This window comes from Hyperoodon ampullatus, assembly GCF_949752795.1.
Source record: "Hyperoodon ampullatus genome assembly, chromosome: 2".
Lineage (NCBI taxonomy): Eukaryota > Metazoa > Chordata > Mammalia > Artiodactyla > Ziphiidae > Hyperoodon > Hyperoodon ampullatus.
This window is the reverse complement of record NC_136915.1, coordinates 86,559,263-86,631,351: the sequence shown is the minus strand read 5'-3', so window position 1 is coordinate 86,631,351 and position 72,089 is coordinate 86,559,263. Positions and strand designations below refer to the sequence as shown.

General features: G+C 35.3%; 1 protein-coding gene across 4 annotated transcripts; it reads right to left on the bottom strand.

Moving 5' to 3' along the window:
* Positions 1-14,762: 14,762 nt before the first annotated feature.
* PTBP2 (polypyrimidine tract binding protein 2) lies at positions 14,763-62,609 on the bottom strand (the record flags this gene model as incomplete). Of its 4 annotated transcripts, none has more annotated exons than XM_079697456.1 (11): positions 62,463-62,609; positions 61,365-61,508; positions 47,566-47,730; positions 47,364-47,474; positions 39,044-39,239; positions 24,681-24,835; positions 23,182-23,215; positions 22,671-22,763; positions 15,249-15,465; positions 15,066-15,143; positions 14,763-14,895 (listed from the first exon to the last, which is right to left on the bottom strand). In XM_079697456.1, exons 1-11 carry the CDS (start codon positions 62,592-62,594, stop codon positions 14,763-14,765), a joined length of 1,458 nt encoding a protein of 485 aa, XP_079553582.1. In that variant the 5' UTR covers positions 62,595-62,609. The 4 variants fall into 4 exon arrangements, with proteins under 4 accessions (XP_079553582.1, XP_079553583.1, XP_079553584.1 ...); XM_079697457.1 differs by having other exon boundaries at positions 14,763-14,892; XM_079697458.1 differs by having other exon boundaries at positions 24,681-24,820.
* Positions 62,610-72,089: the final 9,480 nt, after the last annotated feature.

The following is a 72,089-nucleotide window of genomic DNA, read 5'->3' as shown; positions in this document are numbered from 1 at the left end:
AAGGGAAAAGACTCAAGTCAACAGAATTAGAAATGAAAATGGAGAAGTAACAACTGACACTGCAGAAATACAAAGGATCATGAAAGATTACTACAAGCAACTATATGCCAATAAAATGGACAACCTGGAAGAAATGGACAAATTCTTAGAAAAGCACAACCTTCTGAGACTGAACCAGGAAGAAACAGAAAATATAAACAGACCAGTCATAAGCACTGAAATTGAAACTGTGATTAAAAATCTTCCAACAAACAAAAGTCCAGGACCAGATGGCTTCACAGGAGAATTCTATCAAACATTTAGAGAAGAGCTAACACCTAACCTTCTCAAACTCTTCCAAAATATAGCAGAGGGAGGAACACTCCCAAACTCATTCTACAAGGCCACCATCACCCTGATACCAAAACCAGACAAAGATGTCACAAAAAAAGGAAAATACAGGCCAACATTATTGATGAACATAGATGCAAAAATCCTCAACAAAATACTAGGAAACAGAATCCAACAGCACATTAAAAGGATCATACACCATGATCAAGTGGGGTTTATCCCAGGAATGCAAGGATTCTTCAATATTCTCAAATCAATCAATGTGATACACCATATTAACAAATTGAAGGATAAAAACCATATGATAATCTCAGTAGACGCAGAAAGAGCTTTTGACAAAATTCAACAATGATTTATCATGAAAACACTCCAGAAGGTAGGCATAGAGGGAACTTACCTCAACATAATAAAGGCCGTAGATGACAAACCCACAACCAACATGGTTCTCAATGGTGAAAAACAAACCATTTCCACTAAGATCAGTAACGAGACAAGGCTGCCCACTCTCATCACTATTATTCAACATAGTTTTGGAAGTTTTAGCCACAGCAGTCAGAGTAGAAAAAGAAATAAAATGAATCCAAATCAGAAAATAATGAAAACTCTCACTGTTTGCAGATGACATAATACTATACACAGAGAATCGTAAAGATGCTACCAGAAAACTACTAGAGCTAATCAATTAATTTGGTAAAGTAGCAGGATACAAAACTAATGCAGAGAAATCTCTTGCATTCCTGTACACTAATGATGAAAAATCTGAAAGAGAAATTAAGGAAATACTCCCATTTACCATTGCAACAAAAAGAATAAAATACCTAGGAATAAACCTACTTAAGGAGACAAAAGACCTGTATGTGGAAAACTATAAGACACTGATGAAAGAAATTAAAGATGATACCAACAGATGGAGATATATACCATGTTCTTGGATTGGAAGAATCAACATTGTGAAAATGACTCTACTACCCAAAGCAATCTACAGATTCAATGCAACCCCTGTCAAACTACCAATGGCATTTTCCACAGAACTAGAACAAAAAAATTCACAATTTGTATGGAAACACAAAAGACCCTGAACAGCCACAGCAATCTTGAGACAGAAAAACGGAGCTGGAGGAATCAGGCTCCCAGACTTCAGACTATACTACAAAGCTACAGTAATCAAGACTGTATGGTACTGGCACAAAAACAGAAATATAGATCAATGGAATAGGATAGAAAGCCCAGAGATAAACCTACACACATATGGTCACCTTATCTTTGATAAAGGAGGCAAGAATATACAATGGAGAAAAGACAGCCTCTTCAATAAGTGGTGCTGGGAAAACTGGACAGGTACATGTATAAGAATGAAATTAGAACACTCCCTAACACCATACACAAAAATAAACTCAAAATGGATTAATGTGAGGCCAGACACTATCAAACTCTTAGAGGAAAACATAGGTAGAACACTCTATGACATAAATCACAGCAAGATCCTTTTTGATCCACCTCCTAGAGAAATGGAAATAAAAACAAAAATAAATAAATGGGACCTAATGAAACTTAAAAGCTTTTGCACAGCAAAGGTAACCATAAATAAGATGAAAATACAACCCTCAGAATGGGAGAAAATAGTTGCAAATGAAGCAACTGACAAAGGATTAATCTCCAAAATATACAAGCAGCTCAATATCAAAAACAACCCAATCCAAAAATGGGCAGAAGACCTAAATAGACATTTCTCCAAAGAAGATATACAGATTTCTAACAATCACATGAAAGGATGCTCAACATCACTAATCATCAGAGAAATGCAAATCAAAACTACAATGAGATATCACCTCACACCAGTCAGAATGGCCATCATCAAAAAATCTACAAACAGGGCTTCCCTGGTGGCGCAGTGGTTGAGAGTCCGCCTGCCGATGCAGGGGACACGGGTTCATGCCCCGGTCTGGGAAGATCCCATATACCGCGGAGCGGCTGGGCCCGTGAGCCACGGCCGCTGAGCCTGCGCGTCTGGAGCCTGTGCTCCGCAAGGGGAGAGGCCACATAGTGAGAGGCCTGCATACTGCCAAAAAAAAAAAAAAAAAAAAAAAATCTACAAACAATAAATGCTGGAGAGGGTGTGGAGAAAAGGGAATCCTCTTGCACGGTTGGTGGGAATGTAAATTGATACAGCCACTATGGAGAATAGTATGGAGGTTCCTTAAAAAGCTAAAAATACAACTACCATATGACCCCGCAATCCCACTACTGGGCATATACCCTGAGAAAACTATAATTCAAAGAGTCATGTACCACAGTGTTCACTGCAGCACTATTTACAATAGCCAGGACATGGAAGCAACCTAGGTGTCCATCAACAGATGAATGGATAAAGAAGCTGTGGTGCATATATACAATGGAATATTACTCAGCCATAAAAAGAAATGGAGTTATTTGTAGTGAGGTATGGATGGACCTATAGTCTATCATAGAGAGTGAAATAAGTCAGAGAGAGAAAAATACCATATGCTAACACATATACATGGAATCTAAAAAAAAAAAAACGTTCTGAGGAACCTAGGGGCAGGACAGGAATAAAGACACAGAAGTAGGGAATGGACTTGAGGACACGAGGAGGGGGAAGGGTAAGCTGGGACGAAGTGAAAGAGTCGCATGGACATATATACACTACCAAATGTAAAATGGCTAGCTAGTGGGAAGCAGCCGCATAGCACAGGGAGATCATCAGCTTGGTGCTTTGTGACCACCTAGAGGGTGGGAGATGCAAGAGGGAGGGGATATGGCGATATATGTATACGTATAGCTGATTCACTTTGTTATACAGTAGAAAGTAACACACCATTGTAAAGCAGTTATACTCCAATAAAGATGTTAAAAAAACAAAACAAAAAACATGGGCTCAGTCTTTGTTTTTTACTGTGACTTTGGTAGTAACATCTACTGAGCCTCATTTCCTCTAATATGGAAATAATATATATTTGCCTTACAGTGTTGCCATAGGAATTAAATGTACAAATATATACAGGGTTCAGCATTATAAGTATTACTATCAAATACTCTTTAAATTCTATCTCTTACCTACTACAGGACCACAACTGCAAATCCAGACCTACAGCACATGAGATTTGTGTTTCCTGTTGCCACTGCTACAACATGTGTGTCATTTCCTGAAGTTTTATCAAACCCTCCCCCCCCGCCCCCATTATCTGAAAAAGGAAAACAGATGTTTTCATGATCATCCTGTAGGAGAAAGATAGAAGACAGCAAAGAGAAAGTTCTGGCTCTCTAGTGCAAAAAATGCACTAAAAAGTAAAGGTCTTATGATAAAAATGTACAAGATTTACATCCAAAGGACAGAAGAAATGTTATGTAATGTAAAATTGTGTCAGGGATAAAAAGTATATAGATAAGCAACCAGGACCAAGAAGAATTAGATTCAAAAAAGATCTTTTCTTCATCTTCCTTTGACTGAAGGTTTACCATGTGGATAGTTTGCTTTTAGTGTTGGTTGTATAGGCAAATTAAAAAAGTATGTCTCCTTCTGGCACTAAAAATCTAACAAAGCTAGATTAGGTCCATGATTGATTTTGATCATGTCTTTATGATAGCATGTAAAAGTATAAATTTAGGTTCTTAGAGAACACATAATACTTTTTTCCCCCTGAAGGAAGACGGGGAAAGAAAAGGGTACACTGTGACTACAGATCTCTATACAAGTGTTCATTGTTAAGTATGAATACAAAAGAGGAAAAGGACACACTTAAACATGTTTGCGCTTTCAGAAATCCTGTTAAATGTTATATGACTTTGCTGCTTTCTGTGTCTTGTCTTATCATCTGAATTGTCTCCTATCACTTGCTTCAACAAATCTACAAAGACCCACATACTTAAGCTCTTCTACCCTAACAGAAGACAACATTCTAACTACTCTTGAAGAAACAAACTCTCGTGTACTAGTATACTAGCACCTGTGTATATCATGTTCACATTTAGAATTTAGCAAAAATAGGTGACAAATGAAAACAAAATTTGGATTAATTTTGCCAATTATTTTGCATTTATTACTCCATAAGTTAGACCAAGACGGTATGATACTTATGCAGTAAATATATTAAATACAGAATGAATGAGAGTTCTCTGATTTCCTTAGGTCAAACACTATTAAACTAATTAAAACTAAATTACATGTTTAATAACAATTCATTTAATGTGTCAAAAAATTTGACAGTTTTGGAGTTTATAAAGTGGGATCTGACCTAAATTATCAACTCCATACATCATCGCAGTTAAGAATGATGAATAAAGAAGAGAGACACAGAAAGAAAATATACTTGAGGGAGACAATATATTGGTAAGGAACTTCTAGAGTTCTAGGTTAGGTACAGTGATTCAGTGATCAGAAAGAAAGCAAATGCTAACAGAAATATTTTTGGCAGTTTTATTTAATATAATGCACAGTATTCCCAAAGATATCTTACTTGTCTACTTGATTTCAAGTAATTCTCATTAAACTCAAACACATATGACTTTTGTATACAAAATGATAAGCTAAGGTAGATAGTAAATTTAGAGGCACAGATGGTGAAGAAAAATATGTTGAATTTTCAGTCAAACTGGTTTTGAGTGTGGTGGTAAACGCAAGAATATATTGCATGTATAATTCTGCTTGAATTAGCTGAAAGACAAATCATGGTTAACATACTACTTATTAGCAAGTAATAGTTAAGTTTACTGTGGGACTTGAAACTTTTTTTTTTAAAGGGGTCTTTGCTCAACTACATTGTCTTGACTCAACAAAACTGATATTTCAGATTTTAAATTTCTATATTACTTAAGAGTAGGGATTCTAGAATTCTCAAGCCAAAATGGCAGCATGAACAGCTTAGGCAGTTGAGGCAATATTCCTATGGGAATTTGAATCACAGCCTAAAATGGTCCTAAAAGTACAGTGGCTAAAATGGCTTTGCAATATCATTTTAAATCTTCTGTTGTCACTTACATGCTTTATGTTTTGCATTCTTCTGATATGTCCATGTTTGTTTTAATGGGAAAATATTTTTCAATTACCACAAAAAAAGACAATGCCAAAACCATGCATCATGTTTGTTTCATGGATTTCTTTAATCCTTATCATATAATTAGAAAGGTATGGTCATGGGGTTTAAATCGTCAGAGGATGATGCAGAATTAGAGTAAGGATCTTCCTTTTAATGGCACTCAACGAGATACTTTTGGAAGTCTTAATTTTATATTCTTTAGGAGAATTTAGTATCAAGTTTTATTTGAGGTCCTTATATGGACAGATTTAAACAGACTTAATACTTGTGATTTTTTTAGAATTAGGGAAAAAAAACCCTCTATATTTAAAAGGGATATTTTAATGAGCAGGGTAAATTTATCAGCTTTGTCACTCCAACCCTGACCCTTCTCTTAAATCCATTTTACCAATAATTGTTTAAAAACACGGATCTTAGAATAGAGTCCAAATGTTTTAGCGTGACCCATAATTTGACCTTTTCATACCCAAACACGTTTCTCTACTGCTTCCTTGTCTCATAATTGATGACCTAGCCATGTTAAACTTTTAGTTTCTCCAGGGTGCCATAATCTTGACTCAGTACTATTTTTTTTTTAAACAAACTGTTCTGTCTTCAACACTTCCCTTCTTCATCCCTCCAATCCAGCTCTCAACTGTAACTACAGTTGACCCTTGAACACAGGTTTGAACTACACGAGTCCACCTAAATATGGATTTTTTTTTCAGTAAATACATACGTACTGCAGTACTACAGGATCCTCAGTTGAACCCCCAGATGCAGAACCAAGGGTACAAAGGGAGGACTATAAAGTTCTAAGCCCTAACCCCCACGTTGTTCGAGGTTCAACTGTACCTCCAAGAATCCTTTCCTAACGGGTAAAGGTTGAGTATACTACAATAGCGCCCAGTAGTTTCTGCATAAAGCTTACCAAACTATACAACTGCTATTATTTCACACCAGACTGAAAGCCCCTTGATAAGAAGGAACTGTATGCTGAGTTGCAGCTTCTAGTTAGCATGTAGTAATATTTGCAGAATGAAGATGTTAGCGAGTAAGTATGGTTTATGTTTCTAGTTCGTAGAAATCCAGTTTGAGGAGTTGGTGGTTCATTTGAAAGCATAATACTGGATGTTTTATACTGACAGTCTTAAAACCGAAATCTACCTCTTCATGTGCTCTCCTGTAATTTTTATAAATAAATTCAATTATTATCTAACAAAACAAAAATGGAAAGGGAAAAAACCACAAATAATTTATATCATTTTGTTATTGTGGTGTAGAGAGAAAAGAGACATGGGCTTTGAGGTCGAAAATTACCTCCATTCATTCAGAAAATTGTTAAAATAATCTCACCTTAAAATTGGTTCAAAAGGTGATTCTTTTTTCTATCACTACAGACATTCCCAAACTGTATTTCTACAGCAGTTGATAAGAAGCGCTTGCATTATTTTGTTTGAAACTAATTTTTATTTTGAAAATATTTTAATATTTGCCAATTTTTGTTGCCTATGCTATTAATCTATACATTAATTTAGCAATAAATATACTACGATTACATAGAGTGCAATATTTTTAGTATTCATGACTGGCTGAAATTAATACTATTATCATCTCAGGAAAGGAATAAATACCATGCCCAGATTACAAACTAATGCTCAAGAGATTATGATAAAAACTAGAAAAGAAACATACTGGGCATTATCTTTTTAAGCATGATTCTTGTAACAGCACAGACAAGAAGATGGAAAGGCCATAGACGAGAAAATGGGCTCAGACTAACATGGCTTGTTCAAGCTACCATGATCTATAAATGGTGATGCCCAACCTCAAACCCTGTTTTCTCATGCCCAGCATCACAATTTGCTATATACCTTCTGTCATAATATGAATTGGCCTAGAAGCTCCTTGAGAGTAGACAACTCTAACAAAGCATAAGCATTTCCAGAAACTGCCACGTTATGCAAAATCACACAATAAAAACCACAGGGCTTATGGGATACAACACTCAAAAACTTCATCACACAAAAACAGAAACAATAAAAAAATGGCAGCACACTTTTGCATGTTAAATGGTTAAGAAATATAAATACTATAAATGACACCTTATTTTAAAAAAGATTGAAAGCTTGCTTGTGGAAGTGGGTGTTGGAAGTGTTGTAGCTTGTGAGTCATCGTGAAGTGTTGAAGGATTGTATGAAATTGGACAGAAAGTTGTTAACACCAGATGTGGGTAAGTGTGCCCCCTAACACGTGAAGAGCTGAGGTAGGTAGCTGACAGATGTCTGAGGTGTATACGTGTGTGCACCCAGTGTATTTCTAAACAGGCTGGATTAGCTGGGTGAAGTTTTCTGCTTTCCATGTTTCCCATGATGAAATCGCACATTAAATGCGAAATGCATGTAACACTTAAATTCTTCCTTAATATATCAAATATGTTGGAAAAAATGTGCATTTTCAAAGTTCAAAAAAAAAAAGACTTGAGTGTACTGTGGTTCCATTTATCTTTAATTCCCTACAATGCAAACAGCAAATTCCAACAAACGTCTTTTGAAAACGTATAAATTAACACTTAGGGGGAAAAAACTTCCATAAACGGAATGCCAAGAATTTTCCCCAAGCAAGAGGAGAAAAAACTACCAATGGAATGAATCTGTATTTCACATAATCTTCAGAGTGAACACATGAGGCAGGTATTATCTCTATTTTACAGATGAGACAATTAAGGCTTTGAAAGGTCTCATCACTACTGGGTAGCAGAATAAGGTCAATGCCTATACTTTTTCCAGAACAAAAAATATTTATAATTTATAATATACATTATAAAATTCCAAACTCAGGGAAGAGACAACTACTGCAATATTACTATGGTCTCCCTGGGGCTGTTTTGCTTACATCTTTAAAAAACAGCAGTAATTATTCCTTTGAACATATATATGTACTTTAACTTCTATGAATCATTACTAAGTGAATTGGAACCACCTTTTAGAACTTTACAAGTGTCAGCATAAGAAGCTTTTTAACCACAATTCTTTGACTAATTCTCCACTAGCGTTGAACACACTAGTGATAAATACATTAATACTTCAGGTTTCTGGAGACTTTTAGTGATTTCTACCGTCTGGAATTGTTACAATACCAGAAATTAAGACAAAAAATTTTTAAAAAGGGAGGATTTTAAGCTGAACCAGACAAAAATAGAAAAACATCTGAATATTACAATTTGCACCATCATTTGTCAGTTCATTAACCAGTTGAAAGGATTCATCTAACTGGTTGGTTGTGGTTATAAAAATGTAAGTCTCAGGAGCAAATTAACTGCAAAGAGAAGATGGATGAAAAGTGAAGAGAAAAACAATATAAAAGTGATAGCTAAAGCAGCAACAAGGTTTAGAGACAGCAATGGGAGTGGTAAACAGGAAATACTCAGCAAGACAGGAGAGAAAACTGCTAGCCACAAGAACATGAAAAACTATGCTAAGGATATGGGTAATAAGTCACTGAAGGCATAGTACGGCACAGCTAAATCCATATTTTTATCACAGCTCTAATTCAGAGAGTTATCAGCAGCATCACTAGTAAAGTTTAGGTACTGCAACTTTAGAACTGTGCTATCCATTTGGAGTTGGGAAGGGAACTGAAGCAGCATTCAGTGAACAGGAAAGCTATTTACCAAAATGACCCAAGGGTCATTTTATTATAAAGTATGATGTAACAGATACAGGGCTTAAGAGTGTTAATTTCCAGTCATTTAACAAAATCAATTCACGTGGAAGTCCTTTCCCTGTCAGGCTAAACTTGATGTCTATTACTAAATAAAAAATCGTATTGATTTGTTATTAGCTATTTACCTATTATCTTGTACATTAAATTAATTTTAATTTATGAATAACAGCAGGTCTCTACTTCCTTTAATTAGTTTAACACATTGCAGGACTGAACTGGAAACCCAGGTACCTGTAATCTAATTACAGGTAAGTCACTTCAAATATGTTGCTAAACTGTTCATTTGACCTATCTAGAACAGTTTAAAATGAGGTTAAAACCATATACATAAGGTCCTTTTCAGCTCTTAGTGTTAACAATACATCTCTCGAATAACTTGAAATTACCAAGAAAATGTAACAATGTTCACACTCAGCAAAAAAATAAGAAAAAACTTTTAAGCTGATTTTCACTAAACTGAAAAAATTCTACTAGCATAGAACTTGAGTGTCCAAGTGGGTCACACCTACCAATCTTGTCAAAATGTAGTTCAGCAGGTCAGAGGCAGGGTTAGATACTCTGAGTTTCTAATAAGCTCCCAGGTGATAATTGCTGTTGGTCTGGGGACTGACTTTTGAGTAGCAAGGTTCTATGATCTGAACAAACTGTAATGCTGACAGGCTAAGCTAGCCCAGATATTGTTGCAGAATAGTGACTATGACCAGGAATAAAACACTGTAAGGAAAACATTCCGGAAAACCTGATGATGAAATACGTCTGGGAGGTGATAATATGGGAGGAACAAGAAAGATCGTTAAGTTGGTAACTGAAGCGGAATGAGGGAGGTTTGTTATTTTCTAAGCACTAACACCAATTAAGGGGAATACTCTTTCTGTCCACTGAAATGGGAGGGAGGCATTAAGTTACACGAAGGGTGGCTATAATGTGAAGCTGGAAAGGATATCTTTGTATTTGAGGATCTCACACATAATTTCAGCTTTAAAAATACTAATGATAGCTCCTTGTTTACATCTTTGCCTTAGGAAAAACTTGAGACTCAAACAACTCATGCGGTATTTATTGAAAAGGAATTGATTTAATAACCTCAAAACTGGTTAAATGTAATGAGATTTGATAAGGGGATTATTAATGTCCAGACATCCTAATCTTAACAAAATTTTAAAGTGTGTTGAACAAAATATCATACCATTTAATAAACATCATAAATATTTGCAGTATTTTTTTAGGTACAAAAAGAAACTTAGACTACAGAATACCGAACAAATTCTCTTTGAAAAACCACCACTGAATTTAAAACATACTAAATTCAATGTAACGATTACCTGTGGAGAAGGGATATACAGGGGCTAAGATCAGGGAGAGTACATAAAGGATGTCAGTTCAATCTGTAATGTTTTATTTAAGTCATATATTAAAATTACACAAAGTATGGAAAGTATTAGGTGGTGAAATAGTAAGTGCATAGCTGTTTATGTTCTTTGTATTTTTCTGCGTATCTGAACACTTCATTTTATCCTTAATGTGGGCAATCTGACACTTAACTTTAACATTAATACTTTGTTTGCAAAATCTAAAACAAAAAAAGATAGAATAAGTATACTTAGGAGAATAAAGAATAACTCCAAAATTAAGGGTTTTGATAATTGGTACACATATCCTAATACTGTGGCTTAAAATTGAGATTTTCTACTGAATTCTTACCAACAGATTTTCTTGAAACAAGTATTTAGCCAAAACAGAAACCTATGTATGTTCAATTTCACTAAACAGTTCCATACCCTTTCCTTCTGAATGAAAGAACATTTTCAGATTCTTGCTCTATTTAAAAATATTAAGGCAGTGAGGAAATCTTGTTTGAAGTCCCAAGCTACTCATGAGAATGTCTTTTTTCATATTCTCCAGACTTTGTTAAAATTACCTCTCAGTTTCACAGCAACCTTTAAAGGTATGCACACAGAAAAATCTCATTTTTAAATGGAGTCCATAATTAAATATGTATCTGTGTTACTAGGCTATCAAATAGTTCAAACAGAAAATACAAGGCTAAATCCAGATTCTCCTTTCATTTGGCTTTGGGATGCATTATAGACTTGCATTCTACATCTTTTTGCTTTAGCAGATGTTAACACTTAAAAACTTAAAAAAAAAATCCTCTGTAGCAAAGAGACATTGGGGTATTATTTACTGTAGATAATAACTAAGATCTGGCAGACATGAAACTAACATTGCAACTTTTCCTCCTACATAGCATTTATCAATTGCATAGCATGTCTGCATTCCTACTGAGTTTCACAGTACCCTGTGAGGTGGGAAGAGCAGTACTGCCTACATTTCCCATACACAAGGGATACTGAGGCTTAGAAAAGTAACTTGTCCTTTTCTGCTAACTATATGTTGATCCAAAAATAGAAATAACAAACCAATTACCACAATCTGATTATACTAACCTTGTATTTTGAACTTTAAATGCCTCAAAAGTGTTAATATATCCCTAATGTAACTAAATATAACGATTCCTTATCATTCCTGGTTAAGCCAGGGTGTTCTTAGCTGCTTTCAAATGTTAAATTAGATTTCTAACATTAAATGTAAACTTTATGAATCCATTCCTTAAGTAGGTATTTTGAAACCCATTTTCCAAAATAAATCTTAATGTCAAAAAATCAGTTTCTCGCTCAGTTGTAGGAAAAAATAATCGTTATCTTTCTTAATATTCAAGGTAAGACCTCTATTAACAAGCAGCTGCATCTTAACACTTCACAGTTAGCTAGTTCACTTGAGAGATAAGACTGAGGCATATGGTGTTAATAATAATGATGATGACAAAGCTATTATTTTCACCTAATTAAACAATTTACTGTATGCTGAGGACTGGGTTAAAATAATGTATGAAAATTAAAGCACTCCAAAATGTCAAAATTCTCACGTCACTGACTTGTGCTTTGGAAGGAAGGTTGCACTGGAGTGCACTCTAAGACTGAGGAATCTGCCACTCCCTAGGCAGGAAAAACTTGGGTTTCTGGTCACTCCCCCATCAGAAATACTGGGAACTCCTTAGCTCAGTAATCGGAGCAACCCCAGTTCCCACAGACATTTCAGAACTTCTGTTTCTTCTTCCAAGCCAATCCCAGCCACAAGGAACTACCTGAAAAACAGATATAGCACCTACTTCCAGATATTTCAACTACCACCCAATACTGAGAAAAACTTCACTTAAAGAAAACTGTTCGATTACTATTCATTCATGTTATGGGTTTTTTACAGACTTTTAAGGCTCATGTGCTGTTGCTAGAGTTCTTCTGTACTACAATGCTATTTTAAGAAAAAAAAAATTGAGATAACTTAGCTTCCAAATCACCCCCCATGTCGACCCAAATGTAAACAATTATTTACTATACTCTTTCTTCTTGGAAGTGACTGAATTATTGTATTAATATAGCACACTTAAATGAATTGCATACTCCTTCATTTGTTTTTGACTTCCCTAATGTATGAGTTTTGCATAACTGTTAGTTATTTTATAACAGAACAAACTTAAGGAACATGTATAACTGCAAAGTTATCAGACACCAAAATGCCTGTTTAAAAAAAAGGTGACCCCCCAAAAATATTGAGTACTACAAACACCCTAATCGAAACCCTTTAAAAAGTGAAAATCTTAACATCACAAATCACCCTTAAACTTTTAAATACCTGAATGTGTATCTTCCTTCCCACCCAAGGCAAAAGCAGATGGTATGATACTGTTTCTTCCCAGTAACATCAAGTACCCTTTGTTAAAACTCACAAGGTAGGAAATCTTTAGCAGACACAAAAGATGAAAGATGAAACTGCAGCAAGAGAGCATGGCAAATCCAAAAGATCTATTAGTGCATAAATCTACTGGAAAAACAACAACAACAACAAAAGAGATAGAAAGAATTAACAAGATACAATAAAAGTTATGTCTTTAAAGCAGTAGATTATAACAGGGTGGGAAATGTTTAATATGTGTCCTCCTGAAAAGCAGTCACCATCTTTCAAATTAAAAAAAAACCAGCTGGTATATTTTCACAGCATCTAGATTTATTTATGGTATAAAGCCATAGAATTGTAATATTATTATTCCTTTCCCACCCTGGCAGAGAATAAACATGAATTCAGAAGCACAGTGGAGTGAAAAACAAAGAAGAAGAGAGAGAAAAGGCAGCAGAGAGAGACAGAAAAGGTGAATACAGAGCTACAGAAGTGTTTATTGAGCATGCTACAGAGGTAAGCAGAGTACACACAAAAGGAAATTAAACAACCATCAAACCTCCCAACTTTGTTAGAAAATTAATTTTTAATTGTGCCGCTTTCAAACTATACTGAATTTTACATTTCTAAAGATGTAAAAACTCAACTAATAGAAAATATACATGACCATTCTGTCTACATAGATAACAGAATCTATGAACCTTGAAACTAAGTACATCAATTTGAAAAAGTATTGGTCATTTAAACAGAATCAACAATTCAGATTGACAAGAACTGTTCAAATTAATTTGACCTGTAGATTCTGAGCCATGTTTTTATTAAAGTCAAAGTCAGATCTATTCCTAAATACAAAATATTTTGAAGATTTATTAAAACTGAATATTACAATGCAAGGTAAATTAAGACTAAAGGCACATAAACTTTGGTCCCACCTGGTTGTCAGTTTTAGAAAACTGCCACAAAATTAACCTCCCTGCAAATTTTCGCAGTACACTTTCTTTTATCTTTGAAAAATACATGCACCAGTTCCTGAACTAGCTAGACCAGTCTGCACATGCTCAGAAATCCACAACCGTATTCCAAATCTTAATTACAAACTAAGGATGGCAATATATATTTAAATGCACATAAATCATGTCAACTTCAAAAACATCTACGAAAAATATTCAGCCACAAACAAGACGTTACTTAGTGCTGACATTTATATGATACGTCCCACAAGAGTGTGTACAAAAAGGTTAAGATTCCACAATGCTTTCCACATAGGGCTCAAACTTACAGAAATCACTTTGTCTTAAGAAATTAATACTCTGCATCTTGTTAATTTTAACTAATGCCTACATTCATAACTGAATCTAGACCAGAACTGTGAGATACAAAAGGCCAATGTTTCTTTTTAAAGCAATAAAGCCTAAGGTAGTAAAAACTAAAAAAATGCTGCTTTATTCTTTCAGTACCATGTATCTTATCTGATTAAATAGAAAGAAATGTGACAAGCCAATAATTCAAAATAAGTTCCAAGCAGGAGAAACAAAAACTTAACCTTTTTACACACCCCTGCCTAAACATATTGTTAATTCCCATTTAACAGTGTGCCCTAGACAACCAATTCCTTTCTTCTAGTAAATGCACAATAGCAACACTAGTTTTCCTTTTTAAGGCACGTATGTCAACTAAGTTGAAAAAGGAAAGTAAAATTAAAATTTTAAACAGACAATAAAAATGGCTTCTCTACAGAACAGATGAAAGAGCAGTTAATAACTCTGCCTTTACATATGCCATTTCATTTTATAACCAAGGAATGATAACAGCATGGGAAAGAAGAAAAAAAAAAGAAAACAACAAAAAAAATCAAACTCTGGTCCCCACTTTTCTGAACAGTCAATAGGTGTTGACACCAAACAATGTGATTCACCGCCAATCTTCATCTCCCCTTTTTTAAATTGTTGACTTGGAGAAAGACACTCTCAGATGATGGTTTTCACCAAGGTTATAATTATGAAGATCAATCAAGGCCTGAATAGCTTCTTCCACTGTTGCCATCTGAAGAAGAGCCATTTTGTGATCTCTTCTGAAACAAAATTATGAAATTAGATACTTCATAAAAATTAGGAAGGGCTTAAATGCTTAACTTTTGCCCATTCCAGAATCAAAGATGTCTAGAAACAAAAAGAACAACTACTTGAAGAAAACTTTTACTTCTATCAAGTCACTAATGTAAAGACAAGAAAGCTTGCTTACTGAAAAAACTTAAATGCTTTCACAGTGCCCCCAGTGTTAGCAAACAGTGTTCGCAGATCCTCTTCTGCTACTGAAGGGCTGGGAAAATTAGATGGAAAAAAAGAAAAACAATTAATAAAAAATGTTTATATTTTATTCCTAAAATGTATATCCTTAATAAACTACTCCAGCTTTAATACTTACGGGATATTAGATAGGTGAAGGGTTGCAGAAGGAGGAAAAATGTTCTGAAAATTTTTGGATCCAGGTTTCTTGAAACGATGCAGTGGGGAATTACCAAAATCTTTTGTTAGCCCTTGATCATCAAGTCCCTCTCGAGGTAGTTGTACAGTCTGATGTTTAGACAGAGTAACACGAATAATTTTTCCATACATCTTCTGTCCATTAAGATGATTCATGGCTATAAAGGGGAAGAATGCCTATTAAAAAACAATATCAAGGTTCAAAGCAAAAATAATTCTCATTTTAGAAAAGTTGAAATATCTGAATTCTGTTATGATTTTAAAATAAACCATGAATTTACAACAGCCACTGGTGACAAAACAAGTTCATTTGCACTAGACAAGGCATTGAGACAAAAAAGCCAGCTTCTTTCATAGAACGAAAAATCCAAAATGTGAGTCTCTCTCTTCCTTGACAGTCCTGCTAAATGCCCAAGAAACTCAGTACTCATCTGTAACATTTTCTCCCTGCTGATCCATATCCTAGTTGCCAAGTCCTACCATACCCATCCTCTTAATTACTCTCAAATTCATCTTCTATTTCTACACTTTTCACTGCCATTATTTTTTTTATCTGGATAACTCAATCAGTCTCCTAATTTGTCTTGTTGGATTTTTCTCTACTTTTCTCCAATCCATTCTATACAAATCTATGTCACTACCTGCTTAAAACCCTTAGGCATAATGTCTAAACTTATTCTTTCTTTAACATGGCTTATGCCTTTCTCAGTCTGACCCTAACATCTCTATCAAGCCTCCCTGAATAAACATTTATTGATGATATACAATACTAACCACTTTGTTAATGCTGAGAATCAAGTGGTAAGACAAGAACCATCCTAGCCCTCCTCACGGAACCCACAGTATCTTAGTACTGTACTCCTTGTACTTAATGTTCCAGGTGTACAAAACGTATTTTCTTAAACACTAGTTTTTTTTACCTTTAGCCCCGTTTGCATGCTCTTCTATTTATAACAATTTCCTATCTCCTTCACTATCCCTCCTAATCTATTTATCCTTTAATGTTACTTCCTCAAGAGGGCCTTTTCTTCATCCTCTAGAAAAGGGTCAGAACCTCACTAGATATTCCCCCATGCAGTACCCTTTATTTTTATAAATTCATTACATTTTAATTATTTATATCCTCCTTCAGACTGTAAGATACATGAAAGCAGGAACCAGTGTCTCTCCCCACAGCACACAGCACAGTGCCTAAACACAGAACATCACATAGCTACTTCTTGAGGCAGCAGTTGGGTTACTTTTCAACTAAAAGAACTGGTCTGAGATTAGAGAACAGTTACACGTTTTATGTTTTATTCACTAGTCACAACTGAAGAAAACCATGTCATAAGTCATATAGTTTAGCTAAACTGAAGGTCTATTTGACTACTCAAATCAAAGTATTAGAGTATTAAACAGAGAGGTAAAGGCAATATGGAAGAGCAGGGAATTGAGAATAAAATCCCTACTCTCAAATGTTTTAATTTGATTAGTATACTACAGTACACAGTCTGACACAGGAGATACCCAGAATTTGTTAAATCCATGCATCTTGTCATACTTACTTGTATAGAATAAACCAGTTAAATATAAAACAGGTCTGAAAAGGAAAATGCTATAAAAGTATAAGGTACCATTCCAAAAAATCTTTTTCATTTATAGCTTCCCTAATTTGTAAAAATAAGTTTACTATTCTAGTTATAAGATAAATACTAAGGATGTAGCGTACAACATGATAAATGTAATTTTAACACTGCTGTATGTTATACATGAAAGTTGTTAAGAGAGTAAACCCTAGGAGTTCTCATAACACAAAAAAATTTTCTATTTCTTTAATTTTACAACTATATGAGATGATGGATGTTCACTAAATTTACTGTGATAATCAATTCATGATGTATACAAATCAAATCATTAATGCTGGACCTCTTAAACTTACACAGTGCTGTATGTCAATTATATCTGAAAACTGGAAGGAAAAAAAGTTTACTCTTCCTGATTTACTGCAGTGTTATACATCTGTAATAGTTTTTTCTTAGATTTTCAACTGAGGCTAATAAAAAAAATAAGCTGTCAGGCCTTAACTTCCTTACACTGTATTTCGCATATACTTATAAAATCAACTCAATTATCCATAGTGATGGTATGTAAACTTTTATAATAAAGCTTACTTAAATTATAAAATATTTTTAAGGTTCTATTAATTGTTTTAAGTGAACAGAACTTTGCTTATGATAAAGTGCTATTACCTCATACAAAATGTGTTGTAAGGAATGAGTTTTGGGAATAAAGTGGCATAAAGAAGTAGACTAAGGTGGTCCTAAGAAAAGGTGTTTTAGTGCAGCTTTGAGAAGTTATAAAAATACTGCACGAACAGTTGAGCTTTGAGATGCTGAAGGGCACAAATAACAAAACAACAAGAGGTCCTAGGCATAGTAACTGCACAAAGAGGAGATGGATGATAGAGAAATGGGGTTAAAAATAAAGCAAAATAACCAAACAGCTAACTCAGAAAGTAACCAGGTAATAAGGGAGATTCTAGTCAGCTGATTGCTGATAAAAGGATGTGAGTAAATTTAAAGTGGATGGGGGTTAAGGAGAGGGGTAATTAGAATACCGGGGCTTTTAAGGGTATTAAAAAATAAAAAGCTCATCAAAAATGGAGGTATATATATTGATTAAACAAAGAAGGAAACGATTAGAATAATTTTAAATGAATCAAGTTTAAATAACAGGACTCTAATATCTTGAAATCTGTTCCAAGAAATATGGCATCAATGAGCAAAGCAATCAATGATCAAGAAGAAAAAAGTCAATACTGCATAGTGGAAACGTCATTTTTGGTTGAGTACTATTTTCTACCTCTCCCTTTATCTCTGAAGATAGTAATGAATAATGAGAAGTTAAAAGATGGTTAAAAAAAAAAAGATACGTACAGGAGTTTACATAATGTGGAACTGGAACTATATCAATAATTATCCCCTTTATAATTAAAAATATTGTGTTGCCTCTCCCATTTAAAAAAAAATGAATCTTGATATCCACTTGTTTATTAGTCTTGTCAAAGGACCCAACTTTTAGCTTTATTTTTTTTCTCTCAACTGTTTTCTATACCATTGATTTCTAGATTTCTAGTCTTGTCTTTATTATATCTTTTCCTTGGGTTTATGCCATTATTCTTTTTTTTCCTAAATTTTATTTATTTATTTACTTATTGGCTGTGTTGGGTCTTCGTTGCTGTGTGCGGGCTTTCTCAAGTTGTGGCGAGCAGGCGGCTACTCTTTGTTGCAGTGCGCAGGCTTCTCACTGCAGTGGCTTGTTGCAGAGCATGGACTCTAGGCATGCAGGCTTCAGTAGTTTTGGCACGTGGGCTCAGTAGTTGTGGCTCACAGGCTCTAGAGCGCAGGCTCAATAGTTGTGGCGCATGGGCTTAGTTGTTCCCCTGTGGGATCTTCCCAGACCAGGGCTCAAACCCGTGTCCCCTGCATTGGCAGGATTCTTTTTTCTTATAAATTTATTTATTTTTGGCTGCATTGGGTCTTCGTTGCTGCATGTGGGCTTTCTCTAGTTGGTGCGAGCGGGGGCAGTATCTTCGCTGCAGTGCGCGGGCTTCTCATTGCGGTGGCTTCTCTTGTTGCAGAGCAGGGCTCTAGGGCAAACGGGCTTAGTTGCTCCTCGGCACGTGGGATCTTCCCGGACCAGGGCTTGAACCTGTGTCTCCTGAATTGGCAGGCAGATTCTTAACCACTGCGCCACCAGGGAAGCCCAGGAAGGCGGATTCTTAAACACTGCACCAGCAGGGAAGTCCCTATACCATTATTCTTAACAGTTAAAACATTCTGTAAAACATCACTTTCACTGTACCACACATACTAATATGTATAGTACTTCTATTATCATTTAGTTTTACATATTTTAAAATTCCCATTAAACTAACTTCTTTGAAACATGAGATATTGGAATTATTTTTCAATTTCCAGATACCTGGAGATTTAAAATGTATCTTTCTGTTATTAACTCTTTAACTTAATTGTGCAGTAGTCAGAGAATTTGGTCTGTATGATACTCTCTGAAATTTACTGAAGCTTGCTTTATAGTTTAGTTTGTGATCAATTTCTGTAAGCATTCCCTGTGTACTTAAAAAGAGTGTGTTGGATGTATAACTATTAGATGCCTAATTCTATACATGTTTAATTCTGTTAATGTAATTGTGCTGTATCTTTTGCGTCTTGCTGATTTTTTTTGGGGGGGGGGTCTGCCTGACATAATTCAGCAAGGTGTATAAAAACCTCCATTATAGTGGTGAATTTGCTCAATTCTCCCTGCAGTTCTATCCATTTATAATTTACACATTTTGAAGCTATTTCATTAGGCACACATACACATAAAACTGTTGTCATCTTCTTGGTGAACTAATAAATCTTTTATCAATAATCTTTATCTTAAATGAATACAGGTACATAAGTTTCTTTTGCTTATTACCTGTCAATTATCCTTTTTATATCCCTTTACTTTCAATCTTTCTACATCTTTGCACCTCACATCTCTTGTAAAGAACAAATAGGTGGCTTTAAAAAAATCAAATCTGTCCTTTAATTGATGAATTTACTCCTTTACATCTGTTGTTATTATTGATACATCCGGACTTGATTCTATCATTACTTTCAAATTTCTATTTTCCCCCATTTTTTCCATATCATTTGCTATTTCTCCCTCCTTTCTTTTGACTGTTTTTTTGGGGGGAAGGTCTATTGAGAGCTCCCTTCTATGAGACCAGCAATACCTCAAAGTGTGACTTAAGAGTTCTCCACTACTCACAGTAATGAAGAAGTGAAAGCCAATATATACACATACTTAAAAATTGCTCAAATATCACAACACCAGAGTTACATGATTCCTACTCCCTTTACAGCACACTTCGCTAGATATAATTTAGTAGTTAAAGAAGAAGTAAGTTTACTTTTGAGATGGCAGCTACATATTAAATAAAAACAGTTGAGGCTTCCTTGTAAGTAGTTCTTGAAAATATGAATTGGAGAAACAAGATAATTATTTTAACAAGGAACTACTCTGACATTTCCTTAGAATTCATTCACTTTAATCATTGAAGATCAGTACACTACTTCAAAACATAATTTACAAATTATATTATTCCGAAAATATCCAATTTAAGAAAATTCCAGTATCAATTAAATAGGTTATGATAGAAATTGAAACATCTTAATGTTTGCAAATTTTAAAACTCTAGTCTAAAATGATTTCACATGGCCTCTAAGATTTGCAACAATCCCATTCACACCTGTATACTACTGACTATATCTTGCTGTTTATTTCTCTCATACTACTTCCTGAGCATAAAAACATCTGCCTATATTATAAAACAATGAGTATTTCCAAACAGAGTCCCATGAAAACCAAGAAGAATGAGAACAGAGCCCATAAAAAAAGCATACTACATTTTTAAAAATTTCACTTTTTTTTTCAATAGCACACCCTAGTTTTGTATAGGATTTGTGTGTTTGTGTGTGTGCTATAAAGGCACTAAAGGTGCAAGTATGTATTTTTATGGACATATACTTCAAGAAAGTAAAATCTAACCTGGCGGCAATGAGAAATAATAAATTATTTGCCACTATATATAGTTTGAAACCTATAAATCATGCTATTAGTAAGTCAAAGCTTTAGTAAAAAAATCTTATAAAAATTAGGGGTAAAAGATTTATAAATGTAAGTACTGTTAGGCACTGAACTGTATTCTCCCAAAAGTGATATATGGAAGCTTTAATCCCTCAATGTGACTACCTGGAGGCAAGGCCTTTAAGGAGGTAATTTAGGTTAAAAGAGGTCACATGGGTGAGGCCCCAATCCAATAAGACTGGTATCTTTATAAGTACAGGAAGAGAAATCAGAGCCTCAGAGGCTGAGAAAAGGCTCAGAGGAAAGGCCATGTGAGGACATATGGAGAATGGAGCTGTCTGAAAGCCAGGAAGAAAGTCCTCACCAGAAACCAAATCTATTGGCACCTAACTACTGGCCTCCAGAACTATAAGAAGATAAATTTCTGTTGTTTTAGCCACTCAGTCTGTGGTATTAACAGCCCAAGCAGACTGATACAAGTATAGCAAAAATTAAAGTATCACTTATCTAAATAGTCCTTACATAAAACAAAACCAAAAATAGCATGAAAAATTTGGTTAAATTCTACCTCAGGTACTTCTCAACCGTAATGATTGTGTATCCTTTATTTACATGAGGGTAATGCCACCCACAGCTCACACAATGAGGAAAAAAATCAAACATTTAAGAATGCTTTGTCAACTATGAAACAAAAACTGAAAAATGCTACTGACAAAGTTCATAAAAACAATGGCAATGACTACACCCACCAGGGTACAGAAGTGTACACAAGCAGAGGAAGAAGAAAAGATTTAATGAGCATCTATGACATAATCAGCACTTTTATATAACTTCCACTAAAGATGGATAATAGCTGGTAAGAAACACTGAATTTCAAACTTACTTCTAACTCCAAAGGCTAAAAGGTCTAGTTCATCATGTTCTTAGTTTGTGAGTCTCACAAACTAAGCATATAGTTTAATAGCAAAAATACACTAGTTTTTATACCAAAAATGGCAAATTTCAAAATTAATAATGTGAGTACACCAATCTAAAGTACCATCATCCCCAAATCTCAACTAACAGAATTATAAGCTAAGAACATATTGACTTTAGAGTCAATCACACCATGAATATGCAGCTACATTCTAGATTTATGTGATTTGGCTTTGTGCATAAGTCATCAATTATTTATCTAATAGTATAAGTGTAACTTGTCTGAAGTACATTTTAAGATTTCAAAAAGGATTAACAGTGGGGTATTTGGGGTGTAGGTTTTTCATTTTGTAAGAACCTGGTATCTCTAAAATACATCTCCCATGTGACTCTTTCCTTTACTAAGTTTAGTTAAACACTTGCAAATGACTTTAGAAGAATTAAAATAACACAGCGTTAATCAGGATTCCGTGGACTATATGAACTGTTAACTTTGATTATAAGGAGTATCCAGGAATGAAAAACACTAAGGATCTTTAATATGTATGTCATAATTCTTATGTGAAATTGTTATTGTAATTCTGAAGCCAAAACATTTCTTCCTTAGACTCCACACAAGAAATGGGAAGAGGACAGCAGAAAAATACAAATATGTTCATCATGTACAACTATTCATGTTAAAATATGAAAATTAACATGACATTTTGAACCCTGGCTATTAATAAATGGCTTCTTACTAATATAAAGAGTTTGCTTTTATTCACAGGTTTAGATTATATATTTGAAATCAGATTTGAAGATGTATAGATAACATATAATTTAATCTTACCCAGTTGTGATTGGTTTCCATCAGCCATCTGTATTAGAGCACTGTCTTTCTTGTTGTACAAAATCTTCACACGCTGCACATCTCCATAAACACCTTTTTTTGGAGCCACAGAGAGGTAATCCAAAAATGGAATTAATTTTACATGCAAGTCAGCTAAAGATTATCTTTCTGACATATTAATGAAACATTCAGACATCAACATGATCACTCATTCAAACTCATCATTCTCACAAATGAATAAAGAAGATCAAGATTTTGAACAGTGAATTTTGAAAAGAATAATCTCTGATAAACCCTCAAAGCTATGTGAATGATATTAAATTAAAGACCATGCAAAATAAATCAGCATGCATTAAAACAAATTTTGTGTCTATGGAGAGTTTTAAATAGCAAAGAAAAATAGCAAAAGATTTACTATTCAACTTTAAGCCAAAGTGCTAGCTACAAATAAGAATTAAGGTGAAACAAAAATCAAATCAATAATAAAAGTATAGTGCTAACAATAACATACCGAAGAGGGTAAACAGACTTTGGGGCGTAACCATCTTTAGAAGGAGAGAAGAGCAAGCAGCGTAAGACAAGAAGAGAGAAGAGTCGAGGAAGAGCGGAGATGAACAGATCATCCATAACGAAGGGTGGTTCCCGCAGAATGGTGAGGTGGTCATGGATCATGGTTCAAGGCGGTTAATTGGGGCAAGTTGGTCCGAGGAACATTTGTTCAAGCACAGAAGCATGAACATAGGGAATGGAGACAGGGGATGAAGACAAGGACAAGGAAAATAAAGGATAAGACAGGGAAGGGAATGGGTATTTGGGAAAAGACAAGGAAAGGGAAGGTGAACACACAGGGAAAAGGATGAAATGGGGAAGGGAAACAGCAATGCAGAAGAAAAAAATAAGGAATTGGGGAACAAAAAAAAAAAATAAAATATAGGTCAGTACATAGGAAATGCAGGATTTGGTCAGAAAATGGTTGGTTTATGTACTGTACAAGAAAAACTGAGTAAAATGTAGTCATCCAAGACAAATATGGGTAAAGTACATCTATATCAAAGAGTAAATTACAGCATTTCATCTCAACATAGGGAAGGAAAGCATGCACAGGAATTTTAAACTTTGAACTTTAACTGCATAAGCATGGCTGGTTATGAAATGCAGGCAAAATTCTTGAGAAAAACAAAGGCACTCTGATTCAAACATTTTAGCATGCAGAACTGTGGATGACAATAGTGCTAAATGATAAAATAGCTTAATGTTCGTATTAACAGAGGCCAATTAAAAATGAAACAAATATTCAAATTAGACATCATAAACTGATACACTGAGCTTCCCACATTTCATACCAGCTTCCATAGCAATCAAAATAAAATATACCAGACATAAAATGTACAACTAAAGAAAATAACTCAGCAATAAACTTTATTTAACGGGGTGGGAGGGGTTCAGGGAGGGGTAAAGTTGAAAAATATTTTTAGAAGACAATGACTAATAACTGCAAAGAAAAAATTACTAAGAAAGACTTGAAGAGTGCCTCGTCAAGATCTTTGGAAGAACCTTCAAAGAAAAATGTATTAGAGTAGTTCACATAAAATAAGATTTAAAAAAATGCAATGACACATAAGCATGAAATGAACAAGCAAATTATTAGAAAAGGCAAAGAGCAAAATTGTTTTACAGTTACATCTGCAAATTAGATCACATTTGCCTTTTGAGAACAACAAAAAGATAAAAAGCCAAACTACAGTACTTCACCATATTTTTCTTAGGAAAAATAGGTAGTTAGGTTAAAATATATATATATATATATTAAAAGAGATATGACTGTCTACGGAAATAAAGTATTACCTAAACAAGTACATAGATTTTATTCGGAAGTAGAAACACACGGAAAATACTTTGACTAATGAATGTACATAAAAAGAAAGGCAAGTGCAAAATGAAATAAACATGAAAAACTTTCACAAATGAAATGGAGTGAAAAAATAAACACCAGAAAATTATTTTACTAACCTCTTCATTTAAATTGCTAACCAACAGGACTGTATTGCCACCAGCTGAGACTCCAGGCATTCCCACTCGGCCAGCAGCAGCTGCAGCAGCTGCTGCAGCAGCGTTTGGAATAGCCAAAGGACTCAGAGCTCCTGGAACAGCTGCAACAGGAAGCCCTAATTTTAAAATAAAGCATATTTTACGAAACACACACAAGTCGTTTACAAAAACCAATTTAAGCACGATGGCTGCACGGCTTAGGGCTGACCGTTCCAAATGGTTCCTGAAAGTTAATTTTTATAATATTTAGAAAAATTAGTTGCTGATAAGTAGTAGATAAAATTAATTGGTTTCAATGAAATCATTAAATATTAGAACTAAGGTACATACCTGTGTTATGTTAAAAAAATTAAATATACAACATTCCATTTCCTATGGAAAAGCAAACACAGCATAAAGAATATACTTCCAAGTCAGAGACTTGAAAAATTCACATCCATGGTTCATAGTGAGGAGCCAAATCTAAAAAAAAATCATCTTCAACATAACAGTAACTCACTTTTTTATACAAGTGCTACCTACTTTATAAACGTGCTTGAAATTAAACAATTAGAGCTTGCAAAACATATATAAGTCCTTTACTTTTAGAGACAAAATCACCCTGAACATCATTATTTAATTCATTCAAGTGACCTAAAGAAAATCTTACCAAAATCTGTTTTCCTTAATTCCACACTCAAGTAGGTATAACACAAGTTTCTCAGTTACAACACTTCCTCCGTAAAAAGAATGAGAAAAAGTCTCTATATCACACAGGCTTTCTCTTTCAGTATTTTCCTATCCTTTACCTAGCAGTTTTAACACTTCCTTCTTATTTCTACTGTTCTACTTTCCAGTCTTACTGTTGTTCTGTCATCTTCAGGATTCTTCATTTATTCCACGGAATTCCCTTTGTCTCAGCATCTTTTACCCATATTTCAATTATCAATAAACTTGGATTCCTTTCATCCCTTAAATTCTTATATACCAGCTTAATGCTCAATAAATATTAGTTCACTAAAGAAATGAGTTATATGTTCTTTTTTTTCCTTCTCATGATAAAGGCGACAAACATTCAACCTACATGAAGTTAATTCATGACATACCTGGGTAGAACTGGCCCTTAGTACTGTTGTCCCATAAGTTCATGTTTTATTTCTTCTTTTCTCTTTCCAGCTTTCTTGTACATGTCATAAGGATGTGCTGTTACCTCTGGTTTCAGATGTTACTCTTTTAGCCAAGTTTGTTTATCTTTTTACTTTACAGAAACTATGACCTTTCATTGGCAGGGTGAAGGGCTCTTGAAGACTCACAATTTTTAACTTCTTTAGTTTTTGACTTATAAAATTTTTCCCTCCCAATCTCCTTTTACCTTTTCTGAGTAACCCCCCCATCAGTAGAATGGTATTTCTCATTTACACTCTTGCTCTGTATGAGTTTATTCGCTACCACTCCACATACCATTTTTGGGGATTCCCTCCCCCCATCTTTTTTTCTTATTTCTCCACTTTTATTTTTTAGATTTTACCTTTTGTTTTGGAAAATTTCCAACATATACAAAAGTAGAGAGACTAAAATAATGAGCCCCATGTATCCACCACAATTGTTTACCAATTATTAACTCATGGCAAATCATGCTGTATCTACTCACCAATTTTATTTTTAAAGTAAATCCAGAAATAAGGATCTAATTTTAAAATAGAAACTTCTCATGTCTAATAATTACTCATGCATAATAGACTTTAGTGCCTTTTAGGATCCACCACTTTAACTATTCTATGGTATTACTAACTTCTCAATGTTAAATACCAGAGCTCTCATTACATTTGATAGGTTGTTTCCATTTAACATTCAATGGATATCTTAAAATGCTGCCAATGTAAGATACATTCCTAATTCCTAGGTATGTACTCACAGTCATTTTGATCTTGCATACTCTTATTAGACATGTAGTTAGATTCCAAAACTTATAGTTCTAAGTTACTTATCATTTGTCTTTCTCTGTTGATATTTCAAGAAAAATTACTAATTCATGAAACACATATAAAAACATCAATACATTTGATATATCAGTCTAAACACTTCATTTTTTCAGAAAATGGTTTCTTCTAAAATACATCTCTGCCATGCCAATATACAATTAAACAATCATAATACTTCACCAAAATATTCAAAGATGATGAAAAATTTATTCAAAGAAACTTTAAGTCTGGGATTTGTAATGGAGACACCTTAGTAGCACAATATTATTTAAAACATCAAGACATCATGGAAAAATAATCACTGAGAATTAAAATAATTAAAGTTAATTAAAAATGGTAATTAAGAATTAAGAGACTAGGCTAAAGCCCTTTTTGAAGTGTGAAAGACTTAAAAAAAAAGAATGCCATGTTTTAATAAACAACATTACACTTTAGTAAAAATAAGACTGTTAATTTTCTCGTGAAAATATTCATGAAATTTTGTGGCTCCAAGTAGATACAATTTATCTCCTCTAGTAAGGAGATAATGGAAAGCTCAGCAAAATGCGGAATGTAAGCTATGAGGTCCCCACTGTTCTTGCTACTATCCAAATGCTACTTCATAATCTCCCTACTTCTCCATTTATTCTCACCATTCTGGGTCACTTGCTACTAAGTCAGATGATCTATCCTCTTGCCAAATGATCTTTCTTCACTTTAGGCAGCCCAGAGCATGATGCAAAAGTACTTCAAGAGATGAGGGCAGTCACTGTCCTTAGCGCCACTAGCATGTATTTCTCTTCCACTATTTCTTCTCCTAGTCTGGTAACTTAGAAAAACTATTTCAGTCATCTTTCACAGTTCCAAATCACTAGAATAGTCTTGAGGTTTTTATTGGACTTTTAAAGCCTCTAAGGATAGTTTCCACAATTTCCTTCAGTGTACTCTTCTCTAAAAATTTATTTTGTCAATAAGGTAATTTTTTTTTTTTTAGGTTTACTCTCAGTGTTGTCTGCTACACAAAAATATAAAAACCTACGAACTATTTCATGATGTACTATTTACGCCATAATAATGAATTCTGAAAAGGAAGTCTGCACTGTATTTTTCATATTAATGTTAACTCCTAGCTGTGAGAAAAAATACATTTACTATCTTCCCTTTGTAAAAAAACATATAAAACACGTTATGCACATTGGCTCTAATGGATTACTTTTAGCTGTAGAAATAACTTTAATGATTTACATCTTCAAGGCAGCAGGTATGCTGTAAAAAACACTATTTATGCACATTGAGATGGGGGATAAAAACGTCTGTTTTATTTTCAGTATTGTTGTAAGAATCAAATAACGTCAAAGAGCTTCATAAACTGCCACATGAAAAGGAAGGTGTCACAGGGATCCCTTCTATGTGAAATGATCTTCATCAGCTGGGCCACCCAGCATTTTGAGTGACTCAGCAATTTAATAAATTTCTTGTATTAGTTCTGACACATTACTAGCCCTTCCTCCCTGAGACTGATGGCCACACTGCCATGTACCTGTCTATCTGATAGAGATTCAAAGTCCACAGGGATGAAGTGATTACAAATTATGTACCTATCTATCCCTCTATCCCTCAGGTCATATTTTGCTGAGGCACACAGACATCCCTAACCTTGTCCATTACAATTGAAGAATTAAACTGTTCTTGATAACTTACCTTAAATCATTTGCAAATTTTACCTATAATTTTTAATAAACTTTTACTTTAGAACAGCTTTAGATTTACAGAAAAATTAAAAATTCTCCACAGTTCTTATAACCTGGGCACCCCTTTCCCCCCATTATTAATATCTTACTATAGCATGATATAGTTATATATCATATATATTATACATATATTGTACTATCATACAATAGTATGATATATGTTGCAACTAATCAGCCACTATTAATGTGTTATTATTAATTAAGGTCCATGAAGTATTCAGATTTCCTTAATTTGCATCTAGTGTCCTTTCTTTGTTTCAGGATGCCATTATTAGATTTAGTCATACCTCCCTTAGGCTCCTCTCGACTACGACAGTTTTATCCATGCTTTTCAGAGATGCAGAATTTGTTTTATCCTTTCATTTCCTATTCTGAAACATCTATCCAAAGTCAATTACATCGTATCTTTTGGTCTTAAAGTTCTTTCCCGTTTTTGGTGTTACACTTCTTTTCCCTCTTCAAGACATCTGGTGGTCGTTATTCTCACATACGACTGAACAGAGGATTGGTGGTGGGACTTTGAGGCCTGTTATAATTCACGTAGTACAGGGTCCTGGGTGAGGGGGGCAGTTTTTACAATATTTTATTTCCTGACTTGAAAATAAAAATTTTACCTTTGACAAGAATGACAGCTGCTATTTTTTCCTCAAATAATTCATTCTTCCTCTTCCACCAACCTTCCCTTCAATTTCTATTTTCCCCTCTAGAACCCATTTTTCTTTTCTATCATTAACAATTGCATTTTATTCAATGTGTTCCTTAGAGAAAATTTTTAATTAAAAGCTTGCTCGGTCCTAATGAAACTTATCTTATAACCCTCGCAAAAAGTCATTTTTACCTCTCTAAACCCTTCCCCAAAGGAAAGTAAAGGGTGCATTATTCATCCCACTATCCCACCACCCAATGTTACTTTCAGACTGCTGTTCTGCCGTCACCAATTAGAATGTCTTTGAGGTCGGACCATGCAATCATTTCTCATCAAAACAGCCATCAGGTCACTGGGACATTTTCTCTCATTACATTAAGACTTTGGCACCTGGCTTTATTTCTTCTTTCTATCTCAGCTCTTGTCCTCATCCTGTGATCTGTCTGACACACTGGTCTCACTATTTCTTAAAAAGTTCTACTTTGATGATTTTTACTGTATCAGTCTGTTTTACCAACTTCCTTTGCTACATCTTTTTTTTTTTTTTTTTTTTTGCCATTCATTTCTAACATTACATCCCCTTTCCTGACTTCATTCTTCCATCTGATAGATCCTCCTACTCCCATACCAGCCACTGAACCAACCCATTTTTAGCCTATGTGATAACCACTTCCCTTTCTGTTCTCCCTTGGCTAGACTATACTATGTCTAGAGCATTTTGGCTTGCTTGTTCCTAATCCATTAATGCTCTACAATGCCAGACTTGGATAAACCAAATCTTATATTTTGTATATGCTTTCATCTAGGTTTGTAAAATATTAGAGTGAAAACACACACACACACACACCCTACAACCCCAAACTGATTCCACAAACATTTTGTTATTTGATGTTAGCCGCATTTCCTATTCTATTTTCAAGAATTTCCTAAAAATCCACTAGACTTAAGTCCTGTACCCTATTCTCAACCTTGTTATGTTCAGCAAGTATCTTGTAAGACTGAGATCAGAATTCCCTCAAAATTTTCAATCAACTTCAAAAGTCCTCCCTTCTTTCTTCATCTGTCCCCCTTTCTTCATAAAGATACAAATGGTGAGAAGAAAGAATATGGACTATCAAAAGCTGATGACTTCAGTTCTGGCTCCAGCTCTGCCCCTAAATCTCTATGTAAGCTTGGTAAGAATTCCTTCCAGTTCTCACAATGGTCCTGAAAAGTATCTCTATATTTCGCAGGCCCCAACATTTCCACTATATTCTTGATCCAATCTACTACAATCAATTCTAGGACTTAAGCTAGCCTTCAAAACAAATACTAGCTAATATGAAATCAGCATTCATTCTATGCCAGACACTGTGAAAAGTTCTCTGTATGTATTAACACATTTAATCCTCACACTAGCCTTAGAACATGGGGATTACTATCATTATATCCATGACTGAAAGCTGAGACAGTGAAGCTGAGCCAGCTTTTGAAATGAGGATGTCTGGATTTGGATCACATACTCTTAATGATTATGCATACTCCTTCACCGTAAACATTTCCTCTTGGGCCCTGATTTGCTCCTCAACTACCATCCCATTTCTCCTTCCTTCCTAAAGCACTTATTCAAAGAGTAGTAAGTACTTTCTTATCAAATTTATGTTCCTAATCCATTATAATTTGATCTATACCCATTCTTACGAATAAGATAAACTTTATGGTAACTACTAAACTGAATAGGCACTTCTAATTTTAACCCTATTTATTTCATCCCTCAATCCCTTACTTCTTTACTTTCCCACAACATAAATGTGTAGTGCTTAAAGTTTCAATTTCAAGTCTTTAGCCCTCTTGCTCTCTTATACCTGAGAAACTTAAACAAAATTTTTTTTTCTTTCAGTTTTACTGATATAATGGACATACAGCACTGTATAAATTTAAGGCGTACAGCATAATGATTTGACTTACATACACCATGAGATGATTATCACAATAAGTTTAGTGAACATCCATCATCTCATACAGATACAACATTAAAGAAATAGGAAAAAAAACTTTTCTCCTTGTGATGAGAACTCTTAGGATTTACTCTCCTAACAACTTCCATATATAACATAGAGCAGTGTTCGTTATATGTATCATGTTACATTACATCCCTAGTACTTATTTATCTTATAACTGGAAGTTTGTACCTGTAGACCACCTTTATCCAATTTCTCCCCACCCCCAAGCCCTGTGTCTAGCAACTACAAATCTGATCTCTCTAAACCAAAGTTTTAAATAACACTCCTCTGGCCTTTCAAATTCTCAACCCCACAGAACTCTTGCCTAAGTCCTAGGATGAATTTCCTCCACAAGTTTAATTCTTCATGAGTCATCATAGCGTAAGGTGCCAAGTCCTATTACTTTTTTTTTTTTTTTTTTTTTTTTTGCGGTACGCGGGCCTCTCACTGTTGTGGCCTCTCCCGTTGCGGAGCACAGGCTCCGGATGTGCAGGTTCAGCGGCCACGAATCCCGGGCCCAGCCGCTCTGCAGCATGTGGGATCTTCCCGGACCAGGGCACGAACCTGTGTCCCCTGCATCGGCAGGCGGACTCTCAACCACTGCGCCACAAGGGAAGCCCCCTATTAGTTTTACATTTAATTTTTCCCATGTTTCTTTCTTTCCATTCTCATTTCTGTCCCTAGTTTAGATTCACAATTTTACCTTACTTAGACTAATAGTCTCCAGTATACTCCTTGGGATGGCATCAGTTCTAAGATCTTCTCTCAAACTAGTTCTTTCTGACATCATTGCCTTTCATGTTTTCCCAATTACCCTATGCCTCATTCACAACTGAATACTTGTCACTTCCTAAACATGCACGATATATTCTTCACCACATTTCTCATGCTGTGTTTTTTAAATCCTTTATTCTTATCCAAATCAAATGGCTTTGGCCCATAAAGCCCTTCCACTTTCTCCTTTGGATGATAAATTACTCACTTCATTATGCTCTAATACTACATTAAACTCTATTATATATTTCAGTTTGCCTCACATTAGAGATATTCAGGCATATGCTGCCTCCACCAGAGTATAAACAAGATTACAAGCACAGAAACCTTGTAATTTTTCTGAGCCCCTACAGTACCCAGCAGAGTGCTAAAATGACTGCTGAAAAATGCAATTAATGAATAAAGCAGGATGCCACTGAGGTGAGGTAGAATGCTTCTAGGAATGTGAAAAGCTCACAGCAATTACTTAAGGAGGGCAAGAAAAATTCAGAAAGTGGGGCAAAAAGGAGAGGTATATTCAGAGACAGAATACCATTTTTAAATTAAAATCAAGATTAATAGGAAAAAGAAAAAATATAGAAATTAAAAGGAAGAGAAATATGAAGTTAGGAAGAACTCAGAAAAAAAAAAAACATTAAAATGTCCTGTATGTATCTACTGCTTTCTTGGTGCATCTTTAGAGACTGAAAAGTTCCTGCATAACTTTTACCTCCTTCAGATAGAGGCACATTTTATACTATGGTCACAAATACATAGTTTTTCTTCTACTAATTGCAGAGGTAGCAGTAATATACTTTAGAAGGCTTTGCTTTGTTTTAGCCATACCACAAACCTAACTGTCAACTCTCAAAAACTTTTCAAGATTAAATCTACAGTATGATTTAATTTAAATCTGTCTTCTACAACCAAAGGCTGAAGTTGATTACCACTGAATCAACTTCTGTTGTTTAGCTGTTTAGCTTTAAAAATATGAACACCAGGATAAATATAAGGTTTTCAAATATGTGACAGGGTATCATGGAAAAGGAGGAGGTAAACGTAGGATTAATAAAAGAAATTTCTTAAAGCTATAGCTGAGAACAATAGAATGGATGACCATAACAAATCAGTTTAGGACTATAAAATCAACCATTAAGAACTGAGAATGAAAATGTGTACCCTGGATAGTTAAAAAGCAGCCTATGAGTAACATTTTAGTCCTACAGTTATAAGCTTATCCCATTTGAGAAGGCTGGTAAATAAGTAAATACGAACTGATGTAATAATGTAATTCTCCTAATGTTTATGGCCCGTTATACCTCCAAAGTATGAAGTATGCAATTACCACCAACTATTTCCTTTGCTGAGAAGACAAAAAAATTTCCAGATTTAAAACATATTAATTCATATATAAAATGTACTTGGAGTTAAATAAATTCTTTAAAGCTTATTGCTTCAAGTTAATTCATGATTCACAAGTAAAAATGTTATCCAAATTTTAAAATGAACAATTCTACCCCAGCTCTTGCAACTTCCTCTTTAAAAGAGACATTTTAAAGACAGAAAGTGGTTAAGACTCTGTGCTCCCAATGCAGGGGGCCTGGGTTCGATCCCTGGTCCCTGGTTAGAACCCGCAGGCTGCAACCAAGACTCGACACAGCCAAATAAATATTTTAAAAAAATGAATAAATATGAATACACAAGAACACGTGATCTTAAAAAAAAAAAGATGACACTATAAGGAAATAAGTAGCCAGACCAATCCAGATTGGGCATTTTCTAAAAGAATATAACTAGGTTTCCACAATAAGTCAATGTAACTGAGGGTTGGGGTGGAGGGAGAGAACTTTAACAGAGTAATAGACATTCAGGAGACATAACTACCAAATGCCATGTGTGGCCCTTGAGAAGATCCTATTCTGAACAAATCAATGCTTAAAAAACACTTTTTGAGGGCTTCCCTGGTGGCGCAGTGGTTGAGAGTCCGCCTGCCGATGCAGGGGACACGGGTTCGTGCCCCGGTCCGGGAGGATCCCACATGCCGCGGAGTGGCTGGGCCCGTGGGCCATGGCCGCTGAGCCTGCGCGTCCGGAGCCTGTGCTCCGCAACGGGAGAGGCCACGACAGTGAGAGGCCCGCGTACTGCAAAAAAAAAAACAAAAAAACAAAACAAAACTTTTTGAGACTACTGGGGAAATGCAAGATTGACTGGGTATTCAACAACATTAAGAAATCATCAATTTTGATAGGTATGATAATCAGGTTTTAATCAATTTTGATCAGGTATGCTTGGTAAGAAAATGTCATTATTTTAGAGAAATTATGGTAATGTTTGAGATGACATGATGTTAAGGATTTGCCTCAAAATACAACAGAAAAAATGAACAGATAAAACAAGTGTGGGAACTAGTGAATTGAGATAATGGATATGATAACTGAAGTCTTTGATAATAAAAACTTAAAAAAAATGTAAATAACCCATTCAAAAGTAACAAAAACAAAAGCTTTCAGAAGTCATTTAAAAATAAATTTTAAAATATTAAGTTTAAAGTAAGTTTCAAAAAATATTTTAAAAACAAGTTTACTTGTTAATTTTATGCATCATAAACACACAGAAAATAAAACCGAATTCAATTTAACAGCTAAACAGTTATCAGTGGAACTGTACCGATATCAAGACAGATTTATATGGCATGAATAAAGAAAAGTATTAGAATACTGGCTCAATAGGTATAAAGTATGTTTTTATGAGAACACTAATAACTTTGCTAAAAAACTAAAATAAAGCACCTAAAAAATTACAAACTATCCTCTATAGCAGTAATTCTCAACTCCCACTACATCTTGGAATCCTGGAATCTTAAAACATTAGAAACCCACTAATCATTAGGGATTCTCAGTCTAGGGTAAGACCTGGTGATTTTGATGTGCAGGAAAGACTGAGAAACACTGATCTATAAGAACTACATATTTACCCTTATGAATAAATGGTTGTTATATCTGTTCTCAGTTATGAATTATTTTCACCTCAAAAGATATCCTATTCAAAGTATGCTTTGCTTTTCTGTTAAAACAGTATGATGAGAACGGCTGCTACTTATTAACTCAAAATACACAGAAGGCTCTGAAGTATTCTTTGTACGTATTATCTGCATTAATTTTTAAAATGTAGACAACATGATCATGAAAAACTAATTACTTCTAGCAGTTTTTCTAAAAGTGACCACCCCTTAATAAATTAACTACACTTCTTAAACATGATAAAATGATCATTATAATGACATCTCAATTTGTAATCTCAAGGATTTTTGATCACCTTGTTCTCTGATGTAGAATATGTGAATAACTAATAGTCTGCCAAGTTTGTGATTATGTATTTAAATGTCAGATTTCTATCTAATTAAAAAGCCCTCAGTCTCCATTCTTGAATAAATTACATTTTTGGAGACACTGTGGTCCCTAGCACTAAAAAAAGGAAGCCAAGAATGCTAGTCTTAAAAAATTACTGTGTAAAATAAACCAATTAAAATTTAAAATACTGATTCCAAATTAATTAAATTTAGTCAAGTGCTTAGATATAAAAGAATTATGACCTAGTATCTGTGTTCTTACAGAATCTTTGAAATAAAAGGATACCGAGCAATTATTTCATTTTGCATAAGTACTGTTTGAGGAAGACTCAAGCAGGAAATGGATCCTATCAATATTAGTTTGTTGTAATCTTAAGTCACCTGATTTACTAAATATCACTAGAAGCAAATAAACAGAGAAAAAAATTTAGTCACCATTCCAGAAGGCATGACCTCACTAACACAACAGTGTATGTCACTATTAAGAGTGTTTGATGACTACTTTAAAAAGCAAAACTGTGGGCTTCCCCGGTGGCGCAGTGGTTGAGAGTCCGCCTGCTGATGCAGGGGACACGGGTTCGTGCCCCGGTCTAGGAAGATCCCACATGCCGCAGAGCGGCTGGGCCCGTGAGCCATGGCCACTGAGCCTGTGCTCCACAACGGGAGAGGCCACAACAGTGAGAGGCCCGCGTACCGCAAAAAAAAAAAAAAAAAAAGAAAAACAGTAAGTGGTTCCTCATAAAGATAACAGTACCCACCAAAGGTCTGGGGGGTAAAAAAAAGTTACCTTAATGTCCTGTAAATGGAAACGTTTGGATTGTGATGAATTATTTTAAAATATTTTTCCGTAACTAGCCAGTCTAAAATATAAGTATAAAGTTAAATGCTTAGCTCATACCAAATATGAAAATAATATCCTTAATATACATTTTACATTTTGTACATCCTAATAGAAAGAATCCAGACAACCAATTCAGAGACTTGTAAGTACCTAATAAGCATTGAAAAATTATAAACTAGTTCATAAAATATAACAATTATAATAAGCTGGTAGAGGAAAAAGTACAATAGCCAGCCTCATATACCATTCATGTTAGTTTAAATTAATATCACCATTCTATAGAAAGAAATTTGTAACAAGATTCAGAAGGCTTTAACATTTTCTTTGACCCAATGATTCTAGTTCTAGGAATCTAGTCTAAGTAAACAAGAGACAAAAAAGTTATGTACAGGTGTTTGTCACAGTGCCATTTATACTAATGAAAAGTATGAAAGTAGACTAAATGTCCAACATACTTCCAAAAGTATTATATATCCACTAGAACGTTATGAAGCTATTATAATTATCATTTTTCAAAAAAATTCTCAGTAGAATAATTCAAATAAAACACAAAACTGCAAATAGTGTGATTTTAATTTTGTACAAAATATGTATTTACATAGAAAATAAGAAAAAAATCAAAATATAAGTTATCTCATAAAATTATAAATTCCATTATTTTATTTTTAAAACTTATAACTCACCCACTTTCAAAAACTATTTGCAGACATTTAAAATAAAAAACCCCAGTTATAAGATGTAAAACCATTAAAACAGGTAAACGATGAAGTCATTTAGTAAAGGAAGGTGAATTCACATTTCACCACAAAATATTTTCCTTCTTCTTATCAGGCAGAGCACAGAAACAAAAATACACACATACCTTGGAGATATTGCAGCTTTGGTTCCAGACCACCACAATAAAGCAAGTATTGCAATAAAGTGAGTCACAAATTTTATGGTTTTCCTGTGCACATAAAAGCTATGTTTACAGTATACTGTAGTCTATTAAGTGTGTAAACATCATTATGTCTAAAAAAAAAATGTATATACCTTAATTACAAAATACTTTATTGCTACAAAATGCTAACCATCATATGACAATGCAGGGTTGCCACAAACCTTCAATGAGTTTTTAAAAAACAAAACAGTATCTGTGAAGCACAATGAAACAAGGTATGCCAGCATATTATATTAAAATATTCAAGACAGAGCTGGAAGAAGACACCAAATTTACTTACTAAGAACTGAGTAACTTTACTCATATTCTTTTAATGCAAAAATGTAGAACACTTGAAAAATGATAAAAGCACTGAATAAGACAGAAGTTAGTTATGGTGTAACTTTATAATCCTTTATGAGAAAGACTTATTATTACTTTAAAAAAATTCCACCAAAGCCATGAGATTACAAGGAAAATGATGAATTCCTTCTAACCATGACTCCACCCAGAATCAAAAACACATACAAACTCATATAACTACACCCAAATGAGCAAACACAAATAGCTCTTAGGGTCCAAGAAAGTGATTACTACGGTCATATGTTTGACGCTAGCTGAAGTTTCTTGGTATTTCACCCTTGTTTCTTTAATGAGTTGCATGTAATATTTTAAACTTCTTACAAACTACTATAAAAAATCTTGTTGTCATCTTCTGCTTCGGTTATTTTAAGGATTAAATAATGTATCTGCTAAGTGACTTGCAGAATGCCTATGACATAGAAGCTATTCAGTAAATGTTGATTTTTGTCTTTTCTATAAAATAATTTCTATCAGTTAAAAAAATTTAAGAATTCACAGTAACAATTACAAGCAAAGGCCATGTATCACTCATTATTGTCTCACTCTTAACTTTAAAAAATGGTACGCCATGAAATAGTCAATGTTATCTACTTACAAGCCAAGTTGAGGGAATAAAGCCTTAAATTAGCCCCATACAGTGATAGAGATTCTCTTAAGAATGAATGTTACCAACCTAAAGAATCTATTATGGTCATGATAAACTGCTATGACTTGTGCTAGATGTATTAGACAATTAGAATAAAGGGTCAGTTTTGTCTAAAATTACCAGAATTAATTTCACATATCAAATGCTTCTCTTGTGCATTAGTGTGTCTCATTTCACAGATGTATCACTTATATTACATATTTATAAATGGATAACACATGCTATATATCCAAAGTAAGTAAATATCTATTTCCAAAAATTACTTCATTATAATGCTTTTTCTTTTTTAATTGATAAACATAAACTAAACTGTAAGAACTAGTTTGTGACTCATCAATCTTGGGTTCCATATGTATAGAAACAACTCATTTAAAGATAATCTTACAAACTTCAGAAACCAAGAATTTCCTGAATACATCAAATAAAACTGTAAAATTTCATCTTAAATTATAAATCACTTATTTTACTTACAAAATAACATTTTCCTTTATTTTTTCTTCATCTTGACTCTGTCAACTATTAGTTGCAAATTTGTTTTGTTTTGTTTTGTTTTTGATTAGGTGGGTCAAATCCATTGCAGAATGAGGTGAAATACAATGATTAAGACAAAATGCAAATACTGATAAATACCAAAATAAATTTTATATAAAATTCTTTCTAGTTAAAATTGTTTAAAAGAGAGAGTATAATATGCTTTGAAAAAATCTATACACCTACTCCCATTATATGATGCTTCTGTTAACTTTTCATTGTCTGTGCAGTGCTAAATTGAAACAATTAGATTGGCCCTAAAGAATATGCACAAGGGCCCCTAGACAGCATGATTTCAATTTAAAGTGTAAATATTTTATTAAGAACTCAACAGTATTTCTTCATTAGAGCTTTTCCTCTTCTATTCTGGGAGAGAAGATGAGAGTGGTGAAAAAGAATATAACTGATATAATTTTCATTATACTTATGAACTTAGGGCTTTCTTCCAACAGCATACATATGCTTTCTTACCTGATGCGGGGAGAAACCTAACATAGTTTCTTAAATTCCAAATAGGAGATTCATTATACTTACTGGAGCTTAACAGGCACTTTCCCATTTGGCAAAATGGGAGAAAAGTGGTAAAGACAATAAAAATCATACCTAAGAGAGATGTCTCCTTGGCAAATGCTGCAGCAATAGCTGGGTCCAATGCAGGTTGTCCATCCCCAGATGGAAGATCAGGTCGAGTATAATCCCTACTTTTATCATTGTTGTATTTTACATTCAAATTCACAAGTTTGGAAAAATCAATCCTTAGGGTACAGCAAGCATTATAAATATTCTGACCATCTAGGGCCTGTAAAAGTGAACAAAATATATCAGCAATATTAAGAAATAAAAATCAGAAAAAGTATCACCATGACAATAAAACTCAACAATTAAAAACTGCACATAAAAGCCACCAGGAAAGGGATCAAATTCCATACCCTGTTCTCTACTATCCCAGCTGTACATATATTGGTTTCCACAAATACTATCTTCTTTAAATTGAAAAGTGTTACCTAAATCTAAAATGCAACCAGTTAAACATATGTGCTAATACTTTTAATTTTTAAAATCTGTAAATATTTTAATTTAAAAAAATTAACAAGGGTCACAAATATAGTCAGTCCTGCCAAAGTAGTACCATAATAGTCTGCACAATACTTTAAAGTTAATTTTATTATACACATATCTTTTGCTGTATGGTAACACTTATAAAAATTGGTATAGGTATAAGGTAACTTCTGTTTGATGCCACATTAAATGAGGTGCCTCAAGACAAATAAATATCACTATGATGCATAACAGCAACTACCATGAAATGAGCAAAAACTCTTGGGTTGGCCAATAAGTTCATTTGGGTTTTCCATAACATCTTAAGGAAAACCCCAACAAACATTTTGGCAAACCCACTATTATCTTCCTTAACTTAGGTTGTTCAACCTGAATCAGAATAACTTGCTGAATAAGCAAATTCAACGTCATCCCAGGAAAGTTCTGGAATAGAAGGAGTACAAGCTCTAGAGTTGAAAGGTCATCTTGAACAAGCTACTTAACCTTTCTGAATCTCAAAATCTTTCTGAACCTGGAAAACAGATATGACAATGGCTGCCATGTTTCCTTGCAGAGTTATTATGAGGATTAGATAAAAGATCACATATGTAAAAGCACATATGTATATTTTACACATATGTAAAATATATGAATTATAAAGGACTGTGCTGCTGTTATGATTATTATGTTTTTTTCTGTTCCTATATAATCACCAATGCTACTCCAGCTGGATAGAAACCTGGAACGAACTAGAGAATAGGGGAACACGCTATTAATTTTTCATTAAAAGAATAAACATTTACTGTATAAAATAACAGTCCAGAAATGAAGAGCATGTTTAGCTCTACAATTCACCTCAAAAATGAAAACAATTATTCTGATAACAATACATAAATAGATCAAGCCTGATATCTATGCAGACCAAGATCTATTAAGTGTGTAAAACCAGAACTTTATTAATAGTAGACCAACATATTTTTCACATTTGATGTTTGAAAGAGAATTTTTGTATTACCTCAGTATGACTATTTTAATTGTCACATTGTTGAAGAAGGAAAGTAACTGAAACAGACTTAAATATAATCAAGAGTGCCCTGTTATGGAAAAAGTAAACCTCTATAGCTCCTTATGTATATAAAGCATATAATTAAAATATTCCCACTCTAAAAAGAGAAAACCCATTCCTTTAATATACAAAATTAAGATTTATCCAAGGGGGAAAGTGTTGAGGGGGGTGGTGGTGGTGGTATGAATTGGGAGATTGGGATTGACATGTATACACTAATATGTATAAAACAGATAATAAGAACCTGCCGTATAAAAAAATAAAATAAAATTCAAAAAAAGTTAAGATTTATGTCAATGTATTTACCAAGCTAAAAACTAACCTAAAAACACAATTCAACCCAAGTTCACCAATTTCAATAATTACTGATGAAAACTCACTTAAAGGGACCACATACACAGCAGGATTTGAATTATATTTGAATTAGGCAATGTACCTATCATCATATGAGAATGAAAGCCAAGGATCAATTCTCTCAGCCAGAATAATATAAGTATTAATTCAATACTCTGCTGTAAAGACAAAGCATTGAAAACAGGTCTTCATTTACTCATTCCTATAGGGGAAATGCTGAGCCCAAGTAACAGAATCTATATCTCTCCCCAATATATGAACGTCAAAAGACGAGTAGCAAAATTCACTCTTAGGTGACTATTTCAGTAACATCATACAAAAAAATCTGATATCTTGTAAGAAAAGACCTGGCTTTGGGTCATATTATCTAAACTAATGCAAAAAGTAATTAATGTACTGACACAAAATCACTAACTTCACAATAAGCAGAGTTTCTTTGGGGCTGAGTTCTTTCAATGAGGTTGACTGCCAAATATCTACCCTGAATATACAAACTGCTAGAAAGCCCTCTAGAAGCCTTTGACATTCTTCCTTTAATTAAAAAAAAAAAAAATCTTTATGTAGATGGAAGATATACAAGTATACCTAAGATACAAAAGCTAGAGAAATCAGGAAACAATATGTAAATTAAAATCACCTGTTAGCAACACACGAGAGGAACAAGAGCTGAGGATACATGAGAACAGAAATCAAGACACTTTCAATAGCTGGCTGAGGTAAGATGACTACAAGTGAGTAAACTATATATGCAAGCTCACTTCCAGCTCGTGTGTTTGCAAAATTCCAGGAAATAATGGCAGCACACAAGTCCGTCTGTGTTCAGCAATCGGGATTGCAGTGATCTTGCTAGAGCAAAAAATTTCTGACAGTAAAAGCTCAAGTTAATTTGCAGAAAGGCCTCTCAAATGTGTCTATGCAAAGGGAAGGTTTGGAGTACACAAAAACAATCAGGAAAAAGTATTTTCATACTAAGTATAAGATTTACGGCAAAAACATGATAAACTCAGTAAAGATGTTAAATACAGAATGTATAGTTAACAATACAATAAAACATTGCATATGGATTAAAAACAGGAAAAGCCACCAATGAAACTAATGAAATACACTCTCCTGGAAGGAATCATTAATGAGAAATAATCCACTTGCATATTAAAACAGAGTGACCATATTAAAGGATTTCCAAGACACAGTGTCACTGTCCAGTGTCAACTGTACACATTCCTAATAGAAATAGATAACACACCTGAAAAGCTGTCTCTAATAACATAAAAACAAAAACAGCTATTTTCTACCATGTGTGTTATAATTTCAGGGTTGTATAAAACAAATAATTTTTAAAAGTCCAGGTGAAAAGGAGATTACTTCTATTTCTCAAAAATATAGAAACTGAACTAGAAAGCCACAGTTAAGTGATATCTTTGCCCAATACACTGCTTGCCAATAAACAACATTTTTGAAAAAGGCATTAGGGCATTTTCTTTAATAAATGTGAAGATTATTTAAAACAATTTACTTTTTACTTGACAATTATGATTGTTAAAATGACTTGTGATTACCACCCTAAATGTCAACCCTCAATATACATTACCTTTTCTGTTGACTTTAGAGGTTTTTAAAGCCAACCTCAGGACAAATTCAGGAGATGGTTACATTTTTCCCCTCCAACCCTCACTAATAAAACTCCATTATTAATATGTTTTTTTCTGAGTTGCTCTTCTCTTATAAAGCAAAATGCTAGGGGGAAAGAATTCCAATTAAATGAAAATAATTGCCAAGGATCATAACTAATATATGGAAAGTTTGGTAGGCTCTGTCACTCAAGCTGCCTGGCAGTGATTCCCAGGGCATTCAAAACAAAACAGAGTAGTGGGCTCCCAACCCCAAAGATTAGAACTGTTAGTTCAGAATGGCCCTAAGAGTCCCATTTTGTATAAGCAATCTATATGACAAGAATGTATCTGGACCACAGTCTGATAAGAATGGGCTCTGGACTATACTTTAAAGAATACTATAATTCTCTTCCCCCAAACCTAAAGGTACACTATGCCTGCTAAATGAATTCCCAGGGTGTAAGCAATATTTTGTCATTCTCCCATTCATTTGAACAACAATCACTATAGAAGTGGAGAGGCAGGCTTGAGATTCTCTTCCCAAATTCTTATTCCTTACCTATAAATTTTACATGATCTCTACTGTTTTAACAAGCATAAAAATATAGCAACTGAATTACAAAGTTTAGAACCAACTCATTTTATAATACACTGAGATGTACATGGATGGTTGAAAGGCCGGAAGGATATACAGCACTCCAGATGCTGGGAAAGTTGTGACATGGATTGAAAAAGCCCTAATACCTGTAATACACCATACACCATGCTAGGTTCTAAAAATGTAGCAGGGAACAAAGTAGACATGATACCCACTCATGTGTAACTTATAGTCCAACAGATAGACATGATACCCACTCATGTGTAACTTATAGTCCAACAGATAATACAGACACTTAACAAGTAATTGTAAGTTTGATGTGCAGTGGTGAGAACTAAGAAAGGAAGGGATCCAATCTAGTTGAAAGGATATGAAAGACCTCTCTGAGAAGAGACTTCTAAACTGATACTTGAAAGAGAGGTAGGAGTTGGGCATAAAGAGATGGAGAGAACAGTTTTAGCAAACAGAACAGCAAGTTGTAAGCCCATGAAATCAGAGAATATATAGCATATGCAAGCATTTAAAGAAGTCCAATATGGTTAAAGAGGTAGAAGATGAGACTGGAGAGGCAAGATTTAGTTTTATAAGCTACGTTAAGGAAGGAGGATTTTATATTAAGGACAAAAATCAGTCACCGAAGGGCACTGAGAAAGGAAGAAATATGACTTTGAGATCATTCTTAAAACTCAAAGTGGTGAGTTTTGTCAGAAGGCCAATGAAGCACAGATTTAAGAGATGATGGCTTAGATCAGTGCTACTCAAACTGTGGTTCATGGACTAGCAACCCAAGTCACTCTGCATGAAGAGAAGTTTGTGTCCAAATTTATTATCAACAATGACACTAAAACTATAGCTAAAAGTATGCTGATTTGTATTTTGGCACAAGCTCCTTGTAACATCAGAGACTAGCACTTTGAATGACACTAGCTTAGACTATGGTGATGGCAAGAGAGTTGGAGACAAAACAGATTCAACAGAAATTTAGGGTCTAGAATGAGTACTATTTAGTGATAAGCTGAAAGGAAGAGGAATAAAGGAAGATTCAATGTCTTCTGGCTTGTTTCTTAGATTCATAGTACCTTGACCTTTATTGACATAGAAAATACAGGCTTTCGTATTTTTGGTGGTGGGGGGTGGTGGTGACAGGAGTTAATTGAACACGCTAAGTTTGAAGGTGCCCCATGGTCCACGGGTTCCTAATCTGGGTCTCTTAGAAGAGGTCTGAGCTAGAAAAAGTGATGTGAGTAGTCAGAATCACAAAGGTGTAATTGAGCTGTGTGTAACAGCTGAGGTCCCCGTGGTGGAAGGGGAGGGATATAACAAGGAAGGGACAGAGAGGTGGGATATCTAGTTGAGAAGTGTCAGAGACCAGGAGAAAAGAGGATTTCAAGAAAGGGAAAGAAAGGTTCAATGTCAAATGTTACCTAAGGTTAGTTAAGATAAGGACTGAATAATTCTGTTGAGATTTAGCTACTCTAGTGATCACTGGTGACACGAGGGAGAAAAATATGGATAAATAGGGGCTGAAACCAGAGAAGTAGAGAAATAAGTAGAGGATAATAAGTATTCTAAGTAGAGAAATAAGAAGAGGATAATAAGTAGAAACAGCAAATAAAGACAGCTTATTTAAGAATTCTAGTTATAAATGAAGAAAGGGAAGAGAGACAAGGTGTTAGATGGACAGATATATGGAATACAGAATTAAGGGTAAATTCATTTAAAAAATGAGAGAACACTTAAGCACACTTGAAACACTGGTGAGAAGTAACAAAGAGGAAAATACAAGAGAAAGAGGGGATGAAAATGCAAAGGCTCTTAAGAGGCAGAAGAGGATGGTATCTGGTGTTTACTGGTCTTAGAAATATCTATGCCTTTTATTTAGAAGAGACAGATATGTGTGGGTATAAGTAGATTTTGTGAGAAATACTGATGGAGTTTCCATCTGATAGTTTCTATTTTTTCTGAGAAGCAGCAGGCAAGGTCGTAAGAAAGTGAAGAGAGACTTGGTGGAAAGAGAAACTTCTATCCGATATAGTCATTGTGGAAAATGGGAGAACAGACCAAAGAAATGTGGTAAGATTTTGCAAGCAGAGCCTATTTGTAGTTAATGCTGAAGAATTTAAATTAGTACTGGTTAGATTATGTGATATTCTCTAGGTACAGTCCACAGTCCAGATAAAGGCATGAAGAAAAATGACTGGAGTCATCAAAAGAATATGTTTAGGGCTTCCCTGGTGGCACAGTGGTTGAGAGTCCACCTGCCGATGCAAGGGACACGGGTTTGTGCCCCGGTCTGGGAGGATCCCACATGCTGCAGAGCGGCTGGGCCCGTGAGCCATGGCCGCTGAGCCTGCATGTCTGGAGCCTGTGCTCCGCAACGGGAGAGGCCACAACAGTGAGAGGCCCACGTACCGCAAAAAAAGAAAACAACAAAAAAGAAAACCTATCAAATACTGAAAGATATATATAAACTACTTTCCCCACTGAATTGTATAGCCCAAATGCAGTATAATTCTGAATCAAATTCCATTTCACTGGTCTTTTACCAAATACTCTTCCTCTGGATTGGAAGGGAATGACAAAGAAAATATTCCATATTAAGAAAAATGTGCACTATATTTAAATTTGTCTGAAGTTGTGAAAAGTGCCATCGAGAACATGGCTTTTAGATTGTCTGCTATTGATCAAACCTCGTATCACAATGATTTCAGTAACTCTTTAAATATAAAATATCTCCAAAGTTGGAGGGCTGGGGCATGTTAGGAAAGACAATTATTTTTTTAATTTTATTTTTTTTTGCGGTACGCGGGCCTCTCACTGTTGTGGCCTCTCCCGTTGCGGAGCACAGGCTCCGGACGCACAGGCTCAGCAGCCATGGCTCACGGGCCCAGCCGCTCCGCGGCATGTGGGATCTTCCCAGACCGGGGCACAAACCCACGTACCCTGCATTGGCAGGTGGACTCTCAACCACTGCGCCACCAGAGAAGCCCACAATTATTTTTTTAAAGAAGAACTCTAATTGCTGAAAAGAGAAACATAATATGATTAGATCATGCAATTGGGAACCAGTGAGTAGCAACACACTGGAGAAAAGCAGACTAAAAAAATGTCAACTTTACAGATAGTGTACATTATAAGTAATTTACCTCTTTAAATCTTAGCATCCCCTTGTAACTCAGGAAATATTCCTGTTCTGTTTATAACAGAGTAGTCAGAAAAAAATGAGATAACAGCACTTGGTAAACCATTTCAATTATGCTAGTATTACTAGTAAAGCCTTTCTGCTACCTGAAGCTATTTTTGCTCCGCAAATGAGATTCTAAGGATGGAATTCAATGAAACAATAATTAAAAATAGCCTGGTTCCATACAAGCTATCTTGATCTGGAGGAAGTATTGAATAGACCATAATTAGTCTGAAAGTAAAAGTGTGACAGGGAGAAAAAAGGTAAGACAAATATAAGTAGAGACAGTTGATTTAATGGTTTAATAATAAATATTTAATGTTTTAATAATGGAATAAAAATGAGATACTACAGCACAAGAAGTTAAAGAGACAGACAAAGGTAGATTTAAATAAGATACACAAACAGAAGGTTAGGCCTTTAGAAACAAAGATGTGGTATGCAGTTTTCAGTGGTAGCTATGACAGGGGTAGATTTTACTGCTTTGAACAGTTTCTTACCCTCCATATATAACAACAACAACAACAAAAGTAATGTGAATAAAAGGGAGACTAAGAACTTATTCAAAAAACCTATCTTTTAAAAAAATACTTAAAAAGAATACTGGAAATAGACGGAGAGCCTATCATAGCATTGGGTCACATGTCTACTGATGTATTTCAGCCAAACTATTTTATAGCTAAATTAATTACTTTGAAACTCCCACTGGAAAATGTAAAATCTTATACAGGTATGCATGCACAATACAATCCTGCTATATCCTCAAAAGCACAAAACTGCTGGACCTAAATCAAACAAAAATGCAAAATATAAGCCTATATTACATATAACTACAAATATGACTAATGTTAAAAATAAACATTTCTTTTTTATCATAAATACTAAGCTTTTCTAATATTATCTTATATTATCTTAATGACAATAATGTCATTAAAATGCCATCTAAAATGCTATATGGTATCGCTAAATTATGTCAGTATTAATAACATTAGCAACACATATATATGTGTATATATATATATACATATCTGCCACTGAAAATTATCGCTATCTCAAAAAAAAGCTAGACTTACTAGTTTTGCTTGCTGAGCATTTACTGGATCGCCATACTGGAGAAGAGCTTGAAACTGGTTATTTTTTGTAAATGTGATTATCTTCAATACAGCACCAAACTTAGAAAATATCTGTTAAAACATTAAAATCAAAACAAATTTTATCTACTGTATTATTATTTCTCAATTTTATAGATAAACATGCAAATTAAACTAAACTTACTTGGTGAAGAACATCAAGTGTTACAGGGTAATACATATTGTCAATAATTATTCTAAGCACTGGACTCTGGGCTGGAGTCACTGCGCTCTCACTAACTGTGGTGCCACTAAGAGGAGTATTTGCTGTCTGGACAGCTGTCACTGCTTGAAGAACTGCTTGAGCACGCTAAAAAATGAAAGATAAGCACTTTAGAAACATTCCTGGTATTTTCACCTATACTTTGCTACACGTTACAATATTAAATTCTTTTCTAGAACACATATAGATTAAATAAAATTTAATACTCAATAAATACTTTTGAGCACCTGCCATGAGCCAGGGATTATAATTCAAGTATTATACTAGTATTTACTTCAGAACAATTATCTAGGGTTTGGAACCAATGTGGAACAAGAAGACAGTCAGTGTAATTTATTCTCAAAACAACAAGATGGAGTCTGACAGATTCAGAAAATGTTTTAAACAGAAACTTTTAGAGAACAATGAAACTTTAACATTATTCATTCCATAAAAAAGGCACACAGTAAACCTTAACAAGGGGATTAATAGATTATCCAAAAGAACTCCCATAAACCTTATTATTTCCAATAAATCCTAAAAGAAGAATATTTAGATACAAATTCTTTTTTTCATACTAGCATAACTTCTGAAACCAAAATTTTTAGAACAGAAATTAATGTATACCATACTATAAAGCCATAAAATTTTCAGGAATACTTCAAAATAAAATATGAAGAATATTTTCCACACATGTTATGGTATCTAATTTTACGGAGGACTAGTAAGATATTGATAACTGAACCATGACAGATCAACTATTATAAGACACACCGTGATTTCTGAGATTTTAAAATGTGAAAAAATATATATATGGAACTGAAAAAATACAGTATTTTTGGGAAATCTGTCAACTAAATCATATGTTAAATGTTCCAAAAAGACTGCCTTTATTACTATTATGCCTTTCCTATTATTACTGACAGATTCACTGATAAGAAATAATTTCTTTCTACCTTATCTGGGGTCAGAAAACCTATATAAAGGCAAATAACTGTTAGATATAATAATGACAAATACCTCTACGCTGCTTTATAGTTTGAAAAAGTTGTATTGGCAGATGAACAGGAATATAAATAGAGCACAGTGATGAATGAAAAGGAAGGTGGATACAAAAGAATGAGAACACTTATGATAATAAGGAATGATCAGTGTTCCCTTCAGCAGCACATATACTAAAATTGGAACAACACAGAGATTAGCATGGCCCTATGCAAATATGACCCCAAAATCATGAAGTGTCACATTTTCTCTGGACCTATTAACTAATGTGGTGGTGGTAATCATTTTGCAAAATATAAATATATCAAATCACCTTAAAACCCACACAATGTATATGTGAATTGTATCTCAAAAAAGGTGGGAGGATGGTCATTTCACTGAAATATTATATAACCAGGAAATCATATAGCTTGGTACTCAAAGAGATCACACGCTTATCTACTCAAACTTCATCATCTAAATGCTAATTAAATAAAATATGACCTATACATTTATGTTAAAGTGACTTGTTAATTCAAATCCAACATTTTGAAACATACAACAAATATTTAATACAATGGGCACATTTACACTACTATAAAGAATATAGTTATAAAAAAAGAGGGATAAAAAGATTTCTAGAACAATGTTTGTTAATTTAAACATCTGAACATATTTAACCCAATATATATTTAAATAAAGTATCTTAAGTAGCTCATTGCAAGTAGCTCACTGTTCACTTTCTTAATTAGTGAACGTCTTTATATACATTTATTATAATAAGCATGGAAATATCACAACTTAGAACTCTAACATCTGCTATTTTAAATAATGGAACGTCTTCTTAAAATAGGAATCACATGATCATGGTGTACTATCCAAACAGTATAAAAAGTTAAGTTTCCTCTGCAACCCAGTCACCCTGTCTGCTTTCCCTACATACACAAGCATATATGTATATATGTACTCCATACAAACATGTTAAGTACTTATCTACTGTATACTTTTCTTTCCAATACTATTCACTGTTCTCCATCTTCCTTTTTTACCTTAACAATTACGTTCTCTATTATCATTAACAAGTAACTTCATACATTTTTTTGTCTCATTTATGTGTAGCTTTTTTAACATCTTTATTGGCGTATAATTGCTTTACAATAGTGTGTTAGTTTCTACTTTATAACAAAGTGAATCAGCTATACATATACATATATCACCGTATCTCCTCCCTCTTGCATCTCCCTCCCCCATTTTTTTTAAAATAAATAAACTGACTTATTTATTTATTTATTTTTGGCTGCATTGCGTCTTCATTGCTGTGCGTGGGCTTTCTCTAGTTGTGGCGAGTAGGGGCTACTCTTCGTTGTGGTGCACGGGCTTCTCACTGCAGTGGCTTCTCTTGTTGCAGAGCATGGGCTCTAAGCGCGTGGGCTTCAGTAGTTGTGACATGTGGGCTCAGTAGTTGTGGTTTGCAGGCTCTAGAGAGCAGGCTCAGTAGTTGTGGTGCACGGGCTTAGTTGCTCTGAGGCATGTGGGATCTTCCTGGACCAGGGCTCGAATCCGTGTCTCCTGTATTGGCAGGCGGATTCTTAACCACTGTGCCACCAGGGAAGCCTCTTCATACGTTTTAAAAAAAATTTCATGGAGCAGAGTTGGCTTGCCAACCTAGATTTTAATTAAACTTCATATTGAAACAATCATATACACATAAAAGGACACAAATCATAAGTATATACAGATCAATAAAATTTCACAAATAGAACGTATCTGTAAAAGGACTATCTAGGTAAAAAAAATAGAACATTACCAACACTCCAGAAGCCACACACATGCTTTCACCCAGTTATATAAATGGAACCATATAGTATGTGTTCTACTTTGTTCTGGCTTCTTCCAATAAACATAATTTTTATGATGTTCATCCAAGTTCTAGAGGCACCAGTAGCTTGTTCATTCTTTTTGCCAGTCAGTATTCCAACAAATAAATATACCACAACACATTCTACAGCTGCTGAACATGTGGATCATTTCCAGCTCTGGGCTATTACATACAGTGTGCCATGAACTTTCTTATACATATCTTTTCATGCACATATGTATGTATTTTCTCAGATATGTGACTAGTAAAAATTACTAAGTCAAAGAATATGTATATACTCAGCTTTAGTAGACATTTCAAGGTTTTAAAAATAATTCTACCAATTTACATTCTCATCACTTATTTATGGAAGTTCAGGCTTCTCTACATTGCTCCAATACTTGGTATTACCAGTCTTAATTTTATCCAGTATGGTATACATGGCAGTATCTCACTGTGATTTTCATTTGTATTAAGGGTTCTTAATCCAAACCTAATCCACTCTGTGGATCAGAGGATGGCTTTCAAGGAAACTAACTAATGGGAAACCTGAAGATGTCTAACAAGTGGCCATGTGAAGTGAGGGGTGGAAAGGTGGTACAAAGGCAGGCAGGCCACAATATTCCAGATAAAAGTGGCAGCACAGAAACACAATGGCCTCCAAAGACAAAATAAGAGAAAGCATGCCAGGTTACAGGCACTACAATTACTACTGGGATAGAAGCACAGGAAAACAGGGTGGGAGTAGCCATAAGACAGAAACAGTACTCATCTCAGAAAGGGCCTTTACCCTGAGCATGAAAAGGATTTGCTGCAGGTGAGCAACTTAGTCAGATTTGTCATTTTAGAAAGAGATACACTCATACACACACACACACGCGTGGCTGTACTAGGGAGAACGAATTGAAGACAAAAATTAAGGAAGATAGTAAGGGCTTGTGGTGGCACAGTGGCTGAGAGTCCGCCTGCCGATGCAGGGGACAGGGGTTCGTGCCCTGGTCTGGGAAGATCCCACATGCCACGGAGCGGCTAGGCCCATGAGCCATGGCCGCTGAGCCTGCGCGTCCGGAGCCTGTGCTCCGCAACGGGAGAGGCCACAACAGTGAGAGGCCCGCGTACCGCAAAAAAAAAAAAAAAAAGATAGCAAAAGAAAGCTAGTAGGTAATATAGCCAAGAGATGACTGTGTCTGAGCAAATGAAGTAGCAAGAAAGAAGAAAACTGGGCAGATATTGAAAAGAGTGAATTCACAGGACTTACTGATTTGATGAAAGGTTCTGGAAGAATTCATGATTGACACACATTCATTTGCCTCTCTTCTATTATAAAACACTATTAAAATGACTATAAATAAGTACAAAATGGAATAAATGCCAATACTGAAGAAAGAAGGTTATCACTAGCTTAGAATAACTTTATCAAATTCCCAGAACTCAGAAAATGCATGGACAGAAGACACAGTGAACACATAGCAAAAAAGGGTTTGCACTGGTAGCAGCCATAGGAATCAAATTAGAAATTGGTAGGTACACAGGAGGAAGGAGAATGTGAAAATAAAAGGGTTAACAGAAAGTATGGCTAACAAACAGCCTCTTCCTCCGCACCATCAACCAACTTATAATTAAACAATAAAAACAAAAGCAACAACAACTAAACACTCCCTTAAAAGAACAGAAACTCTAAAAGGAGCTTTGAAGGCCAAGAATAAAAACCTCTGGCATTTGGGGGGATCCCAGGTTAGTATCCAAGTCCTCATAACCTTACTCTAGAGGAAAGCATGCAAGTCCAATAAAACCTAATTGTCCATTCTGAAATATAAACAGACAATGACGGTGGGTGGGAGGAAGAGAAGAATAGAGAGAACAAGATAAACATAACAGCTAATACTAAAGAAAGTAATAAAAGATACAGTCAAGTATTTTAAAATACCATTAATTAGTAACTGTAAAGAATGACCAATTGCAAGGTAAAAAGGGTATCAAAGAAGAAGAAGTTTTGAAAATCAAAAATATGGCTGTCAAAAATTTTTTTTCCAACATAAGGAACATTGCACTGACTGCTCCCTATGTCTGGAACATAACCAAGACTGCAGTAAGTGCCTTATTCTCTAATCACTTTGAAGTATGTTACTCAAATGTCACTTGTTGGTTGGGCTTCCACTGGTTATCCTATTTGAAATTACAAATCCCCCTCCCCTACATATATATATCTATCTATAGATGCCTTATCTTTATTCTTTCCACATCATTTTCATTTGAATCTTTTAAAATGAGAATGCATTCACTAATTACTGAAAATACTAACATGTAAAATAAAATTGGGATATTAAATGCCATTTTAAACTCTAAGTAAAAAGAATAGAGAATAGATATTTTCTTTTGGTATATTTCCTCATGATAAATTCTGAGAAGTACAACTTCTGGTTCAAAAGAAATGAAAATTATCAAATTAAAAAAAACCTGAAATTTTAGCCTTATCTTTTAGGCAAAAAGTTTTACAAGCTTATTTTTCATGAACTATCAAAATGATCTTAAATTATTTTTACAAAGGTTAAAATCTATGAGGAATTATTTTCCATTTAATTTTTGATAAGACAAGAGCCACAGTTTAGATTTTACTAAAACAGATAAATTAGCTAAAAACTACATTTGAAGAGCTGAAGTTTTTAGACCAGTTTTTATCACAATCCTATGTATTCAGATCTAAAACCATTCTTAGAGCCGGAGGAAGATGGCGGAAGAGTAAGACGCGGAGATCACCTTCCTCCCCACAGATACATCAGAAATTCATCTACACGTGGAACAACTCCAACAGAACACCTACTGAACGCTGACAGAAGACCTCAGACCCCCCAAAAGGCAAGAAACTCCCCACATACCTGGGTAGGTCAAAAGAAAAAAAGAATAAACAGAGACAATAGGATATGGACGGGACCTGCACCAGTGGGAGGGAGCCGTGAAGGAGGGAAGGTTTCTACACACTACAAGCCCCTTCGAGGGCGGAGACTGCAGGTGGCGGAGGGGGAAAGCTTCGGAGTGGCGGAGGAGAGCACAGCAACAGGGGTGTGGAGGGCAAAGCAGAGAGATTTTGGCACAGAGGATCGGTGCCCTCAGGCACACACCAGCCCGAGAGACTTGTCTGCTCGGCCGCCAGGGCGGGCGGGGCTGGGAGCTGAGGCTCGGGTATCGGCTTTCAGTCGGAGCGCAGGGAGAGGTCTGGGGCTGGCGGCAGGAAGAGACCCTGAAGGGGTTAGTGCTAGCCCGGAGGGAGTCCGGGGAAAGGGTCTGGAGCTACCGGAGAGGCAAGAGACTTTTTTCCCTTTTGTTGCCTGGTGCGCGAGGAGAGGGCATTCCCCTCCCTCCCCTCTGCCTGAGTGAGCCAGAGCCCCCGAATCAGCGGCTCCTTTAAACCCGTCCTGTCTGAGCGAAGAACGGACGCCCTCCGGCGACCTACGCGCAGAGGCGGGGCCAGGTCCACGGCTGAGACCCGGGAGCTGTGAGAGCAGAGACAGGGAAATCTCTCTGTGCAGCCTCCGAGGCAGCGGATTAAAGCTCCACGGTCCATTTGATGTGCCCTGCGTCTGTGGAGTGCATGAATGGACAGCGAATCATCCCAAATTGAGGAAGTGGACCTTGAGGACAAGATTTAAGACTTCCCCCCCCCTTTTTTTTTCTCTTTTTACAACGAATTATCTCAAATTAAGGAGGTGGACTTAGCAAGATTTCAGACTTTTCGCCCTTTTCCTCTTTTTACAACGAATTATCCCAAATCGAGGAGGTGGACTTGGAGAGCAAGATTTTTGATTTTTCCCCCTGCTCTCTTTTTGTGAATGTGTATGTGTAATCTTCTGTGTAAGATTCTCTCTGTATAGCTTTGCTTCCACCATATGTCCCAGGGTTCTTTCGGTCCGTGTTTTTTTTCAATAATTACTTTTTAATTTTAATAACGCTACTATATTTCATACTTTATTCTATTTTACTTTACCTGCTCTTTCTTTTTTCTTTTTTTTTTTTTTTTTTGTGGTACGCGGGCCTCTCACTGTTGTGGCCTCTCCCGTTGCGGAGCACAGGCTCCGGATGCGCAGGCTCAGCAGCCATGGCTCACGGGCCCAGCCGCTCCGCGGCATATGGGATCCTCCCAGACCGGGGCACGAACCCGTATCCCCTGCATCGGCAGGCGGACTCTCAACCACTGCGCCACCAGGGAGGCCCCTGCTCTTTCTTTTTTTCCTCCCTTCCCTTCCTCCCTCCCTCCCTCCGCTCCTCCTTTCCTTCTTTCTTTTTCTTTCCTCCATCCCTCCCTCCCTCCCACCCTTCTTCTTTCCACTTTCTTTTTCTTTCCTTCCTCCCTCCCTCCCTCCCTCCTGTCTTTCTTTCTTTCTTTCCTTCCTCCCTCCCTCCCTCTCTTCTTCCATTCACTCTTCCTTTTGCTTTCATTCCTCCCTCCCTCCCTCCTTTCTTTCCTTTCTTTCCATCCTTCCTCCCTCCCTCCTTTCTTTCTTTCTTCCTTCCTTACTTCCCTTCTTCCTTTCTTTCAATCTCTCTTTCTTTCTTCTACTAATTATTTCTTTCTACTTTTTCTCACTGTTATTCTGAGCCGGGTGGATGAAAGGCTCTTGGTGCTGCAGCCAGGAGTTAGTGCTGTGCCTCTGAAGTGGGAGAGCCAACTTCAGGACACGGGTCCACAAGAGACCTCCCAGCTCCACATAATATCAAGCAGCGAAAATCTCCCAGGGATCTCCATCTCAACACCAGCACCCAGCTTCAGTCAACGACCAGCAAGCTACAGTGCTGGTCACCCTATGCCAAGCAACTAGCAAGGCAGGAACACAACCCCACCCATTAGCAGAGAGGATACCTAAAAACATACTAAGGCCACAGGCACCCCAAAACACACCACCAGACGTGGACCTGTCCACCAGAAAGACAAGATCGAGCTTCAACCACCAGAACACAGGCATTAGTCCCCCCCACCAGGAAGCCTACACAACCTACTGAAACAACCTTAGCCACGGGGGACAGACACCAAAAACAACGGGAACTACGAATCTGCAGCCTGCAAAAAGGAGACCCCAAACACAGTAACATAAGCAAAATGAGAAAGCAGAAAAACACACAGCAGGTGAAGGAGCAAGATAAAAACCTACCAGACCTAACAAATGAAGAGGTAATAGGCAGTCTACCTGAAAAAGAATTCAGAATAATGATAGTAAAGCTGATCCAAGATTCTATTTCCCAGATCCAAAATCTTGGAAATAGAATAGACAATATGCAAGAAACAGTTAACAAGGACCTAGAAGAACTAAAGATGAATCAAGCATCGATTAAAAACACAATAAATGAAATGAAAAATACTCTAGATGGGATCAATAGCAGAATAACTGAGGCAGAAGAACGGATAAGTGAGGTGGAAGATAAAATAGTGGAAATAACTGATGCAGAGAAAAATAAAGAAAAAAGAATGAAAAGAACAGAGGACAGTCTCAGAGACCTCTGGGACAACATTAAACGCACCAACATTCGAATTATAGGGGTTCCAGAAGAAGAAGAGAAAAAGAAAGGGACTGAGAAAATATTTGAAGAGATTATAGTTGAAAACTTCCCTAATATGGGAAAGGAAATAGTTAATCAAGTCCAGGAGGCACAGAGAGTCCCATACAGAATAAATCCAAGAAGAAATACGCCAAGACACATATTAATCAAACTGTCAAAAATTAAACACAAAGAAATCATATTAAAAGCAGCAAGGGAAAAACAACAAATAACACACAAGGGAATCCCCATCAGGTTAACAGCTGATCTCTCAGCAGAAACTCTACAAGCCAGAAGGGAGTGGCAGGACATAATTAAAGTGATGAAGGAGAGAAACCTGCAACCAAGATTACTCTACCCAGCAAGGATCTCATTCAGATTTGATGGAGAAATTAAAACGTTTACAGACAAGCAAAAGCTGAGAGAGTTCAGCCCCACCAAACCAGCTTTACAACAAATGCTAAAGGAACTTCTCTAGGCAAGAAACACAACAGAAGGACTATACCTACAATAACGAACCCAAAGCCATTAAGGAAATGGGAATAGGAACATACATATCAATAATTACCTTAAATGTAAATGGACTAAATGCTCCCACCAAAAGACACAGAGTGGCTGAATGGATACAAAAACAAGACCCATATATATGCTGTCTACAAGAGACCCACTTCAGACCTAGAGACACATACAGATTGAAAGTAAGGGGATGGAAAAAGATATTCCATGCAAATGGAAATCAAAAGAAAGCTGGAGTAGCAATTCTTATATCAGACAAAATAGACTTTAAAATAAAGACTATTAGAAGAGACAAAGAAGGACACTACATAACGATAAAGGGATCGATCCAAGAAGAAGATATAACAATTGTAAATATTTATGCACCCAACATAGGACCACCTCAATACATAAGGCAAATACTAACAGCCATAAAAGGGGAAATCGACAGTAACACAATCATAGTAGGGGACTTTAACACCCCACTTTCACCAATGGACAGATCATCCAAAATGAAAATAAATAAGGAAACACAAGCTTTAAATGATACATTAAACAAGATGGACTTAATTGATATTTATAGGACATTCCACCCAAAAACAACAGAATACACATTTTTCTCAAGTGCTCATGGAACATTCTCCAGGATAGATCATATCTTGGGTCACAAATCAAGCCTTGGTAAATTTAAGAAAATTGAAATTGTATCAAGTATCTTTTCCGACCACAATGCTATGAGACTAGACATCAATTACAGGAAAAGATCTGTAAAAAATACAAACACATGGAGGCTAAACAATACACTACTCAATAATGAAGTGATCACTGAAGAAATCAAAGAGGAAATTAAGAAATACTTAGAAACAAATGACAATGGAGACACGACGACCCAAAACCTATGGGACGCAGCAAAAGCAGTTCTAAGGGGGAAGTTTATAGCAATACAATCCCACCTTAAGAAACAGGAAAGATTTCGAGTAAACAACCTGACCCTGCACCTAAAGCAATTAGAGAAAGAAGAACAAAAAACCCCCAAAGTTAGCAGAAGGAAAGAAATCATAAAGATCAGATCAGAAATAAATGAAAAAGAAATGAAGGAAACGATAGCAAAGATCAACCAAACTAAAAGCTGGTTCTTTGAGAAGATAAACAAAATTGACAAACCATTAGCCAGACTCATCAAGAAAAGAAGGGAGAAGACTCAAATCAGTAGAATTAGAAATGAAAAAGGAGAAGTAACAACTGACACTGCAGAAATACAAAAGATCATGAGAGATTACTATAAGCAACTCTATGCCAATAAAATGGACAACCTGGAAGAAATGGACAAATTCTTAGAAATGCACAACCTACCAAGACTGACTCAGGAAGAAATAGAAAATATGAATAGACCAATCACAAGCACTGAAATTGAAACTGTGATTAAAAATCTTCCATCAAACAAAAGCCCAGGACCAGATGGCTTCACAGGCGAATTCTATCAAACATTTAGAGAAGAGCTAACACCCATCCTTCTCAAACTCTTCCAAACAATATCAGAGGAAGGAACACTCCCAAACTCATTCTACGAGGCCACCATCACCTTGATACCAAAACCAGGCAAGGATGTCACAAAGAAAGAAAACTACAGGCCAATATCACTGATGAACATAGATGCAAAAATCCTCAACAAAATACTAGCAAACAGAATCCAACAGCACATTAAAAGGATCATACACCATGATCAAGTGGGGTTTATTCCAGGAATGCAAGGATTCTTCAATATACGCAAATCAATCAATGTGATACACCATATTAACAAGTTGAAGGAGAAAAACCATATGATCATCTCAATAGATGCAGAGAAAGCTTTCGACAAAATTCAACACCCATTTATGATAAAAACCCTGCAGAAAGTAGGCATAGAGGGAACTTTCCTCAACATAATAAAGGCCATATATGACAAACCCACAGCCAACATTGTCCTCAATGGTGAAAAACTGAAACCATTTCCACTAAGATCAGGAACAAGACAAGGCTGCCCACTCTCACCACTCTTATTCAACATAGTTTTGGAAGTTTTAGCCATAGCAATCAGAGAAGAAAAGGAAATAAAAGGAATCCAAATTGGAAAAGAAGAAGTAAAGCTGTCACTGTTTGCAGATGACATGATACTATACATAGAGAATCCTAAAGATGCTACCGAAAAACTACTAGAGCTAATCAATGAATTTGGTAAAGTAGCAGGATACAAAATTAATGCACAGAAATCTCTGGCATTCCTGTACACTAATGATGAAAAATCTGAAAATGAAATCAAGAAAACACTCCCATTTACCATTGCAACAAAAAGAATAAAATATCTAGGAATAAACCTACCTAAGGAGACAAAAGACCTGTATGCAGAAAATTATAAGACACTGATGAAAGAAATTAAAGATGATATAAATAGATGGAGAGATATACCATGCTCCTGGATTGGAAGAATCAATATTGTGAAAATGACTCTACTACCCAAAGCAATCTACAGATTCAATGCAATCCCTATCAAACTACCACTGGCATTTTTCACAGAAGTAGAACAAAAAATTTCAAAATTTGTTTGGAAAAACAAAAGACCCCGAATAGCCAAAGCAATCTTGAGAACGAAAAACGGAGCTGGAGGAATCAGGCTACCTGACTTCAGACTATACTACAAAGCTACAGTAATTAAGACAGTGTGGTACTGGCATAAAAACAGAAAGATAGATCAGTGGATCAGGATAGAAAGCCCAGAGATAAACCCACGCACGTATGGCCAACTTATCTTTGATAAAGGAGGCAGGAATGTACAGTGGAGAAAGGACAGTCTCTTCAATAAGTGGTGCTGGGAAAACTGGACAGGGACATGTAAAAGTATGAGATTAGATCATTCCCTAACACCATACACAAAAATAAGCTCAAAATGGATTAAAGACCTAAATGTAAGGCCAGAAACTATCAAACTCTTAGAGGAAAACATAGGTAGAACACTCTATGACATAAATCACAGCAAGATCCTTTTGGACCCACCTCCTAGAGAAATGGAACTAAAAACAAAGATAAACAAATGGGACCTAATGAAACTTCAAAGCTTTTGCACAGCAAAGGAAACCATAAACAAGACCAAAAGACAACCCTCAGAATGGGAGAAAATATTTGCAAATGAAGCAACTGACAAAGGATTAATCTCCAAAATTTATAAACAGCTCATGCAGCTCAACAGCAAAAAAACAAACAACCCAATCCAAAAATGGGCAGAAGACTTAAATAGGCATTTCTCCAAAGAAGATATACAGACTGCCAACAAACACATGAAAGAATGCTCAACATCATTAATCATTAGAGAAATGCAAATCAAAACTACAATGAGATATCATCTCACACCAGTCAGAATGGCCATCATCAAGAAATCTAGAAACAATAAATGCTGGAGAGGGTGTGGAGAAAAGGGAACACTCTTGCACTGCTGGTGGGAATGTGAATTGGTACAGCCACTATGGAGAACAGTATGGAGGTTCCTTAAAAAACTAAAAATAGAACCACCATATGACCCAGCAATCCCACTACTAGGCATATACCCTGAGAAAACCATAATTCAAAAAGAGACATGTACCAAAATGTTCATTGCAGCTCTATTCACAATAGCCCGGAGCTGGAAACAACCTAAGTGTCCATCATCGGATGAATGGATAAAGAAGATGTGGCACATATATACAATGGAATATTACTCAGCCATAAAAAGAAACGAAACTGAGCTATTTGTAATGAGGTGGATAGACCTAGAGTCTGTCATACAGAGTGAAGTAAGTCAGAAAGAGAAAGACAAATACCGTATGCTAACACATATATATGGAATTTAAAAAAAAAAAAAATGTCATGAAGAACCTAGGGGTAAAACGGGAATAAAGACACAGACCTACTTGAGAATGGACTTGAGGATATGGGGAAGGGGAAGGGTAAGCTGTGACAAAGGGAAAGAGAGGCATGGACATATATACACTACCAAACGTAAGGTAGATAGATAGTGGGAAGCAGCCGTAGAGCACAGGGAGATCAGCTCGGTGCTTTGTGACCGCCTGGAGGGGTGGGATGGGGAGGGTGGGAGGGAGCGAGATGCATGAGGGAGGGGATGTGGGAACAGATGTATATGTATGACTGATTCACTTTGTTATAAAGCAGAAACTAATAAAAAAAAAATAAAAAAAATAAAAATAAAAAAAAAAAAGAAAAGAAAAGCAAATGTAAAAAAAAAAATAAAAATAAAAATAAAACCATTCTTACACTTTTTCTAAAAAAATAATTTTAGATAATTAAGATAATTAATATCTTCTACATCACATTTTTAAAAGATCAACACATATTCTCAACATATATTCTCAATTCTTACATTTTTCCCCCAGGAAAACCATTAACACATCCTCAATAGGAGTCTTTCCATAAGAAATTAAGACCTATAAAAAGTCAAATAACCAAAGGGACTGAACTTCGTACACTGAAGTCTAAGCAGAAGAGTTGCACAAACAGTTTATGCTTAAGTCCTACCTCAGACAGTTTCTATACAAAAACTTTAATTTGCACAAAGAAAAAGAACACTTTGACCAGAACCTAAAAAGCACTGAAAAAATGCTATTTAACTAATTTATCCAGTATTAATTTAAAATATAAAAATAATAGACCACACATACTTTCTGTAAATTAACATAATGGTTAATACTTCACATGCTACAAGAAAATGCCACAAAAAACCCAGAAACAAAAAACAAGAAAGTGCTCATAGAAAAATCTTCTGAATGGTTAAAAAAATTTTTTTCTGCTAATATGTTTATGAGAGTCTTAATACGTTCTAGGCCATTTTATTTATGTACCTACACATACTCACTTGGTTCAATGTATTATCTGTTTTTAGTTCTTTGTGATTGGAGTACTGAATATAAATCGGTTGGTTACGAAGGTGAGGTGTCACAGCAGAATAGTAATTAACCATAGTAATAGCTGCTTCCTCTGTTGCTAGTTCCAAAAATGCCTGAAAATTTAAATAGCAAAAATCTTAATATTATGAATCAAATTCAAATATACTTCAATATCTGTAATCTATTTGGTTCATTAGAAAAATCAGTAACTAGAATATAACCTTTCAAGTTACATTTAGATGCTCTAGTAGGTAGAATTAGAAATCCCTTACTGAAGTTTAGAGATACAATTAAAGCTAAACTTAGAAGCTCTTAGAATACAAAGTACTTCCACCTCTGATTTTCCATACACTACAAATGTACCCACTTCAACAAAGGCTAGAGAAAATAAAATCTAAACGTTTTCCAGCACCAGAATGTTACCACTCCTAACCTAGAAAACATAACAGAACACCAAGTCATTTTTAAAGCATTTACAATTTAACAAAGAAAAAAATTAAATGTCATATTATTAGTGATATTAACTATATTTAAGAGAACATTAAATTTCTCTAAGTTTTTCTAAATGGTATCATTAGAAACTTTAAAACAAAATTTGATTTTTAATATACCTGGACCCTACTGCTACAGGTATAACTATTCAATATAGAATATCTGGGACTAATGACTATCTTTTCCTAATGCTATCAGATAAATATTTCCCTGGGATAAGCTTAAAGGATAAGATGCTGCTAGTGTCCTTACTGATTTCCGATATTACCAAGAGCAAAGCCACAATAAAAGAAGTATTTCATCTGTATTTCCCACAACCTCATTGACCAATAGTTCAATTAGAGTCCTAAAGGGAATTTGAAAGGCAAAATTTGAAAACTACAGTGACTTATTCATTTTAGCTCTCTAGCATTAGTTTCCCAAACACAGCTACAAGGAAAAGTCAGAGTAAGACTTCTGTCATGTTCTTTAAGAAAAGTAACCTACTACATACTATCCTTTCATCAGGCGACAGCTAATTCACACCTGCTGGATAGTTGGGGCTTAACATTTTATAAGTCCTGAAAGAAATATACCTGATTTTTTCCTTTCAGCATAAGGATGTTGGTCACCTTACCAAAAGGTAAGCCTAAAGCAATAACTTCAGTTTCTGTCACTTCACCAGGTAATTTTCGAATATGAAGTACACGAGAAGGAGCACCATCCATTTTATCTTCTCCTTTAAATTTTTTACTATCATTACCATTGGCTGAAAGACATTAAAGAAACAGTCTTTAGTATATTGATTTTCCTTATTTGCATAAAAATATCACAAAACAAACTTTAATAAAAAACTTAAAAACAGAGCTGAGCATACTTGGGATACTTCCTAAAAATTCAAAAAACAGGTTTGCAAAGTAACAGAGAAAATGATATCCACCAATTACTACTAAATGAAATCATCAATTAAGATTACTATTGGGGGGCTTCCCTGGTGGCACAGTGGTTGAGAGTCTGCCTGCCGATGCAGGGGACACGGGTTCATGCCCCGGTCCGGGAAGATCCCACATGCCGTGGAGCGGCTGGGCCCGTGAGCCATGGCCGCTGAGCCTGTGCGTCCGGAGCCTGTGCTCCGCAACGGGAGAGGCCACAACAGTGAGAGGCCTGTGTACCGCAAAAAAAAAAAAAAAAAAAGATTACTATTGGGTAAATATATTTCTGGATAGCATATGTAAAGAGTAGCAAGTGATAATCAAAAACATTAAAATGCAATTTCATAAAGAAATGGTCAATGGCTATAGAACACAATTATCTTACAATTCAATTGTCTTATTAGAGACAAATAAGGAGTCTAAAACTTAGTCTAAGACTAAGGAAACTACAAAAAAGTGAAAATTTTGACTTAGCAAAAATTAGATAATTTTACCTGAGAAATTCTAAATTGTTCAATTTGAAAAATGTGCTAAAAAATGGAGTCAAAGAAGGCAATGCTGTAAAAATTATTATGCAGTCAATCCACACTATGGGTCACATTCCTCTACCTAAATATTTTGTCACTATCAAAATCTACTATAAATCACTTATGGGCTTGATTATCTTATTCTGTTACTCTGAGCTTTAAAGTGATATATTTTAAACAACAAATTAGTTGCCTGCTTTTATTCCAAAGCTTTACCAAAACACAAAAAAACCCCCCAAAAACAAAAAACCAAACTTACTAAAGATGCAATAAAATAGGTGATGTTTTGGTGGTTCTTAAAATTCTAAGAACTCAAGGATATTTCTGAGAATCTAACTAACCTGAAGAATCCTTACACAGTGAGAAATATGCATGTATACTCCATTTTGATACGATTTTTGGTACTTTACAGTACACCCCCAGAAAACATTCAATACTATCTATAAAATTCTAAGACCATCGGGATCTTCTAAGTGCCTTCAAAATTTATTCAAACATTAATTCTTTAAACAGTTACTGAGTATCAGGAATATGTCTGGCACTTTTTTAGGTTCTGGGGGTACAGCAGTGAACAGTAAGCAGTAAGATCCCTGATGCTCTCCTGTAGTCTAGTGGTAGAGATGGACTACCCAGTACATGAACCAGATTATTTCTTATAGTGATTAAGTGCTATGGAGAGAGTAAAGCACAGTAATGTGATTAAAAGTGACTTAGCAGAGGACTGGAAGAGGGTGATGTGGTAGTGATTTTACTGGATGATCAGAGATAATATGTGAATTCACCTGATAAGTATAACTTAAAGTGTCAATTAAGTCATAGTTTAACAGTTTCACTCAAGTTTATATACATGAATGAACAGCCAATGCATTTAAAAATTCCCTTAAGTTGACTTTGTACAGAAGAGTAGTAAGCTATGGCTTCTGAATATATTACCAGAAAAATCTTGCTGGTTAGCTCTTCATCATTCCAAAAATAAGAAGAACTACAAAAAGCTCTCCACAGTTCCTTTCATAAGTAAGGAAAACATGTATGTGCACAGGCACCTGAACCTACCAGAAACAGGCTGAATTTCCTATTTTGCAGCACCTTATTTTAACAAAATCATCATTGGGTCTGTCAAATGATACTGTAAGTTAAAGCAGGGAATCAAAAAATACACATATACCTTAAAACATATAATTGACACACAAATGCATATTCTTCTAAGGCCTTTTCTTGGCAAAGCAATCTGATAGACTGTGTTCTTGTTCATTCATTTGTTTGAATAACAAGAATGAATACTTCACAGTCCAACCTATAGTCCCATGAGTTATAGGTTATGATATCAGAAAACTCAAACAGCAAACTTCTGTTTTTCCTTTAGGGAAAAAGGCAAGAAAAAAAAATCACAATAAAGATACTACCCGTCACTACACATATAGGGAGAAAAAAATGCTTCCCTTTTCAAATGATTCTTAGAATATGACTCCCAAAAGGCAAAAACCTGCCTAAGCCTATTATTAAAAGAATAGAAGAGTTTATTGTTTTGAATTTGTGTTGGATGATTTCTTGACAGTGGATGGTGAGTAAAACAACTGAGTAAAAAGGTAGATGGGACAGTTTTCACAGTTAAAGAAGAAGATAAATAACTTGTTTGCTTTTTTAATATTTATAGAAAAGAAGGTACTTTTCTTTTGCATTGATATTTAACATTCACTGAAAGTAACCTACATGCCAGGCACTTTACAACTCTTAAGACTGCTATTATAACCCATCAATCCCATTTATAAATGAGAGGTACTTACTTAAGCTGCCCAAGGTCAGAGTTACTAAGTAGTAAAGACAGGAAATGGCAGGAAAAGGATTAAAACTCAGGAGTATGACTCCATAGTCTGTAGTCTCAACCCACTACTACAGGAGGACCCTAAAGACAAACTTCAGGTAATATATAATGGCCTAGAGAAGATCTGTTCTTTTCTCCCAAATGCCATGTAACTAACAACATTTACACTCTGTCTTTACAATACTTGATACTCCTCTCAGTTAATAGCTTCAGAAAGGGTGGCTATTAAATCTTCATATTTTAGTGCTAAATATTATGAAAGTCTCAATTTTAAATAATGATACTATGAAATGTAAAATTGAGAAATGATGATTTCTTTAAATATAACTAAGCTGACTTTCATATATAAAAGTACCCCAACCCTGGAAAAGAGAAAGGGCACTGAATGTGTGGCCTTGGGGCTTCCCTGGTGGCACAGTGGTTTAGAATCCGCCTGCCAATGCAGGGGACATGGGTTCGAGCCCTGGACCGGGAGATCCCACATGCCGCGGGAGCAGCTAAGCCTTGCGCCACAGCTACTGAACCTGCACGCTAGAGCTCGCGAGCCACAACTATTGAGCCCGCATGCCACAGCTACTGAAGCGTGTGTACCTAGAGCCCAGGCTCTGCAATAAGAGAAGCAGTCCAATAAGAAGCCTGTGTACTGCAACAAAGAATAGCCCCCTGCTTGCCGCAACTAGAGAAAGCCTGCATGCAGCAATGAAGACCCAACGCAGCCAAAAAATAAATAAATCAAACAAAGTGTGGCCTCAACTTATGAAACACGTAGGCCATTTATGACCCTATTAGAGAAGTAAGGAAGATGGGGTCTCTCTGGGTTACAGATCTATGATTCTTCAGAAGACAAAGTACTATAATTTGGACTTCTTTTCACAATCCTTTCCCTTACACTTCCCAGGTAATTCCAGACAGAAACTTTGGTTTAGGTATGTAAAACTAAAGAATTTTAAAGACTGTTTTTCAACAACAGATGTAGTAATGCTTTTACTCATGCATGTAAGCTGCATATAAATTGTAGAAATCTTTATACTATCTTCCATATATGCCTTCTTAAAAAAGCCTTAAGGGCTTATGGAGGATGCTCTTCTACTCACAAATTCAAAACAAGACACAGAAACTGTTTCTAATTGAATATTCCAATACAAACTTAAAAGTTTTCTACCTCAGTTCTAAAGTGAACATCTTCACTTTTGAACAGTCCCAGTCCATCTCTTTTCTCTTTGACTGACTTTTGTCTTCTACTGGCTTTTACCTGTAGTTTTCACACAAAAGGGTCTCACCAAGATCCGGGGTAATTTGTTAAATCCACCTGTGGCGGAAGAGCTGTGAGCCCTCTCAACCTCACCAAATCTCTCTGTTCTCACAGCATCCTTAATAACTTACTTCTAGTTTCCTTACTTCCCTGACTCATTTGATACCTGCTTTGACCCCTCTGCTAACTCATTTACTTCCCAAAATGGTTGGACTGCCCCAACCTGTTCTGGTCTCAAGTCGCTCCCATCTTTACTTGCTCATATAGACACTCCAGTAAGGGGTTTCAAAAATCAACTTCTAGGGCTTCCCTGGTGGCGCAGTGGTTGAGAGTCCGCCTGCCGATGCAGGGGACACGGGTTCGTGCCCCGGTCTGGGAAGATCCCACATGCCACGGAGCGGCTGGGCCCGTGAGCCATGGCCGCTGAGCCTGCGTATTTAGAGCCTGTGCTCCGCAATGGGAGAGGCCACAACAGAGAGGCCCGCATACAAAAAAAAAAAAAAAAAAAAGAAAGAAAAAAAATCAACTTCTATTTTATAAGTCTATTATTTTAGTCCCACTCATTCACCAGTATTTCTAGTTCTATATTTTCAACTGTATATACCAACTTGAAGTGCAACATCTCAAAACTTTTTACTTCATCTGTCCAGTGAAAAGTATTTTAACAAAATATAAGTACATTCTCATTCTCCAATTCTTCCAGACTCAAGCATTTATAAAAAGCACTTGTAACTTCCTTTATCGAAATATAACTGAGAGGCAAAGCAGTTTTCTCTCAAGAAGTTTTAGTTAGACTTCAGGGCAAAGCACAGTGTTACACAAGCTGCTGGCTTTAGAAAAACAAAAAAATAAAATAAAGTTAATCTGAGCTAAGAAAAATGAATGCTCATACTCTTTGCATTCTATATGGGAAAACAGAAATTTCAAAGAACAGTTAAACCAGAAACGTAGGTATATACAGGTAGAAAATACTTCTGTTATTCTACTAGCTTTAGTTAACTCCAATAGTCACCGCACACAAAAAAAAATCTGACTAGGTTTACTGTAAAAGCTGCCTGTAACTCTGCATTTCTGAGTAGCTGCATAGCCTAGTTGCCAAAAGTAACTTATGCATGAGCTGGAAAAATATAGAAGGCTACACTAAATTAGAGGAAGGCTCACATTACCTCTACACCTCTATGCAAGAGGACATGCTGTTAGGACCCTCATAAACATTCAAACTGAAGTGTTGGGATAGTCTCAAAGTATTACCAAAAAATGAAATAACATATCAAAAATGTCTGTATATACAAGTTAATTGGAAATCTCAGAGAATTCTGAATAACATGTAACAGAATCTATAAAATGATTTCAGTTCTTTCACATAGAGAAAAAGTCATACTTTCAGCAATAATAAATACTAATACTAAAGAAAAGCAGTAGCACTAGCAGAAACATGTATACCTAACTTAAAGAGGTATTCCATTTCCATACCTATAAAAAAATGGACTCAAGAGAGACCATATCTTACAATTGTCAAGCCTCCTCCCCACTTCCAAAGAGTTAAAAATTCCTTCCAATGAAATCCAATTCCAATACTAGTTAGAGCTGTGTCTTTGAAATGTTACGCTTCTAAAGAAGGAACTAGTTTATTACAAAATAATTTTGAATAAGGTTATTTCCCCAAGACTAAGTTTCTAATAACATTAACTTTTCTGACTTCTAAAATTCTTTTTTTCTTTGACACAAATATACGTGTAGAGAAAGAAAGTCTGGACAGTGAAAGGCTGTTGAGATAGATGCTGTTGGAAACAGAATTCTAGTGAAGTTAATTATAAGAAACATTTTGGGAAAAGCTGGAATGTAAGAATGAAATTCTGTTTTGTATCTGATAATGATAAAAATGTCCTTGTAATACTGTCTGTAAAAGTCCCTTTTTGAGACATCTGGATGACAACTGCATATTTTTCCAGGTAAGTACAGTCACTGGTTTTTAAAGGTCTTATTATTCAAATTGGGGTCTGTTTGAAATACACAGACTCTCATCTTTCTATGTTAGGAAAAACACAGAAAAATTTCAAAACTCACATGTTTCCTTTGTTCAAAAAGGTAAAAGAATTGAATCTATATAAACTTATGTTGAAACAGGCTTTAAGAAATTTTACTCCATCACTACAAAAACACTTGATTCATTCTTTAGTCAAAGTACATTATCATTCCTAAACATACTTTAAAAAAAAAGGAAAACAGTAACAGATTGTTTTCTTTTCAACAAAAACAACTCACTTTCTCTACTTTGCTCCCTTTGTTAATGGAACTACTATCCATCAACCCAGTGATTCTAGGCCAAAACTCTTAATACTTCTACCAAAGTCTACTTCCAAATAACTAAGAAATTGTCTAATTTCTTCATATATCATTCTCTCCATATTCTACTTCTGAGACTCTAAAATTCAGGACCTCGGTGTCTCTAAAGCAGATTATTGTAAAGTTTTAAACTGTCCTATGTACAGTAGTAACACCCCTCTGCCCCCTAAAAAATGCAAATGGAACAAAAATCCTAAGTGTAAATATCATGAAGTCCAATCTCCTTAGTACAACAAATCAAATCCTATATTCAGACCCCTGCCCACCAGGACTTTTTTAGTCATTCCCCTTCTCACATTTTACGTTGCAGACAGACAGAACTCTACAAGTAGTTGATGGGTTTCCACAAGTACCTACTATTTCAAATACATTTTGTTATTTATTTTACAGCTTTGTTCATTGACAAAGAACATGTCCATCACCCCAGAAAATGTCCTAATACTTATTAATCCCCAGCATCCACAAGCAACGATTATTTTGGTTTCTATATTGAAAATTAATTATCTGCTCTTTACAGAAAGGCAATCACATAGTATATACTCTTTTGCGTCTGGCTTCTCTTGCTTCATATAACGTTTCTTAATATTCACTCGTGTTGCTACATGTATTAATAATAATTCTTTTGCTCTTAATGAGTAGTAATCCACTGTATGACTAACTTCTTGATCCATTTTCCTGTTGATAGACATTTAGATTGTTTCAAGTTTGGGACCATTATAAATAGATTTTTATACACACATCTGCACAACTAGAAATAGAAGTACTGGGTCATAGGACGTGTTTATGTTTAACTTTATAAGAAACTGCCAAACTGTGTTCCAAACTATTTTACACTCTCACCAGCAATGGCATATATTTTCAGCTGCTCCACATCCTCATCAACATTTGGCATTACCGATTTGTTTAATTTTAGCCTAGATTCTAGTTGGTCTGAAGTGGTATCTCATATTAGTTATAAATTGTGATTTCCTTATGACTAATAAATCTTTTCATATGCTTATTAGCCATTCATGTACCTTCTTCTGTCCATTTAAAAAATTAGTCTCTTTGTATTTGACGTGGAAGATTTTTTTTTTTTTTTTTTTTTTTGCGGTACGCGGGCCTCTCACTGTTGTGGCCTCTCCCGTTGCAGAGCACAGGCTCCAGAAGCGCAGGCTCAGCAGCCATGGCTCACGGGCCCAGCCGCTCTGCGGCATGTGGGATCTTCCCGGACCAGGGCACGAACCCGTGTCCCCTGCATCGGCAGGCGGACTCTCAACCACTGTGCCACCAGGGAAGAATTCTTTACATACTCTGGATGTAAGTATTTATATATGTCAGACATGTATTGATATCTGAATGAATATTAATATTTTCTCTCAGCCTGTGCCTTGCCTTTTCATTGTCTTAATAATGTCATTTGATGAGAAGGTTTTCATTTAGATGGACTCCAGTTTGTAAAGTATTCCTTTATGGTTAGTGTATTTTTGTACCTTTTCTAAGAAATCTTCATTTACCCCAAGGTTGAGGATACATTCTAGGATTTTCTTTTTTCTTAAAAGCTTTGCATATTTAGATTTTAGGTTTAGGTATGTAATTCATCTTTTTCTGTACGGCATGAAGTAAGGTTTGAGTTTCTAATTTTTTTTTTGTTTGTTTTCATATGTATATCCAACTGTTCTAGCACCACTTGTTAAAAATACTTCCTGGGGCTTCCCTGGTGGCGCAGTGGTTGAGAGTCCGCCTGCCGATGCAGGGGACACAGGTTCGTGCCCCAGTCTGGGAAGATCCCACATGCTGCAGAGCGGCTGGGCCCGTGAGCCATGGCTGCTAAGCCTGCGCTCTGCAATGGGAGAGGCCACAACAGTGAGAGGGCCGCATACCGCAAAAGAAAAAAAAAAGAAAAAAAATGCTTCCCTTTCACCATTAAATGACCAAGGGACCTTTGTAAATAATCAACTAACCTTAAATGTAGGAGTTTATTTATAAATACTGTTCTGTGACACTAATCATGCTAATACTAAACTGCTGTGATTACTTAACTCTTGAAATCAAATAGTATTCCAACTCTTTCTTTTCTTTTTCAAATGGCTTTAGTTATTCTAGGTCCTTTTTTATGTCCATATAAAGTTTAGATCAATTCACCACTTTCAATGTAAATGCCTGTTCAGCTTGACTGACTTATAAATTTCATCCCAATTAGAGGAAAAATGACATCTTTAACATACTGAGCCTTCTACTCATGAACATGGTGTATCTATTTATCTAGGTCTTTAATTTCTCTTTGCCATGCCCTGCAGTTATTGATGTAGTTATCAGGCACATTTTTTGTTAAATTTATTCTTTGATATTTTGTCTTTCTGATGTTTCTATAAACGGATTTTTAAAAATTTCATTTTCCAAAACTTTGGTAATAATATCAGAAAAAAATTATCTTTGTATGGTGAATTGTATCCTGTAAACCATTCTAAAATCATTTAGATTCCTTTGGGTTTTCTATTTTAAAAATCATGTTGACTGTGAATAATACAGTTTTACTTCTTCCCTTCTGATCTTTATGCTTTTTATTTATTTTACTCGCCTTAATGGAAGCAAAAGCTAGAAAAATTGTGGAAACAGACATCCTTACTTCATTCCTCATTTTAAGAAGAAAACATTCACCCCTGCAGGTTTTGTTGTTGTTACTGTTGTTTTAAAGAAATTGATTAAGTAATTACTTAAATTTACCTGGAAACACAAAAGCTCTAGATTAATCAGTTAGTAAAAAAGAGCAAAGTTCCTCAACCTCATTAGTCATAAAAACGAAAATTAAAACCTTGAGAAACTACTTACACACCCATTAGAAGAGATAAAATTAAAAAGACAATACCAAGGTGAGGATGTTGAGCAACTGGAACTTTCATATACTGCTGGTGGGAATGTAAAATGGTATAAGCACTTTTGAAAACTGTTTGGCATTAAATGTACATAAGAATTAAACATACACCTACCATACAAAACAGGCGTTCCACTCCTCAGCATTTACTCAAGAGGAGTAACAGTGGATGTTCACATAAACACTTGAACATGATTGCTCCTAACAGTTTTACTCATAATAGTCCCCAAAGGGAAATGACTTAAATGTCCATCAATGGCTGAATGAATAAACAAAATGCAAACACTACTCAGCAATGAAGAGGAAAGGAAGTGAAAGCAGTACAACACAGAAGAGTACATAGTACATGATTCTGTTTATACAAAATTCTAGAGAATTCAAACTAATTAATAGTGACAAAAAGCAGATCAGTGATTGCCTGGGAAGGGGATAAAACAGGAAGGGATGGCTACAAAGGGCTATGAGGAATCTAGTGTGTGTGACGGATATA